The sequence below is a fragment of the Electrophorus electricus genome, chromosome 8 (assembly GCF_041902795.1).
Source record: "Electrophorus electricus isolate QZ-2024a chromosome 8, ASM4190279v1, whole genome shotgun sequence".
Classification (NCBI taxonomy): Eukaryota; Metazoa; Chordata; class Actinopteri; order Gymnotiformes; family Gymnotidae; genus Electrophorus; species Electrophorus electricus.
This window is the reverse complement of record NC_137504.1, coordinates 30649071-30721159: the sequence shown is the minus strand read 5'-3', so window position 1 is coordinate 30721159 and position 72089 is coordinate 30649071. Positions and strand designations below refer to the sequence as shown.

The window sequence follows — 72089 nt, the reverse complement described above, 5'->3', positions numbered from 1 at the left end:
CTCTCTCTCACACACACACACACACACACACACACACACACACACACACACACACACAAACACACACACACATACACACAGCATGGAATAACTACTGTACTTCAACTGAACTTTCCCATTTATATGATGAAATCAGAGATGCTGATTTTGGTTATATGTCCAAGTAGCTATCTAAAAGTGAAATTTATCTTACAGTGATAAAAACAGAATCGTGCTACCTTCCTTAACATTAATAGATATTTTCTCTCCAGTGGTGTAGTCTTCATTTCAACTTTGAGGTTTGGGGGACACTGCTCACACCACCCAACCTAACACATTACACACACACACACACACACACACACACACACACACACACACACACACACACCCTCCAAGGAGAGGAGTAACTGCAGAGGATTACATTTGATCTTGAAACTACTAAATGTCAATCTGCTTTGGAAAGATGGTGAAATTGGAAAGAGTGGCGTGACAAACAAAAAACAAACCTGGAACAAGCTCTAACTTGTGTTCTGTTTGATGACTGTAACAATGAAGGCTACTGCCAGGCCACAGAAGCATAAACCAGCCACAAAACTAAAGCACAATACTCAGGCAAGCCTGAATCATTTAGTCAGTACATTGTTCTCTGTTACTACTAAACATGGCCAATGAAATAGCAATTTATGTATGAATTTAGATATCCCTTCAAAATGAATGGAAGTAATTGAAAATAAAATTGCTGCTTACAGTGACATCCAAATAAACTACAGATCCAAAGATGCACTGAACTGGATCATGTTAAATGCAGATTCCTTAAAGTAAATGACATTTTAGTTACACACTGCATCTCTACAGCTATAACAACTACTACCCTGAAACTGGTTGCTGTTTGTTTTTGAAAGGAAAGAAAAGACATATTTATTTGTCCTTGTTTTGGCATATATACTCATTTGGTAGGTAAACAATAATTATTATACTTTATCAAATAGGCTACTACCTTATTACAGCGGTAATCCACTTATAAAACGTTATAAGTGGTCGCTTAATGTGTTATTACGCAAATATAGGGCAATTTCGGTCATTAGTGAAGCCGCAGCAGGTTAACTACCTCGCGCAGACTGTAGTTTTTGAATCTCGTTGCATTGGCCGTTTGGGCACGCCCTCATCCTCACGCGCCCTCGCTCCTCCTTTATCTCGCGACGTCGTGCTTACCCACGCGCGCGGCGGGGCTTCCAACTCCCAACTGCAGCCGGCAAAGCCCGGCCGGAGTTCGCCCGCACAACCGACCTGACTAAAAGATGTTAAAAGTCATTTTGAGCCACGTGTGGCAATCGCACGTATTTTGTTTACTGAACAGACCTCAGAGGTTTTGACTTAAGAAGAAGAAGAAGAAAAAAATTAACTCTTTTGTTCCCTTTCACACCGACGTTGTGGTGTCGTGGCTTTTCAGCCTAGCGGCTCTGGTTTTAAAGCTTGTTCCAGTGTTCGCCGTGGGAGCACAGATAACCGAGTGATCCATGCTGAATTATGGTCAGGGATAACCGCTACCTGCAAACCCGGGCTGGAGGATCACGTCTTCTTTATGGTACACGCGGAGACCGCAGCAACTTATTATCGCTTGGACGGATTGATCTGATCAAAGGGCAATCGGTCGCACGCAGGGACGGTAATGTCTGATCGGGAGACGGGAGCAGAGCGCTGCCATGACCACCAAACGCCAAGGTTTTAACGGGACAGGTAGTATTGTGTCAGGCTAAACTGTAAAATTTGGTGACACTGTAGGCTACACATTTAGCTGTGTTTTCTCATGTTCGACAAATAAGAAATCCTGTTTCCGCTTGTTAGAAATGCGATAGATTCTGATATTTTAGTACATTCGTGCATTAGCTTAACTTTTAAACTTTCTCTTAGAAAAGGTTTATCCTCTCGACGTAATCTGAGGGCAAAACTTCTGTCATTTTGTAGGATTCTACAAAACCCGCTGTCCTGAACGTTGATTCCTAATGTATTACCTAATGTTACGATCAGGTCAGGAGGTCAGACCGCAGGCATTTTGTTACAGGTATGATAACGTGGCAGGGCAGAGGTCAACCTGAAGGAGGAGGAGGAAATGACCACTGGCATTTGTTCCACTGGCTTTCTTCTGTTTTAAGTTCGGTCTGTCTTTCTACTCAGATGCCAAGATGAAATGGGGAGGAGAGAAATCCCAGTGGAAAATGTTTATTGAGGATGTCAGTGTATTACACATGGTGATTTCCTTCCTCTTTATGGGTGAGCTAGATCTCAGACATGTACACATTTCGGCGTTACACTGCCTAACACAGTGGAATTCTGCTACCTAGATAGAGTACCTGTAGCCAACCCCTGTGCTAACCACCCACAGGTATAATTTACACTGGGGATGCTGGAGACATGTCCCCACTGCTTTAGGAATGTGTACTCTGAAAATATACCTGTCCAAACAGTCTGGAAACAGTGCTAAGTTCATGGGGGAACGTGTATGTGGCCAGCCAATACCTCTAATATCATATATGCATGTGAACTCTATAAACAAAAACAGAAAAGATGCTAGAAAGTCTTTTTACATCAAAAGAAACATTTTAATGAAACAAATAATTTTTTAAAATCAAAATAAATAGAAAACAATTGTACCACAATTATATTTTTGAACCATAGTGCGTATACTTCTTGTATTATTGAACATTGGTAGGCTTTTCAAACACAGTCATAAAACCTTTCATTAACCTCGCCCTTTTCAGTCCCAGCACTGGTTTCAGTGAATGCGTATGCCTGAGGACTCAGTTTGGTAAACTGGACGTAAATCTGAGGGGCAGCGGAGTGGAGTGCACCATTCCTGTCAACATTCTTGTCCCCAGCATTTTTCAAAGCAAAGTTACACCCAAATATAACCACAATACTGTGATTAGTGTTATGATGGTTATGGTGGACTTTGGTGTTTAATCCTAACTGTGTGTGTGTGTGTGCGTGTGTGTGTAGGTGTGTCGTTTCTGCTATTATTCCTATACATGATGTTTACACCACTCTGGCTTATTCCTGCTCTTTACTTCACATGGCTGGCTGTTGACTGGTACACACCTGAGAGAGGTAGGCACCAAGTCTCACGCACGCACGCACACACACACACACACACATGCGTGCACTCACGCACACACTCACGCACGCACACACACGCACTCACACACGCACGCACACGCACACACACACACACACATGCACTCACGCACACGCACGCACACACTCACGCACGCACACACACGCACTCACACACGCACGCACACACACACACACACACACACACATTCTACTCTCACAAAGTCTTTCACACACACACACACACACACACACACACACTCATGCACACATCTACATATATGGACACTAGGAACACACATTCTTCTCTCACAAAGTCTTTCACACACACACACACACACACACACACACGATTACATACATGGACACCAGGAACACACATTCTACTCTCACAAAGTCTTTCACACACACACACATGCGTGCACTCACGCGCACGCACGCACACACTCACGCATGCACACACACACACACACATTCTACTCTCACAAAGTCTTTCATACACACACACACACACACACACACACACACACACTCACGCACATGTCTACATATATGGACACCAGGAACACACATTCTACTCTCACAAAGTCTTTCACACACACACACACACACACACACACTCACGCACACGTCTACATATATGGACACCAGGAACACACATTCTACTCTCACAAAGTCTTTCACACACACACACACACACACACAAACACACGCTCACACACACACGGCTACATACATGGACACCAGGAACACACATTCTACTCTCACAAAGTCTTTCACACACTTCTTCTTTTTTCTAACAGCACGTAGACACATAATTTCTTCCCTTTTTGTGCAACGCATCCCATACAGGCAGACCTGGATCTCCATAGTTACTTCATGAACCGTAGTTACTTTACGCACCATAGTTAGCTCCTGCCAGTTCAGTAACTAAAATGTCTACAGATTTTTAAAAAGTGAAAATGTGCTTTGTGTCTGTCTCTGTCTCTACCCGTCTCACTCTCAAGCTTCCTTTTGTTCAAGGTGTGCCATCACTAAATGTAGATTTGGTTTTGTTTTTTTGACCCCCTCTCACAAATGTTATTACAACCAGAGACTGTTCACTGTGTACTGAAGTTTTTGTTAGTTATGAAATAAATGTGGCTGTTTGTAACTTCATTGTACCATCACAATGTAAATAATCAATTGAGCCCTTGCAACGAGAAACATACATTTTCTACATTCTACAAAATAAAAACAATAATATAAAGCATTATTACAATTCTTAGTTTTAAATGCCCACATGAATGAAGTAAGTTAAGTCTAAATAAATCATAGTTAGCATTTTAATGTAATTTTAATGTTAAAGTTGTACAAAATCAAAACTAAAATAACTGATTACACAAAATTAAAACTAAAATAACTGATTTCACAAAAAGGGGAAATCGCTCATATTTGTTTTTTGTTGCAAGGGGTCAATTATTTCATCATTCAGAATCCAGTCATCTGTTTCAGGTAATGTAAGTACCTGAAGTTCGTGCAAAAACATTACGGCTACTGCAGTCTGACTGATTGCACTGCTCTTGATTGTCCACTAGGGGGCAGAAGATCCTCATTCGTGCGTAGCTGGAAAGTGTGGAAGCACTTCAGAAACTACTTCCCAGTCAAGGTAACCCAGACAAGCAGTACACAAATTAAGTCAGCAATTCTCCACCCTTATCTGACACACACAGCAATAATTTTGTGTTTTCAAAATAAGTATAAAAAAAACTTTATACTCATCACATTCTCCATAAATTCTATCTAGCTCAGTTATTATAAATATTCCCATCATATTTTTGAGACTCTCTCTCTCTCTCTCTCTCTCTCTCTCTCTCTCTCTGTCTGTCTGTCTGTCTGTCTGTCTGTCTTTCCTCCTCCCCCCCTTCAGCTGGTGAAGACAGCAGAGCTGAGTCCTAGCCAGAACTATATTCTCGGGTGTCACCCGCATGGCATCATGAGTTTAGGGGCGTTCTCCTGCTTCAGTACAGACGCGTGTGGCTTCACCGGGGCCTTCCCGGGCATTCATGCCAACCTCGCCGTACTAGCTGGACTCTTCCGTCTGCCAGTCTTCCGAGACTACATCATGTGTGCCGGTCTGTGTGTGTATGCATGTGAAGGGGAGAGAGGATATAGAAAGCTTATTGTTTTCTAGACTGAGGTGCACCTCCGTGACTTTGAGCCCATTTTTTCTTAACTTGTTTGATAGGGTATAATTATGCTACATTTCACAGGTGAAGTGTCATGGTGTCATGTTGACAGATAACAGGAGAAACATTTTTCATTTTGTTTCATACCTTCCTTTTCTTTTGTCTCCTTGTCTCTGTCCCTGTGGTCCTAGGGATGCTGCCGGTCAGTAAGGACAGTCTGGAGTATGTACTGAATCAGAGAGGCACCGGAAACGCTGTGGTTATCATCATTGGTGGCGCTGAGGAGTCGCTGGCCTCTCGTCCGGGAGCCAACAGTGTGGTGATGAAACAGAGGAAAGGCTTTGTCCGGCTGGCGCTGGAGAATGGGTGAGAGAGAGAGAGAGAGAGAGAGAGAGAGAGAGAGAGAGAGAGAGAGAAGAAGGAAGTTGTGAAAGATTGCGAGAGTGTGGAAGTTTGAGGTATTTATGTGCTTTGTTAAGAGTGTGACATTAACCATAATGCCATATTTTATCCTCCAATGGTTATCACCTCATATCATAAAATACTGAGGTAATTTGCAAAGTTATACTGCCTGGCCAAAAAAAGGTCACCACCTGGATTTAACTAAGCAAATAGGTAAGAGCCTCTTATTGGATAATTACTGCATGTGTGATTATGTTTCAGCTAGCAACAAGTTATTTAACCCTAACTGATGCAGTGAGTAGCTTCTCATTTGTTAAACACCCATGTTGAAAGACACATCCTGTGGTCATGATAAAGATGTTAATCTGTTTCAGAAGGGTCAAATTATTGGCATGCATCAAGCAGAGAAAACATCTAAGGAGATTACTGAAACTACTCAAATCGGGTTAAGAACTGTCCAACGCATTATTAAAAAGTGGAAGGACAGTGGGGAAACATCTTCGAGGAAGGAATGTGGTCTAAAAAAAAATCTTGAATGATCCTGATCGGCGATCACTTAAACGTGTGGTGAAATCAAATCGTAGAAAAACAACAGTAGAACTCAGGGATATGTTTAATAGTGAAATTAAGAGCATTTCCACACACACAATGCAAAAGGAACTCAAGGGATTGGGGCTAAAGAGAAAAGAGTCGGCTGAAGTGATGCACCCATCATGCCTAGTGTCTACCGTACAAGCCTGTGGGGGCAGTGCTATGATCAGGGGTTGCTGCAGTCGGTCAGGTCTAGGTTCAGCAACGTTATGTGGCCAAAGAATGAGGTCAGCTTACTACCTGAATATACTGAATGACAAGGTTATTCCATCAATGGATTTTTTCTTCTTTGATGGCACGAGCATATTCCAAGATGACAATGCCAGGATTCATCAGGATCAAATTGTGAAAGAGTGGTTCAGGGAGCATGAGACATCATTTTCAAACATGGATTGGCCACCACGGAGTCCAGACCTGAACCCCATTGAGAATCTTTGGGATGTGCTGGAGAAGACTTTGCGCAGTGGTCCAAATCTCCTATCATCAATACAAGATCTTGAGGAAAAATGAATGCAACTCTGGACAGAAATAAATGTTGTGACATTGCAGAAGCTTGTGGAAATCATGCCACAGCAAACGCGTGCCGTAATCAAAGCTAAAGGGGGTCCAACGAAATATTAGTGTGTGTGACCTTTTTTTGGCCAGGCAGTGTATAAACCCATTATATACCTGGGATTCATTCCATGACTAATACTGAGCTGACAACCTAATGAGAAAAGCTTGCATATCAATGTTTAAAAGAAAGATCCTGCTTCCTGTTGTGGCGTTCTCATTCCGCTCACGTGAATGAGCTGTAGTGGGCATGCCGTTCTCATGTGAATGAGGTGTAGTAGGCACTTTACGTGATTCTGACTACATCTCCCTCATGCCCTTCTGTTTCCCCAGGGCTCACCTTGTTCCAGTGTACTCTTTTGGGGAGAATGAGCTCTTCCCACAGGTGGTGCTACCCGAGGGCAGCGTGGGACGCAGGCTGCAGGCCCTCTTCAAGCAAGTCATGGGTTTCGCCCCCTGCCTTTTCACCGGAGGGCGCTGGTTGCTCCTGCCCTACAGGAGGCCGGTGACCACTGTGGGTCAGTGCTAAATCGCCCCTCTTCATTCTCCAGCTCATAACCCCAGGCTGTTGCGATGCCCACAGACATGTTTACTTACATCCTAGTGAAATCAGACCATTCAGCATACCTGAACAAACACACCTGCCACTCCAACTCCATCTTATACTTACCCTACTCCAACATTCAGTGGTGCTTGAATGTTTGTGAACCCTTTAGAAGTTTCTGTATTTCAGCAAAAATTTGACCGAAAACTTCTTCAGATTGTCATACAAGTCCTAAAAGTAGATAATGTGAACCAAATCAAACAAATGAGCCAAAAATATTAGACTCATTTATTTATTGAGGAACATTTTCCAATATTACATATCTGTGAGAGTCAAAAGTATGTGAACCTTTGCTTTCAGTATCTGATGTGACCCCTTGTGCAGTAATAATTGCAACTAAACGTGTCTGGTAATTGTTGATTAGTCCTGCACATCAGCTGGGAGGAATTTTAGTCCCTTACTCCATACACAACCTCTTCAACTCAGTTATGTTGGTGAGTTTCCTCCATGAACTGCTTGTTTCACATCCTTCCACATTTCTGTTGAATTAAGGTGATGAAATTGACTTGGCCATTTCAAAACCTTAGCTTTATTCTTTTTTAACCGTTCTTTGGTAGAACGACTTGTGTGCTTGACTTGTGTGCTTCGGGTCATTGTCTTGCTGCATGAACCACATTTTAAGATTCAGCTCACTGACAGATGGCTGACATTTCCCTTTAGAATTCGCTGGAATAACTCAGAATTCATTGTTCCATCAATGGTGGCAAGCCGTCCACGCCCAAATGCAGCAAAATAGGCCCAAACCATGATATTACCACCAACTGTGTTTCAAAGAAGGGATGAGGATGTTATGCTGGAATGCAGTGTGATTCTTTCTCCAAACATAACACTTCTCATTTAAACCAAAAAGATCTATGCTGGTCTCATCCCTCCACCAAACATTGTTCCAACAGGTGATCTTTAGCAAACTGCAGACAGGCAGTAATGTTCATATTGGAGATCAGCGGCTTTCTCCTTGCAACCCTGCCATGCACACCATTGTTGTTCAGTGTTCTCCTGTCGGTGGACTCATGAGCATTAACCTTAGCCAGTGTGAGAGAGGCATTTAGTCGCTTAGAAGTTACCTCGGGTTCCTTTGTCACCTCGTGGACTGTTACACCTTTGCTCTTGGTGTGATCTTTTTTGATCAACTACTCCTGGGGAGGGTAATAATGGTCATGAATTTCCTCCATTTGTACATAATCTGTCTGTGGATTGGTGGAGTTCAAACTCTTTAATAGTGATGGGACTTTTGATACTGAGGTGTCGACGCTTGTATCACTATTGCAAAGCTTGCTGGTTTGGCAGTGTAGCAAAGCTTGTTTCAAAGTTATTACCACCCTGCCCCAGCTCCCCCTTTTAGTACATATTGGAAATGTGTAAAATATAGAAGTAAATGGGAAGAAACATTCCGTTTCAGAAAGTCAACCTGTTGCCTCCCAGTACAGTTTGCCACATTATCGTATGACATTTTCAATTAAAAAGGGAAACAATTATTTTAAACAAGTTATTGCAGAACTTTAATTACTAAACATTATTACTGATCAAATCTTAAAAAAAAAAAAAATGGATAGGTGGAGTGTTGTATAGTTTTCAAGTGCAGTGACGTTTTGAACCTATGGCTGCTATAATTTCTGAAAACCACCAGGTGTCACTGTTTGGCATTAGCTTGTAATAGGCCAATGCTTCGGCTTTTACCAGTGAAATTAGGAAGAAGCCCCAAAGGCTTCACAAACCTTGTCTGCCCATCACTACTCTTTAGATATGGGTTCATAACCTTTTCCGACCTGATGAGAATCAACAACTCTTCCTCTGAGGGCCTCAGTATTCGCTTTTGTATCATGTGCCATGTTACACTCCCAGTAAAGTGTTGTGTAGATCAGCCTTGCTAGATCCCTGTTCTTTAAATAAAACAGGCTGTCCACGCACACCTGATTGTCATCCCATTGCTTGAAAACACATGACTCAAATTTCATTTTAAAATTATCTGCTAATCCTGAAGGTTCACATATTTGTACCAGTCACAGATGTGTAATATGCCATAATTTTCCTCAATCAGTAAATGACAGTCTAATATTTTTGCCTCATTTGTTTGATTTGGCTCACATTATCTACTTTTAGGACATGTGTGACAATCTGATGAAGTTTTAGGGCAAAGTTATGTAGAAATATAGAAACTTCTTAAGGGTTCACAAACTTTCAAGCACCACTGTATACCTACCCTACTCTAATTTAGCTATACTTACCCTAATTTTACCTTATATTAACCACTCTAATATACACCTTCCCTACTCTGTTATATTAACCATTTCTCTGGAACTAAATACTAGCGCAAGGGTGGCAGCTGCTGTCTGTAACATCCCTCAGATAGGAGAATAAGTGAATAATTGTATCTAGTTATTCTTTTGTAAGTTAGTGCAATGTCTTAGGTTTTAGCTGTAAACAGGAGTGTTTACTATAACTTTCTCTCCATCCCTCACAGTGGGCAGTCCCATTCCTGTGCCTCGTGTCTCCAGGCCGACACATGACCAGGTGGACCACTATCATAACCTTTACACAGAGGCTCTGTCCAAACTCTTCCACACACACAAAACTAGCTGCGGACTGGCTGAGACACACGAGCTACACATCATCTAGACTCCACCCAAAGAGCTTTCACAGCGTTTCTCTAACGTTATAGCATATTTCTCTAAAGTAAGAACATTTCATGCCAAGTTCCTACACATGTACTTTGAACACTTTTGTTGTTTTAAGTATGATACAAATCCAGTCTGCATTTTAAGATAAATGTAAATTTTCATTAGTGTGCACATCATATTATAACAAGGTAGTTGCAGTTTTCGTCATCTTAATCTTAGCTCGTGGAATATTACAGTGATTAGATTGAGCATAGATTTCAGCAGCATTTACTTACCAACCAGAACATCCAAGATTCCAAAAGAAATGCACCTACTTATAAAAACGTTCAAATGAACTAGAGATGGGTCACCACTTGGGGTAATTATATAGGGTAATTTGTTTCTAAAGTGTTATTTTTTCCCAAAATGATCATGCATACAGTTTAGTGAAACGAATTGTGAATGTTACACCACAGCCACTGCACTGTAGTATATTGCAATTCAAGCTCAGTTGTTCTCTAAATCTGTCCACTACATATCTTTTCTTATGGACATAATTTTAGACATTAACATTTTTTTAAAAGAAATTATGATCAGTGCACTATGATTTTTAAAGAAATTTAGATTTATGAAACATTGTAAAAAAACATTTGCACAGATTTGTCCTAGCATGTACCAGAAAATGTGGATGTGACAAAAATATCTACCTTTATTACTTTTGATGACAATGATTAAATGAGCGTAGTGGCTCAGTAGCGCAGTGGTTAAGGTAAGGGATTCTAGTTGCCAGTTTAAATCCCACCACAGCCAGGTTGCCACTGTTGGGCCCCTGAGCAAGACACTTAACCCTCAGTTGCTCAAGAGGTGTTCAGTCAGAATTGTAAGCTTCTTTGGATAAAAGCATCAGCTAAATGTAAACGAAATTTTACAGGCCCACTGCATATGAACATCCACTAGACTGTTTTTTCTAAAGCAGTAAAAATTGTTTAATGCTGGAATTTCCAATGACAATGTGTAATGTGATTTAAAGCAAGATGTGCTATCATAGTTGTAATGAAAATATACTTTTCTTTTTAGAAGTTATAACCATTGAAAGTGATAATGAATTTTGCAGATTTTATTGAATTTCTTTTAAGGAATTTTGTGGCAATGGCACGATTTTATCAGCAGCACCAATAGTTTGCACAAATGTGCTGAGAAAACCTTGGTACACATGAACCTATGCACAGGGCGTGCCAGTGAAGATCACGGAGACGCCGTCAAAGCTGATATGAGCCGCTTATGTTTATACCAAACCCTATAGTGCACCTTATCAGAAGGCCCAGGTAGCTGCCTTCTAATCTGAAACTGTACCATCAAAAGTTCTTTTGCCACATTATAAGGAAACTAGTTAGTGGGCAGGACTGCCAATGGGTGGATGACTGTGGTGAAGTAACCCAAGAGAAAGTTTTCTTTCCTTAATGGCACTGATCTGTCCAATGGGCATGATGCAGGAACACTTTAGAGTGAAATGGTACAGTATTGATTAGAAATGTGTGTGGCTTACCTGAAGAGTTGTCACTGTTTAACTCAGGTTAATTTTAATGATTGTAGTTCAATAAATGTTCAGTACACTTGTCTATTGAATATGTAAAGAGTCAGTGTTAGTGTATGATCCATGTTCGTAATTCCTCCAACCACAAATGTATTGTGTACACATCTGGCAAGGGTGATGAAAAGAAACTTTTGAAACTCGGCTATGGAAACATAGCTATTTTTCTACAGTACTAAATGATGAGACAATTAGCAGCCAAAACCAAAACATCAAGCTACCTCTAACTACTGTAGATAAGGAATTCTCAAACATTCTCAGCACTGTTAAAATGTTTGTTTATGAGAAACCATGAAATCACCCTGCTGTTTGATTGTAATGTGATAAAATTTCAATAAACACTTTTGCAACACCTTTATTTTTTTCTTAATAAACAGCAACCAGGCGCATTACAAAGTCTGAAGAAAGACCTGAGAACCTAATCGGAAGCACTCAATCAACTAATGGCCTGGAAACACTGAGGACATTAAGAGACAACATGCCTGTAGTTTACGCAGTAAAGTATGAGAGTAATTAAAAAGTATGAGAGTAATTAATACAGTTAATCAGGTAGTATAACCTGCCTTCTTGTCATTGGTTGACATTTCATTTAGAGCACATTGCCTTCCTCAAATTCCACCACAGCAGACGACACTGCCAGCAAATTGAGACTTTTGAAACAGGTCTCATAAAGCTTCCAAATATACGCATGTGCGTCATTACACATGCGGTAGCATATCTGCAGGAAGGCAAACGGAGAGTCTTCTTCAGCTCTGGCCTCCTCTGACCTGGAGCTCTGCCCACACCAGAGCCAACATGGTTCTTCTGCCAAGGACTGGCTCTTCATTAAGTGAGCCACATAATCCGACAGATACTGGAGGCAAACTGCTGGCTGCAGACCTGCGGTCCGCCTGAGTAGGTGCTCTAAAGCGGATGTGTGCCGGCAGCATAAACACACTCCAGCATCGGCACAAACGGCTGTGAGAGCGCAGATCAGGAAGGATGCTGTTAGCATATGGAATAACAGCTTTTTCTTTCACTACCTCCGCAGCACCACAGAGCACAGCGTTTCATGCCAATGACCACAAGGAGTCCAACTTCTCGAAGAACATTCTTATTTACACGTCACCTTACAAAATTAAGGTTGGAAATAGGCTCCACCAGTCCATTTTTCTATAACCCAACTGAAGGCAAAAGCTGAACTCCAGCGTTACTGAAAATGAATTGTGCTATTGCACAGCATGAACACTCAAACTGTCCACTTCAGACACCTGAGAAAAGACAACATGAAAAATGAATGAATGCGTGTTGTGTGTTATCTGGTCTTATAAGGTGTGTGTGTGTGTGCATGCGTGTGTTATCTGGTCTCATAAGGAGTGCATGGTCATTATCTGGTCTCGTAAAGTATGAGTGTGTTATTTTGTCTCATAAGGTGCGTGATTTACCTGGTCTCGTGGTGTGTCCCTAAGCAGCGGACACAGCAATAGCGTGCGCCACAGGACACACAGGTGTAGTGGGAGGGGAAACCACACACAGCACAGAAATGACGTTGAGGAAGCTTAGAAGGCTCAGCACATGCAGTCAAATAGTTTGGACCCTCACTCACACTTAAGTCCTACAAACAGACAGGCAGAGAGAGATGTTTAAGACCTTTAGTCAGAGTCAGCCTTTTGGGGAGGAAATGCAGTGCAGTTATTCCACAGCCATTTGATGAGTTCCCATAGATCTGGGTCTAAATCCCAAAGATTTGAATCTACAGCATAGCTGTAAAACCTCACCTCCTCCTCGAGCAGAGCCTGGAAGTTTTTTCGGAATCGCTGCTTAAAATGATCGCCTCTTGTCTTTTTCCGTCGTTTTCCTTGATGTTATAATGAGACATAAAAGTGTCAAGCTCAAAAACCAACCGCCACAACATCAAAACACTATTCAAGTGAAATGGCCTCACCGGATTCATTGTTCTCGTCAAACTGCGGCAGCCGCTTGACGAGTTGCGGGAGGCTTGCGTGCGGGTCGTCCTGAAAGTTGTCCTTCTCAAGAGCCTCCAGCTGGCGGGTCAAACGCCGTTGACGAGTCGCGCTGTCCAAAACCCTGCGCTGGTTTGGGTCATGTGAGCGTACTAGGCCCGGAGAATAATTAACGTTACCAGTTAGAAATTTGCATGTTATACGCAGACGAATAACAACATTGTTGTTTCCATCCTGGCTTCTTTATGTCACTGTTACTGCGGCAACGAGTATAAAAGTTCACCCTAACGTTATCTAGCAACTAGCCAGCGAATCAACATTTTGCTAGCTAATAAGCGTTAGCCAGATAAGGTTAGTTATCTAACTGGTAACTAACAGTAGCATGAACACTTACAAACAAACGGCACATTTACATTGCTTTATTAATATAGTTTTTGCTAGCTAGGTAGTTAGTTATGAGTCGTGTAAACTGAGTGTGATAGGCATGTTAGTAACGTTAAAGTACACTACCTGCTGTTTTCTTCTCCGCCATTTTCAGGGTTAGTGTCATCGGCTACTACTACGGGTGATCGGAGTGGACAAGTACGGTTTTGTCAACGTGTTCGTGCCAAAAAACGCGACGGAATCCAAATGAATGGGGATGAATTGCGCTAAACGGCTAAAAACTAAAATTACAATAGTTTGGAGTGGTAGTATTATTAAAGTTGTTGCTCTTTATTTTGTCAGCATCCTTACAAATAAAACACCAATGACAGCCAAAATATTTGGCATATCTAAAAACACAAAGACAAGCATATGATTTAAACAAAAACAGACCGACACACTGAATACAGCACAGTAACAGCATGCAGTTCTGCTTCCACACATGAAAACCTTTATTTAAAGTTCATCAGTAACTACTGTAAATGTTCCACGAAGGGACGCGTATCAGGAAGCTGCTATGATAAATGTAAGTTTAGTGCTCACATCATCATTAACACAAAAAGTGAAGGAGGCCCCAAACACCACACTGCCGATCTCACACCTCAGTACACCAGTCTCCAAAAAAGCTCAATATAAATGAATGTGCGCGGGGCCTGAGTTTAAGAGATGAGGACCATGGAGACAACTCCCGGAATGTTCAAAAGTGTTCAAAAATGGTTACGTGTTCAAACATTGTTAAATGGTGAGTTTGTGTTTAACCCTATTTTTTCTTTTCAAGATTATTTAACATGTTTTGTTGCTCTCGTCGTGTGTGCCTGCCGTTGCAGTTATCATTTCCCCCAATTTCTGAAGAGCAATTTCCTCTAGAAACTAGTTAGTTTTTCGGGCTTTTTTGCTGTGTGTGTGGTTTATGCTGTTGACTATAGTACCTGTTTCTCAGGCAAAAGAGTCTTTCGATTTTTCTTGTGTCACTGCTACATTGTGTTAGAAACAAGATGATGTCTCTGAGTTGGAGAAAACCCAGCGATGTATCAATGAACTCGAAGGAGAGCAGAGAAAAATAAGTAACTCAGAGAAAAAGGGTGCCGAGAGCTCTTTCCTATAGCATGCCTCACCCTATAACTTTGTGTTGATCCTATAGCTCAAAATGATTTTAATTGTATATACTTGGGCTCAGTCTATGTTCACTGTATAAGTGTCACACATTTAACACCAGTGTAGCCAGAATTAAGAGGGGACGCATTTTCTGGCAGGTGGTCACCTCCTTGTAACTTTCACTGTGCTGGTCATAGATCAAAATTATATTTCCATGTAGTCTTATTTTAGCCATATAGACAACAATAACCAGTTTGTTTCCTGCATAAGTTGCATGGATGTAACACCATAACATGTATAATTGTCGGTTATAATATACTGATATAAAATACTCTGTTGACTGAAATGTTTGATCCAAGGCTCACTCTTTGATCAGTACAGAACTAAAATAAATGAGGATTGTCTCAGCTTTCGATTGAAATTTGTGCTGCAACATTTGGTTTTACTCTGTATATCGGCGATTTCCATCAGCGTTGGCTGAAATGTGCAACCTTTTTCATATGGATATAGAACTAAAATAAACGGGGATTGCACCCGCTCTTGTGTGCGAAGGGGGAGCTTCTCACGGAGCAGGTGCTGAATTCTGCACTACACTTGATTGGTTGCTAAACTCGGTTTCTGGACTGCGCCCAGGCTGCCATATCCTAAGGTGGCTTTACTTATCAACTGACCAATAATCAGCACTAACGTTACACTTATTTCTACCACAAACTCTACATCAAATAAATAACGACACGCGGCCACAATCTTAAAAATTTTGTAATAATTCGTTCATAATATTTGTTTTAACAGTGTAAAACTTAAACGGAAGATTATGATTACAGAAGAATCGTAAACTCCCATTATCGGTGTTATACTAGTCCAAAGAGAAAGAGAAAGTTAATTACCTTCGCGTCTCACTACATGAATATAAATGTTGGTGAGTATAAACTTCAGAACGAAATGTGAAATAGAAACAACATTGTTTTGTGTGACAATCACATTGTTTTGTGTGATTATGATTCTTTATGATTTCCAAATTTCTAGCAGACGCACTGAATCTTCGTTTATGACCTTTTCCCTGTTTTGTTAGATACAAGATTAGCTTGTTTTACTCTGGTGTGTCTTCATATACAGTACATGGGTAATGCAACAGTCTGTCCAGTCAGTATAGGGTTAATGCCATAAACCCTGCTTTTGTTGGTAATTTGACCAACACCATGCATAGTTCTCTCATCTGAGAGTCAGATGTTTAATTTAATGTGATGTCTTACTGAAAACTTCCACACTCTTTTGAAGGGACTAGGAGTGCAAGTTTAATATATAACATAAAACAGGCTGTCTCATTTTTCCCTGCAGGACATGAGCTGTGAAAGCAAGTCTGCTGAGCAGAAAACTGTGACTTGTTTTATTTACATTTGTGACGGGTAGGACGCGTATACATTGAATTCCTTTTGGAATTGGCCTGTGCTTCTCTACCTCCGCAGTCTAGTGCATCCCAGAGAAGCTGTGGGATCCTTGATGTGCGTGCATACGTTTCTCCTATAGTGTTCAGTCAGGAGAAATTCTAATAAGCAGAGCTTATCAGTATGCATATATGGATTTTATATATTGTCTTCTACAGATGTAAATTCAAAGGCGATCACTCACCAAGACATTGCAGCCATGCAGAGCCAAAATGAGGCATCAGGTAAAGAAGACCAGTTTAGGGGTGGAGGGTTTTAGAGAAAGAATAAAAAACTGGAGGGAGAATGACCCAATTACTAAATTAAGTGTTTAAGCAGACCTGAATGTCATCTGGAAATCAAACGGTATCATCCACTCATTACAAACACTTGTTCTTAAACAGGACAGACACATGATCATCAGAATACCCCAAATGAGTGTGGAGAAGGAGTGACGCATGCTGCTGAGAGCAAGGGGTGCACAGCAGAATTCAGTGGAAAAACTGAGCAAAATAAAAGCAAGAAACAGCTAAATGAAAGTGAGAAAAAGCAAAATGCAAGTGAGGAACAGCAAGATGAATGAGAGAAACAGCAAAAAGAAAAAGAGCATACTGAAAGAGAGAAACAACAAAATGAAACAGGAGCAGAATAAGAAAGAGCAAAATGAAAGAGAAAAGCAGCTTGATGATAAAGAGAAAGAGCAAAATGAAAGAGAGAAGAAGCTAGATAGAAAAGGGAAAGAGCAAAATGAAAGAGAGAAGAAGCTAGATAGAAAAGGGAAAGAGCAAAATGAAAGAGAGAAGAAGCTAGATAGAAAAGAGAAAGAGCAAAATGAAAGAGAGAAGTTAGATAAAAGAGGCAAAGAACTACATGACAACACCAAGTCTTTGTATAAGTTTTAAATCCTTATTTTGTTAAAATTCACAGGTTAACCCATTTACACTGATACTTGCTACATTATACCATATATATATATATATATATATATATATATATATATATATATATATATATATATATATATATATATATATATATATAGTCTCAGTGGTGTAATTGGCTAAAGTATTGTCACTTATTAGAAGTGTTAGAGGCTTGGAGCTAAACTATGCATAGACACACTCTTGTGCACAAATGTGGTTGGGATAACATTTTCAGATTAATTGTTGAACAGCACATTCTTTCCTAACAGTTAAGTACTGCACCATTATAACTGGAAACACTCTGCGAAGCCATGAAAGGTTCATCCAAAATCCAAGTATCACCAGTCGAGTGTGATGTCACTCTGGTTTTCTGCCCCATTGTGTCACGGGTTGGAAGTGGCATTGAAGCAGCACTGAAAATGCTCACTGAAACAACAGGTAAAACATGTATCAATAACTCTAACTAACTCTAAATGTTGCAAATACATTACAAATTTAGATAAAAACTGTTCTCTTTCCACAGTCTCCAAGCCTGTTGTTCTAGTGGTGCTCCATCACACATTTGACCCAGACTGCACTGTACCAGACAGCAGCAGATGGGTATCCAGGGAGAACATGATCACAGTGGACTGTCTTTTCTACGAGGACCATGGATTATTGGACTGCTTAAAAAATAAGGACGCATTAAAGAAAGTGGTAGAAAACCTAAAGCTTCAGGTACTGATATTATATTGCCTCCCAATTTTAGCAAGTTAGTTTTCTGTTTATCTCTGAACACGAGTATTGATGTACAAACATTGTTTGTTTTCAGAGTGTTAATGATTTACGTGAATTAAAGCACATCTCCGGTGTACAAAATTCAGAGCAGGCAAAATAGTCGTCAGAAATGTCAAGGGAGAAAGGATACAGCTGGAGAGTAGAAAAGCCAAAGAGGCAAGCAAATTCAAAATAGAAAAACACAGAGAATAGGTCATGTGAAGTAATTAAAGGAAGGTGGCAATCACTGCACAGAGTGAGAACATGTATGCTAGAGCACTCAGATTGGACTCAAGAATATATGCTCCAAACACTTCCCAAACTGGGACTGGAACAACCGGGTTTAAACAGAGCAGGTAATAGAAAACAGGCGCAGGGGTGTGGCTGATCTTGTACCTGAATGCATAGTGAAGCTCACAGCACCAGATGGCTAAACACTCCTGAACGTTTGCTGCTATTGCTGGAAATAGCACTGTATAATTTCTAAGATGAGAGAGAGGATTGAGTTGTTTCAAACTTAATTGAGATGTAATACTTCCATGTAGTCAGTCATCGTAGCATGAAAAAACAAAGCTTCCCAAGGCTTACACAGGCAGACGAAGCTTGATGTAAGTGTACTCTGCTCCCTAGCTCATTTATAGGCAAAAAGTGAACAGAGTAAGCTCATGTTAGCTCATGTTGCTAACAATCAATGTGACTACCAACAACCAATAAGACAACATTTAAAAATGACAATGATGAGTTATTTAAATTACATCCTGTAGAGGTTGCTACAACTACTCATACAGGAGAAATACATGTGACATTACAGTAGCCAATGATTAGACAGAACGAGGAAGTGCAGGAGTATTGGAGGTAAGGGGTGTGACACTAGTAAAGAGTGATCATATTACTGAGACTCACCTTAGCATGGTTGTGGATTTAAATGCTTTCACTTTCACATTTGTATGCACATTTATGCATGATTTAGTCATTACAGTAATGTATCTACCTATTAATGTATGTATATATTTTTATGTATCTGCCCTTGGTTAAGGGCAGAGCAGTCACCAAAGGCATTTCACTGCCAGTTACACTGTGTATGACTATGGATGTGACAAATGAACTCTGATTAGATTTGATGTAGAAACACATACATTCCCCTTTTAGGACCAGAGGATGCCACTACAATTAAAAACAAGTAAGTGTCTACTGTTCAATTATTTGAATTTGACATGTACTATGCGAACCCAAAAAAGGACTAGTGTGTGTGCATATTCATTCTTTATTGCACTTATACACAAGATATGTACAGTGAGCCTGAAAATGTGAAATGGTCTATTTATTATGGAACAAGGCAGATGAAGGCTTTAAAATAATTCCTCCCCTGCATTCTATTCAGGCGCTGTTGAAGAGAAGTGTTCTTCAGTGAGGTTCCCCATTACAGTAACTGCAAACACAAAACACACCAGACAACTCATTTAGCTTTACCAATGTGTCAGTACTGCTCTTTCGCTGATTATTTGAGAAAATGTAACCTTTTTTCCTTATTTTTTAGCTTAAAGAACGTGGTAAGTGCAAGAGCTCTTTGTCATTAGACCTCTTCCATGCAGGTACCAGTGTTATAGACGTACTTTTTCAGGTACCAGTATTAGACGTACTCTCTCTCAGTGCGAGATAGTGTCTGCTGTTCAGTGCATTTAAGTATTTAGTTATATTACATGTACTGTGCAAACCCACAAGATGACGAGTGTGCATGTGCATTCATTATTTATTGCACTTGCATACACTATATGTTCAGACTTTTCATTGCACTGATCATATAGAAAGTTTTTTTATTGATGATGATGACAGATGATGACTTTAAAATCATTCCCCCCCCAACAGTCAGTACTTGGAGATTTGTCAAGATGAATTCTAAGGTACGTGTAATCACAAGCACATCAAACAACTCATTCAACTTCACATTAAACTCAAATGTGTCTTTACTGTTCTTTTGCTGCTTATTTGAGACAGCTTAGCATTACAGTATGTGGTGATTTACTTCTGAGTGTTACCACATAAGTTAATTAAAAACAAAGTTGTAAAATGATCATTTTATGAATCCTGATTCAGGAAGTTTTCCAAAGCAAATGCCCAGTTTCTTTTGTGCAGAAAACTTCTTTAGAAAATGCTCACTCTTTCAAGCAGCAGCTAGATATTTCTGCGAAAGCGTGTTTGTTACATTTGACAAAACCTAAAATCCCTGGCCTGGAGACATATGTCTATTGGACATATACTGGTCTATTGGTCTGCTAAATGCTGTAAATGTAAATATATTCATTAATCTGTATCTATCACGCATTGCACAAAAATACACAGAAACAAAGAAATGTAAACCAATTTACGTAAATGTCTTAGAACATTTGCAGAAATCCATCTGTGTCTCAGTGCAGTGTGTGAATGAGTGGATAATGTAGATAAAAGATCTGCACATCTGCATGGCAGACCTACAGTTTATTGGCTCTGCTGTTTGAGATTTGGTATTTTGCTAGCACAATGCTAACATTATATGCAGCAGTCTCTGCCATATGGTAATGATGTGTTAAAGTAATTATCATTTGTGCCTTCTTGTCTGTGTTCATAGAGCAAAAAGAAGGAAACGGTGTGAAGCCTGAACTCACATGAGTGTTTGACACATGCCTGGACTTCACAGAGATTTAGCCCTGGATTTGAATCCCCATTTAATTAAAACAATTATTAATAAACTGTATTAAACTTAAATGATTCACAAGTAGATTAAATGATTCACAAGTAAGTTCCTGAAAAAGTGGGGAAAGTTGTTTTAATGTTTTGCATAATGTAATTGTTTAGATGCAGCTAAATTATATACATTGTTATATTGTATCACTGTTGCATTTTAGTTGAATGGTGGATTAACTATAAAACATTAATTCACGTAATTAATAATAGGCATTTGAAACAAAAACTGAAACAGTATATACTGCATACAACATCAGAACTTCAGGAAAGTATGACAACATACTATAAATTTACAAGTATAAGTGCATCTGCTTGGGTGCCAGGTTCATGATTATATATGCTTATAAGCATATATAACTAAATATGTATACACAGGTGTTGAAATGTTATATGCTATAATTCTGCATAAACCTTCTGAATAAACACAAAATGCATGTAGAGACTTGGGACGGTACTGTGAGTTCCTGAGTTAGAACTGGAGGTTTATGGTTGAGGCCCAGACGAAAGGAATATTAAGATAGAGGGAAGCAATACCAAGAAGACATGTAGAAACTAATAAGAAAATATTTTATAGAAATTAGAAATCAATTGTAAAAAGTACATGTATGTTCTTTCTCATTCTAGTATGTGTGCTAGTATAGTAGCACGCCTGGTAGCTGCACTCTGAATTCACTGCAGGTTGTCCTAACTGAGCTCTTGGGAAAAATAAAAGAATGTCAACTAATGAGATAGCTTAAACTATCTCTTTGTAGTGGGTGCAGGGCATGCTTTAATGGTCTCCAATTTATCCAACTGGGGAAGCATCACCAGACTCCCCAGGACATAGCCTAGATAAGAGATTTTGTCCCTTGCTAAGCTACATTTCACAGGGTTAGTCATTAGTCCCACATTGACGATCTTCTGAGAGGCAACCTCTAGGTGGTACAGGTGCTCCTCCCACAATCTGCTGTAATCCACAATGTGGTCGATGTAGGCTGCAGCAAAGTCATCCATTGGTCGCATTTTACTGCTTCTAAACTGGGTTTGATGTGCTCATCTTTTCAATGATGTTGTTTGGCGTAATCTGTTGCTGGCACTTGTGACCACATCTTGACACCATGTCACTGTATCGATGTTTCCAGCCACTCTCCAGCTCTCTCTTTTGTGTGATGAGACTTTATGGTCATTCCTCCTGCCATGGTCTACTGCCATCATTTGTTGCGTGATCGAATGTGTGTAAGCAGGCACAGAGGGATATAGGCCCTCCTATATCCACCTTTAGTGGGTCCTTGTGAAATGTCCTTTTATTTACAGCTGAAACAAACAGAAGTGCAACACATATTTCCATAAAAGTGGTTTTAAAGTATGCAGTGCTTCTAGCAAATATAAGGTTTGGAGCAATCTGGGACCTCATCACATAAGGGTACTGCAATATACTACAATATATTCAGTGGTTAAGGTGCTTGACTTATAATTGGAAGGTTGCTGGACATTTAAGAGTCTTTAAGATATAAAAAGGTATGATGTCAACTTTGATGCTCTTAGGATATTTACATAAACTTAGGAGTTGGAGTCTGCAGGTCACAAATATCAGTGTTGGGGTTCCCTGGCCTTCATCTTGAAACCTTTCAGAGATACAGCAAGAGAGTGACAGGTATGGAAGCGGGGTTGAGACAGACCAGACAAGAAATGTCTCTCACTCTGTCTTCCAGCTATGTGTGGATATACTGACCCACAGAATAATAAAGTACTTTCATTTAGCATTTTGTGATTTGTTGTCAGTTTTACTTTTACCATGCAGACATTTCCCTTCCTTTTTACTTCTGGATAAAACATAGATGACACGTTAATCAATAAAATAATTTGTGTGGGTGTGTGCATGTGTATCTTTTCAGTTATAGGCATGCACTGTTATTTTAGTTATTACATGTTATTACATTGTTCTATATAATTGTTGCTAATGATACGATTAGATATTGTGTCTCTAAATAGTGGTTTCCAATACAAAAGTATGAAATTTCATTATATATGTCACGGTTGGAGGGACACGCCCACTCCTGCTAGGGATCACACCCATTACCTGCCCTGCTCACAGTCTCCAGGGTACTGATGGAACTCACCTGTTTGTAATCATGATCTGCTTATTTAAACCCACAGATCCCAAGAGACAGGGCTGCACATTAGAGGACCTAAGACGCCAGTTTCGTCTGATAACTGTGCTCACTCAGAGAGACCTACTGTTTGAGTTTTGTTTAAATGTTCTCATCGCTAGATACTGATGGATAATAAAGAGCACTTTGCTGCAACCCTGCTTCTTGCTTCTTCCATGCGGCAAACATCACTATATATATATATATATATATATATATATATATATATATATATATATATATATATATATATATATATATATATTCCACTTAAGCAGCACTTACATATACCAAAATTTCCACCTTTATTCATATGTATATTCAGAAGGTTTTTACAAAGGGGATTGTTCATATATCATTCATAGCCTGAATTCTACTAAAATTGTATGTCTAAAATATGGTAAAAATGTTTTTTAATGTCTGATGACAGTATATTCCGATTTATGGAGTGATAAAATGATAAAAGAAGAGATAAAAATTCTCCCTGTATAAACCTTTAATTCTAATATGTCAACAAAAAGAAACAAAAATTTAGAATTTATCCACTGTTCTGATATGTTTTTGAAATCTATGCAAATTAGTGCATATTTAATAATAATAGTGCTTCATGCCTCAAGTTTCATGGTAATACCTATTAGCTAAAATGTTTAACCTCTTCACCTGTAGTGATGCCAGTGTCTTAAGAAAGAGGGTGAGAGAGAGAGAGAGAGAGATTAGGTCTCTGAAAGCCCAGCATGGTGTTAGAAACAGGCATGAGGCCATCATAGCTGCCGTGCCGAGCCGGCAGTGTCATCTTAAAACCTGTTCTTATGCAAAACAGCCCAAGCCCCCTTGCAAAGTCTGTGGTATGTGCACAGAGAAGCAGAGATCCAGCAAGAGAAAAAGAGAGTACAGCCTACTGCATCTATACATGCAGTGTCACATAATACAGTATATCTTCACCTAATACACCTACTATGCAACCTCATCCTGTATGAACACCTACTGTACAACCTCATACTGTATAAACACCGACTAAACATCTTCATCCTGTCTAAACACCCACTGTACACCCTCATCCTGTCTAAACACCTACTATATACCCTCATCCTGTCTACACACCTACTATACACCCTCATTGTATAGTAAGAGAGAGAGCGAGAGAGAGAGAGAGAGAGAGAGAGAGAGAGAGAGAGAGAGAGAGAGATGTCATGATGGTGTTCAGTCCCATTGTGTCACAGGTTGGAACTGATGTTGAACCAACACTGCAAAAACTTACAGGTACTTAATACATGAAGATATGAACAGGCAATTAAATAAGATACCACTGAATAGAAGGATTTATTTTCAACTGATCAAATTTATTTTCTTTTATTTTAATTATGTTTAAATAAATCCCTCCATCACTAGTGGTGCTTCATCACTCCAGAGTCTACTGTACCAGACATCAGCAGATCTGTAACCAGAGAACATGATCACATTGGACTCTGTTCTTATAACAACAAAAATGTTGGGGAGGAGAACCTCTGGTGGCCACCGGGGAGATTGCCAACAGTTCTATGAGGATCAGGAATTGCCACAGTGCAGAAAGAAAAGTGAAGCTGTGAGCAAAGTTGTGAAATATATTAAAAGGGTATGATATCAAATAAATGTCCTTCTTTAGTTTATTCCACACAGAAATGTTTATGAATGTGTTTGTCTTGTATATTGACATACAGTATTAATTGGAATATTAAAATTTCCATTGTCTGTCATATGTATTCCAAAGAGAAAGAGAAAGTTGTCTACCCTCATGCCTCACTACAAAATATAAAGAGTGGTAAGTAGATACTTCAGACTGAAATGTGTTATTCTCTGCAAACAGAGCATTGTTATAGCCTAAAAAAGTTATAAATTCAGTTCTAGATAATGGTTGCAACTATTGTCCTTTTGCAAAACAATCACAGGTATTTCATTTGTGCCCTTAGTGTGGGCTACTGGGAAGAGAAATGTGTTGGACTTTGCTTAATGTAAATGCGTATATGTAATATACACAATCTTAAGTTTAATGATTAAATAATAATCAGGGTACATAAGTCAGTAAATGTTGAAATAGCCCATGTTTACGGGCAGTACAGTGGAGCTTCTGTGGGAGTGTGATATGTTGAATAAGGAGATTTACAGTAGGTCTGTCCCCCTTTTTAATGTGCTGATGTGGTTTTGTGTGATTATAGTTCTTTGTCATTTTCCAAATTTCTAAAAGAACTATTCATTGTTGCTTTTTAACCCACTGAATCCTCATTTAAGACCTTTGTGATGACAATCAGTAGAACCAGATCTGTGTACATCACACATTGTTCTCTTTCTTGTTTGGTCAGATACAAGATTAACTTGTTTTTCTCTGGTGTCCCCATGTTTGTGTGTAGTTTATATTGATAATGCTAGTGCCTAGTTCACATAAGTTCACTCTTCAAAATATGAGTTTGTTTGTTTATTATTATTTATTTTTATATTTATTATTCTTGTTGATTTCTTTTGAAAATCCCCACTTGACACATTTCTTCTTTCATTTAGGTACCATTTGGTTTTTGAAAACATTCCTCCATGTACTTCCTCACATGCTGATATAGAGCAGTGTCCTTTCCAGTGTTATGTTAGGTTGTTTAGAGTGGGTTTTTGTTCTCTGACCAATGAGAATGGCAACTATGTTACTGTTCACTTGGTACCTCTTGGTACCTAGGTGGAGAAGAGGGATGTTACTATCAGATATACTCCAGCAGTGCATGTCTCATTTTGCCTCACACATACACAATGCAGGCCAAAGGTTAGAATACGTTTACAAAAACTGACATGGCAGTGTGGCCAATGTGTTAATTAAGACAGAAGAAAATTAATTAGTTTCAATTAACTGCTTCTGAATTTGTTTTGACATAAATTCTACATTTACCACAATGTCTTCCATTAGTTGACAGATTGACATAATCAAAATATCCTTTCATGACCTTTCAGCAGGTGTGTTGGTAATTTGGATCTCTAGTTTAAATTTCTTTAGGAGTCCTGGAAGCCCAGTCCTTGAGAGCTATGTTTCTTTCCCTCAGAATTTAGTTCAGCCCAGCGAAGCTGCCAGATTCTTGCTCTCCGTCCATACATTTATCTTATAGCGTACAGTCAGGAGTGATTATAGTAATAAGCAGAGTTAAGCAGTATACATATATGTATAGTATATATTGTCTTCTACAGATGTAAATTCAGAGGAATTCACTCACCAAGACACTGCAGACATGCAGAGCCAAAATGAAACAACAAGACCAGTTTAGGGGTGGAGGTATAACTGGTAGCTCACAATGCAGTCAACCACCAGAGGGAGGCCATGAGCTGGGAATGTAATTAGTGTTCATTTCCCTCCCACAGGTGGCCTCATCCCTATATAACTGTTTCATACGTGCCACTCTTTGTGAAGTCTGGGGGTGTGCAACATGTACTCTAAGATCACTGCTAGGAGCAGAAGTTGCTTCTGGTTGCAGTGTGTCATTTGTCTTTCAGTTGTTTGTATTTTGTTCTTTGTTTGATTCTCCCTATGTTGAGAGGGAAAGAAACAACTCACCTGTAGCATTTTGGTTAGAGTTTGGGTTTGAGCACCCGACTGGGCAAGTCAAATGGACGTCTTTACATTTTTGGTTTATTGATTTATTTTTGAAGTGACTGGGGATCGCTCACTCATAAACTTGTCCTGTCTGGTTGGATGAACCCCCAGCTCTCTTCCTCCCTTACGTCTCCACCAAGCAATCCTCTCACCTACTAAGCCAAGCTGTTTACATGCAAGTCCCCCTCACTTTCCCTGTAATGTAGTGAGTAGAGCAACGTATTCTTGTTCCCCACCCCTTCCGTTTTAACACCGACCCGGTGGTGTGGTTTCCCTTTCTGTTGTCTTTTGCCTCCTTTCTCCCCTTCCCTGCTCCATCTCATCTGCAACTGGATCCATCTAGGAGACTCTTCCCTCCTAGTGTGTCCATCAGGGGCGCAGTCTGTTGGGGTGCTTTACCCCTGACTATCCCGACAGCCCTGAGTTTCCCAAAAAGAAATGTGCACAGATGGAGCTGACTAATCTACTGGAAAAAGACAAATGAGATGCACCAGAACATCAAGTGCTGAAATCTTTTGATAAAACCTGAGGATTAACATATTCACATAGGAGAGGGTTTTCCCCATATTTGAGTGTATTAAAATTATAATGCTAATGCCATACTTACCTACTGTAAAATTCAATCATCTAAAGATGAGATCAGTAGATGTTTTAACAAAAGCAATATCCTGTTAACCGTTTTCTTTCTGTTAGAGAAAACTCAGCATCAGGATTATCACGGAGAAGGTGCAGAAGCTGTGAAGCTGAAGGACAGTGATCAGGATGGGAACAAGGAGGAAGGAGAAATACAAACGACCAGAAATAAAGAGTTGCCGTGGAGTGGTGGTGTAAAAATGGAGGATGAAGGAGCTGTGCTAGTGTCAGTAGAAGGACTTTCCAATGACACCACAAACACACTGCAGCATGCACGATCAGAAGAAAAACAATACAAACAGCGTAAACGGAAGCATGAGAAAGAGATAAAACCAAAACAAGAGATAAAAACCAAAACAATAAAAAAGCAAAAAACAAAGAGGATAAAGGAGTGGAAACAAATTTGGCTGGTAAGAGGAAACATACACAGATGGATCTGACTTATCTACTGGAGAAAGACAACTGTGCTGCACCAGAAAGTCAAGTGCCTAAGAATTAACTTACCTAATTAACTTACCTACGTGTTTCTCCCCATGTTTGTGTGTACTTTATATTTATCAAATTTACATATCATAAATTCATTCATCTAAATATGAGATCAGTAGGTGTTTTAATGTGAAACAAATGTAATAACATAATACTCAGCATCAGGTTGAGCCAAGAAAACAAAGTATGAATTTGAATAAACATGAACCAGGAGTTGATCATGTTATGTTATAGTTATATTTTCATGTTCATCTTTGAATTAACACTCTGTTTTCCCTTAACATTGACAGTTACATACTTCACCATTCTAACTGGAAACACAATAAAATGTCACAATGATTTCATGGAAATTCTTCATAAACATACACCTGGTCTGAAGATGGAATCAGACTGCATGAAATCAGATATTAGTCTGATTTTCTACACGCAAACTTACAATGAAACAGTGTTCAACATGCTTTCTCTCATACCTGGTAATGCATTTACTGGTGTCCCTCCACAACAAAATTCTAATTTCACTTTGCAAGCAAATACAATCTGTATTTCCCACAAACATTTTGATAACATTTGTTGAAATTAGTATTGCGTGCCAGAACATAAAGGTACATTTAAAAAAAATAAAAACTTTCTCTTTCCACAGTCTCCAAGCCTGTGGTACTAGTGGTGCTCCATCACATATTTGACCCAGACTGCACTGTACCAGACAGCAGCAGATGGGTATCCAGGGAGACCATGATCACAGTGGACTGTTTGTTCTATGAGGATCAGGGTCTGCTGCACTGTGAGAAGAATAATGAAGCTTTCAGCAGAGTCTCAAAGTGGATTGAGGAACAGGTATGAGTCCTTCATCAGTGATTTCTGCCTGTGATTCCTATTATGGTTATTCATCATTTTACTCTTCGAATATAAACAGGTGCATTCTTGGAATATGAGCAGATGGATAAAGTACTGGTTATTAGAAACTTCTAGAACTGTAAATGATGTAAATGATGTGATTTAGTGTATTTATCACATTTAATTTATTCTTATGGTGTCACGATACGGCCCCTCATGTTTAAAAGTCTATCGTTTAGGTGTTTGTGTTGTCGGTGTTCAACCTCGTTAACCTGTGTGCTAAGTGTTATATGTTACGCATGCAAGTAAACGTCTCGACCTGTGTCTGCGACTCATCCCCACATCCTTCTTGAACCTCCACATTACACATGTCAGAGGCACAGGGGATCAATTCCTGTAAAAAAGGTATCGTATGATTTTTTTTTTCAAGTTTCAAGTTTGGTTTATTTGTCACATACATAGTCATACACAGTATAACTCGCAGTGAAATGGCTGAGAGTGCTCTGTCCAAACTGAGGAAAAAGAAAAACAGGGTTTTTTTTTAATATGATTATATCAGTGTTGTGATGAATTCTGTAATTATTTGTGTGAGAGAGCTTTTTTTTCCCACAGGAAAGTGCCTTACAGATAAGTGAAGGTAAGTGATGTTATTTATTATGCTTGAACACAAACCTGCTGCAGACTGTGCTCCATAGGGCACAAATATGAGTGCAGATGGTTCGGTGTAGGAGAGCAGAGCAAGTGTGGGGATCACTGCATTGTTTCAGCTCCTCCTCACAGCAGAAGTTGACACAAACCCAGCAGAATCCTTCCTGAGCACTGGAGCACTGCACTGGTCAGACTGCAGCCGTGCTCTGCTTCTGTTTATGACACTGGCACTGCAGCATCCACCACTGGAGGAACCACACTGGCAGTGTGATTGGAATCAAGAGAGGAATTAGCTGCTGATGCTGTTGCCTTGTCTATTGTTGCTATGAGGGTCCTGCAGTTTATCTGGTTGTCAATGTAATCAATTAATACAGCACATCTAGCAGTGCTGAACAAGATTCAGACTGAGGTTGTGGTTGGACCCTCAGGTGTCTACAGACAGAAATGTAAGCAGCAGGGGCAGTGCAAGAATGTGCTCCGTTACAGCCTTACACACACACGCACTTTACTTTTTTAAAATTCAATATACTACCCTGGTCCTGCACGAGATGGCATTATATAAATGTTTGTGCATTATGTACTGTTTATAGTTACACCCACAGTTAAGAAGTTAACAATTTCATTTATTTGTTTTTAGGCCCCAGTTCTCAACAGAGGGTTAAATACATCTCTATCATATGTGGAAAAACACTGAGCAATTCCTGCATAAACTCCATAAACAAATATCAGACCTACAAGAAGTGTCTACAGTGGAGGAGTGTGATGTTGTTCTGGTTTTCTGCCCCATTGTGTCACGGGCAGGCATTGACATTGAAGTAGCACTGAAGCAGCTCATTAATGTAGCAGGTAACTCTGTGCCTCTTAATTATAAAGGCATTAAAGCATTAAAGAAAGTGGTAGAAAAGCTAAAGCCTCAGGTAATTATAATATGTCTCAATTTTAGTAAGTTGGTTTTCTGTACGTACAGCATTCAAAACCTGTAGAGGTAGGGGTGTGACACTAGTAAAGAGTGATCATATTACTGAGACTCACCTTAGCATGGTTGTAGATTCAAATGCTTTCACTTCCACATTTGTATTCACATTTATACATGATTTAGTCATTACATTAATGTAGAAACACATCATATTCCCTTTATAAGAACAGAGGGAGCTACTACAATTAAAAACAAGTGTCTGTGTTCAATGATTTGATTTTGATATATGCTATGCAAACCCACAAGACAACCAGTGTGTTGTACATTCATTCTTTATTGCACTTATACACATGATGTGTATAGTGGCGCTGAAAATGTGAAATACATTGTGGAACAAGGCAGATGAAGACATTAAAATAATTTCTCCCTTGGATCATTTTTAGGCAGTGTACCACCTTGGGTGAGGTTCGCCATTACAGTAACTGCAATCATGAAGTGCACCAAACCACTCATTCCACTTTATAAATGTATCATTACTGTTCTTTTGCTGATTTTGAGTCTGTAATATTTATTTTCTTTTTCTTTCTAGTTAAAGGAAATATTTGGTAAGTAAAAAGAGCACTGTTAGACCTCTTCCATGCAAGTACCAGTGTTAAAGAGGTTCTCTCTCTGGTACAGTGTTCGAGGTACCCTCTCAGTGAAGGATCTTGTTCAAGACTTAAAAACGTCCTCTTTTGAAACATTTAAATGACCACAAATGTAGCCTTGGTTTACAGGCAACATTCTGTGTTGCAGTGCAATTGAATGCAATAGAATTGACCCTCTTATATAAGGGTGTGGGTTTTCATTCACATCATGATTGGTTAATCAGTCAGACTCTCTCTTTGTAATTCCACATAGTGTAATTCTTAGGTAAGAATTCCTGAAATAACTGATGATACAGTAACACTTCCTTTTTTTCTTTTCCAGGGAAGAAATGATCCTGGTCTATTGAATGCGCCCTCAAAGAGGATAATATTGGGGTAACTTTGATGTAATATTGGGGAAAAACTCTCTCCAGTGACTGGGGTAATTTTGGTGTAATAGTAATGTTATATTGGTGTAAGATCGTTTAGTTTTTTTTGCCTGTAGTAGTGGAGTGCTAGATTAGCTATAAATCACTTATTCACATTTAAACTGTACATTTTAATACTGAAACACAGTATACACAATGCCTACATCAAAACTTTAGAAAATGACTATACTGTAAATTATGTATATATTGTATATAAGCAAGTGCTGAAATGTCATACAGTAATTGTGCATAAACCTTCTGAATAAACAAATTGCAGACAAAAACTTACATTTATGGCATTTAGCTGGTGCTTTTGTCCAAAACAACTTACAATTATGATTACAAGGGTTAAGGGCCTTGTTCAGGGGCAACAGGGGACTTGAACTGGTAATCTTGTGATATTAATCAAGTACATTAACCACTGAGCTACCACTACAGACTTGGGACTGTATTGTGGGTTCCTGCTTTGGAAGAGAAGGCTTAATAGAGTTTAGGCCTAGTAAAAAGCAGCGTGAAGGTAGAGGAAGGCAACACCAAGAAGACATGTAAAAACTCATTTTAAAAAATCGTAAAATCAAATTGTTAAAGGTATAGGTTTCTCTGAAGGGAGAAGACGGTTGGTGTAATGTTCTCTCTCATTCTAGCATGTGTGGAGGACTCCTGGCACCTGCTCTCTAAACTCACTACAGCTTGCCCTAACTGAACTATTGGGACAAATAAAACATTGTGTACTAATGAAATGTTAGTCAAAATGAAAGTATCTGAAGATATCCAGCTAAAAATACCATTCTTGGGCCACTTTTGATATGTCTGTGATTATAAGAGAAAAAACTATAATAATTTCCCTCTCTCCTGGTTAAAAAGTACACACACACACACACACACACACACACACACACACACACCCTCTCTTAGTTTCCTCTAGCAGTCACTCCATTGGCTGGTCTGTGCTTATTATATAACCAGCGTAAACATCACATTACTGTAAATACACCAATTCATGGAAATTACTTTCAATTCCAGTCAGAGTGTATGAAAGAATGTAGGTGGATTTTGTTTGAGCGTAACATTTTTAGTCGCTCTTGATGGCGTTTGCTGAATGCTTAAAATGTAAATTGCAAGTTTCAAATCTGATATGTCTTCTTTGAAACTGCTGGGAAGAAAACATCCAAAATTCACATTTAGATGTTTATTTGTCTACACTTTCTTTGTTTGCGTCTGTAGAGTTCTCTATTCACGAAAAGTTAGCATTCTAACAACATGCACTGCAACTACTAAAGCTCTCTGTTACGGCATGCCTCATAACCTTTAGACCACGTTGTTTTTGTTGACATATGTGTGACGGCTCACCAAGTGCTACTGTTTGGTCTTTGGCCACGCCCCCTTCTTAGCTCGTTCTCTGTTACACCAGCCCTTTGACTCCTGGCTTTTTAGTGCATGTATTTAAACCCTTGTATCCACCCGTTCCTTGTCGGTAATTGTCCTGACTATTCTCTGTGCATTTACCCGTGTCTTGTTCGTTGTTTGTCGTTAACAATCTGCTGTTGGCGTTTTGCTTTCATTTTTGAATTAACGTCTTTCTTTTCCACGGTTCTCCCCGCGTCACACTCTCCTGTATGAAAAGCCAAAGTGGTCAAAATTCGCCTCAAACGAAAAAAGCGGCGTTTTGGACGCCTTTACGCTGCAAAATACGGCGTAATGTTTCACTACCCCGCAAAAACAACCAAAAACGCCGTTTATGTCATTTGAAACGCCGTAAAAAGAGCCCGTTTAAGTACTCCAAAATGCCGTTTTTTACGCCGTTTTGGCGTGCTTACAATGGCTTGCTAGGTTAGTTAACTAACTAGCTAGTAGTTTAGTAGACCTAGCATTAGTGGCCATGGTTAGATACTTCAGATATCGTACTTTAAATGGGCAATTACTTTAAATAGGCAATAGGCTAACTAGCTAGCAACATTTTCTACAGCTGGAAGATGGCAAGGAGGAACTTCATTTTGCCTGGTAGACGGACACAATGACAAATGACAGCACTCGGCAATCCAGGAGGTAAGGGCCGTTTTAAACGAGTTAATCGCAGAGTCCGTTAAACTGGTAAAGCTATAACCAGAGACAACTAACTGGTAATTTGCGGCAAAACAAAGTTCCCCCGAAAGGTAGACAGATAGCTATCTAGCTTAGTTAGTTAGGGTTATTTGACGAAATGTGACTTATTTCTGTGTTCCTGTTCCAACTCTAGCCCTGCCTAGTAAAGTTTCAAGAATTGGCTGCACCTACACCCGTGCCCGTAAAATTTGTGCTACCAGGACAGGTCTGGTAGAGCTAAGAACCACTGATCTTGCACATCTTCTTTCAACCAGGACTGATTTATTAATTAGCAGACTGGTTGGAACAGTGTGCTTGTGCATGAAGGACATCAATCTATGCAGGGAATGTGTACTCCCAAGACCAGGGTTGGGAACCTGTGCTTTAGTTTGTTACATAAATGCCCATATTTGTTTAAAATGTGTTACACAGTGCCTGCTTTTTGTCCTCATACATATAATTTTAAATTACTGCAAGTACATACATCTGCATAGGTTGGAAACAATGTAAAGGAGTCTTGAATGGGCCAGGGGAAGATTGGTAAATTTCACTGCAGCCGATCAGCTAATTAAGAACAAGTGAATATCTCCAGGAAGTGCAGACATATATTTGTCGCCCGCAACACGGTATTGTTTTCAAATTTATGGTGCTGAACACTTAGATTTGTACTTTTGAAAAATGTGTGTGTATATATATATATATATATATATATATATATATATATATATATATATATATATATATATATATATATATATATATATATATATATATACATACACACACACATATACATCTATATATCTTGTCAGGGGGTCTGACAAGATATAGAGCCAGTTTTTTTTTTAACTGTTTTGCTTTCTTTCATGAGCCATTTTGCTGATTTCATTGCAGACTCTGCTTTGCCATGCTGCTTTTTCTGCAATAACTCGCCTATTATCAGCTTCCAAGAACTGAAGGCGGTACAGCTTTGTTTCTTGGTTTCCTAATTTTAATTCTGCATTTGCCCTGGGGTTTCAATGTACTCTTGTTGTACATCACTAGGATCTGTTTGTAAGGCTGAGTACCTTTCCTCTTCTTCTGTGTCCATCATGCTGTACACCCCTTTTAACCTGCATTCTGATGCAAAGTAATTCTATTTTCCACACTTTTTACAGTTTGTGTTTCCCAAAAACTGGGAGCTCTACCCTTTTCTGTTCATGTTTTTTTCCCCACAGAATTTACACTTTAGGGGATGGAGTTGTTCTGTGTGTGTGGCTACAAACAAAAGCGAAACCCCTCTGCATGTGGCAGGCTATACTACGTGACTCGGGGGGGGGGGGGGGGGGGGGGGGGGCGTTCTGGAAGAAAAAGCCAGAGAACAGGAGATGGACAACAAAGTCATACACAGTATAACTCGCAGTGAAATGGTGGAGAGTGCTCTGTCCAAACTGAGGAAAAGAAAACGGGTGCATAAATAAGGGCGTCTCTGCTGTACGAGATACGCGCCGTGGTGTGTAGAGAAGGGCTGCGGAGAAATCAGGGGTAGCGGGAAGAGCGAAAAGAGTGAAAAAATTGCCAGGTGTGGACGGAGCTGTCGCGACGGCAGCCGACCTCACCGGCGCCATGACCGAAGGCTGGAGGAAACTAACAAAAAAGAGACCAGTTCAGTTAGGGAGACATACCCAGGAGCTGCAGGGGATGGAGGGATCGGGATGTTTAAGAAGAGGAGTAGTGAAGCCCTTTTTAGTTGGTTGAATGCTTGTTCAGCCTCTCGGTTCCAACAAATATTTGGCTCCTTTTAGAAGGGCCATAAGAGGGGCTGCTATACAACTGAAGTTCCTTATAAAATGCTGATAAAAATTTGCAACTCTGGAGTTTCTTGATTAAGGTAGGTAAAAGCCAATTAAGAATAGAGTCAATCTTTTGATCATCCACGGTGATCCTGCTACAGTTAATTACATAACCTAAGAATGTCATAGAGGTGAGATGAAATTCATATTTCTCCCCTTTAATGCATAACCTGTTGTCCAGAAGTGTCTTGTGTACCGAGTGAACATGTTGCACATGGGTTTTTAAATCCAGAAAGTATATTAGGATGTCGTCGATATATGCTATGACATATTTTCCAGTGTACTCACGAAGAACATCATTAGTTAAGGCTTGAAAGACTGAAGGTGCTACACTGATGCCATAAGGCATAACCTTATACTCAGAGTGACCCCTGGTGGTGATGAATGCAGCCTTCCACTCATCCCCTCTTTTTATACAAACCAGATTGTACGCACTACAAAGGTCTAATTTAATTAAATATTCGGCCTCTCTTAATTAGTTTGAGTGCTACCAGGATGAGTTGTAAAGGGTAAGCATACTTCTTAGAAATTTGGTTGAGGATGCGGTAATCTATGCAGTATTACTAAATATTGCAGCAAGATCCTAATATTCACTTGGCATGGAACAGACCTGGTCACAGGATGGGCTTTCTATGCTGGTGGGACACAGGTTAATCATGGGAAATTCTAAACAATTCTTGTAATTGTGTGTGAAGACCAATGAATGATCTCATTTTGTAACCAGGAAATACTGGGTTTGTGCTGTTCCAACCATGTCAGGCCTAGAATAACAGGGAAGGATGAGGCTTCAATCACCAGAAATGAGAGAATTTCAGAATGAAGTGCACTGGTGGAGAGTCTGATGGGTTTAATACAAAGGTTTATTGACCCAGGTGCTGCTGGAGCTCCATCTAGAACAGCCAGGTGGAGGATTTTTGGTAGAGGCTCAATGGGTATGTCCAGTTGTTGAATCAGACGGGTGTGTATGAAATTACCCTCTGCTCCAGAATCAATTAGGGCTGTGAACATAGAGAACAGAGAGTGAGCTAACCCAGACAGATATTGTAAAGGATTTGGAGACCAACCCCTTTTTGGGTATACTCACTACCTTAGTGCATGGCTTGGAATCTGTGCATTTTCCAGGAGTCGGGGCACGAACCTGTTGGGTCTGATATGGCAATACCTGAGAACATGTTCTGAAGACCCACAGTACAGGCATAGGCCTTCCTGGAAGTGGCATCTCTTCTCCTCAGCAGTAAGACGAGAGGAATCACACTGCATTGGTTCTGCTGGATTCTTCCTTCGGGGCTCAGAATGTTGGGAGTTATAGTGCCCTGTGGACAAGAGCGGCATGACAACTTTATTAGTTTTCTTCACACACAAACATGGCTGAAGAAGGTTGAGGATGTGAAGGTCTGTGATGTCATTCTAGACTTCTGCTGCATAGTTTCTAGAGAGGGAACTGCCTTTCAAGTGGAAGTGCAGGCACCCAAATGTGTTGGGTTATCATTTTTAAAAGAACATTTATAAACCATTGCATCAATATGAATATATTTGATTAATATGCTAAAGACTCATATCACCTTCCACAATTACCAAGTGTCACAATATAGCCCCTCCTCCCAGATGCCTCTGTGTGTGTGTGTGCGTGCGTGTTAGTTTGTAGGGCTTGGATTGTTACTGTGTGTGTATTTAAGTTCTTGTCTAATCGTCAGTGTTGTCAATGTTTAACCCTGATATCCTGCGAACTATGTCGTCTTGTTTGTGTGTTAATAAACGTATGTTTCTGTGTGACACAGCTTGTCCCCACATCCTGCTCTGCCTCCTCAACGTTACACCAAGCCTATTCTTTTAGTAGTGCTCCATGTTACGTCTAGGCTCTGATCCGTAACAGAAAAAAGGAGAGATGGGAAAAAGGATATAATAAAGCAAAAGTGGTCTTTATTCATAGAGGAATGAATGTCGGGAGATGACATTGCCAAAATAAGAAACAAACAGGTCTGAAACAAAAACATAAAATTACTTGCCTAACAAAAAAAAGAATAAACTTAAAGAATCAACAAAAACATGCCCTAACATCCTAAACAAAAACAGAGGATAAAGAAAGTACCCAATATAAATGGCATAATCTCCCTACATCTCTACAACCAACATATTCTGTACAGACATAACCGAACTAAACACAACACCCTCGCATACTCAGAATCAAAAATCAAAACCGTTCAGTAACAAAAGTACAAAATAGACACTATGCAAAGGTAGGGCTCCGGGATCTTCTCCTCTAATGGCTATATGTGAGGTGCGATAAGGTAGAATAACCAGTCAGGCCACACGTTGCAATCACTGTCAATCGTCAGCACCTGGCAAAAAATTTAGGGTTAAGGAAATAACCCGAGGAATACCTCGCAGAGGGTGTGTATGTGATTTTTCCATATATCCAAATACACAATAACGTCATCTAAATAGGCATTGCACCCTTCAATGCCAGCTAATACTCTGTTCATAAGACCATGAAACGTCGCTGGGGCGTTTTTTAAACCAAAAGGCATGACCTGACATTATAGGAACGCATCAGGGGTAGCAAAAGCAGAGATTTCAGAGGCTTTCTCCGTTAACTGAACTTGCCAATATCCCCTTAATAGGTCAAGCTTGTTTAGAAATTTGGCATTACCCACACAGTCCTCTATCCTAGGAAGAGGGAAGGAATCAGAATTACTAAATGAGTTAACTTCTATAATCAGTACAAAAACGACAGGTGCCATCCGGTTTAGGTACCAACAAACAAGGTGAACACCAAGGGCTAGCGCTAGGAGTAGCAAGACCATTTTTAAGGAGGTATTCAACTTCCTTTTTCATAAGCACACATTTGGCTGGGTTCACACGAAAATAATTTTGTTTTACTGAGTGACTATCACCAATGTCCACATTGTGCTGAAGAACCGTAGTGTGAGAAGGAGTATCTGAAAACAGCAAATGTTAGTGGATTAATCGTATAACATCAAGTCGAGATGACTCAGGAAGATCTCCTAATTTAGACTGCAGATCTTTAAGGGATTCGGAATTGGGTAGACAAGCAGAAGGACAAAAAATCTCAAGCAAATTTAAACCATCCACATCAGAGGAATGCTCAGATAAAGAGGCAGGGATTGGAGCTACGACTAGGGACAGAACAGGTGCACAAGTACTACCATCAGTTGTGGAAGTGTCATGTGAGACATTGTGTTTGAGCATGTTAATATGACAGACACACAACCTTTTCTTACAGTCCGGTATCTGTATCACAGTCCATATCACTCAATCGTGACTTAACCATATATGGACCAGCGAATTTGACATGAAGGGAGGAACCCGGCAAAGGCAATAAAGTTAACACTTTGCCTCCTTCCTGGAAGGATCTCTGACCAGCTTGCAAATCATACATAATCTTCATAATACACTGGGACCTGTTTAGGGTTTTATGTGCTAGCTCACAAAGGAAGTGTAAATGCTCATGGAGCTCACCAACATAATCAAGAACATTAGTTGGAGAGGAGGGAGAAGGATCTGGAGACAACGTCTGCTCTTGCAACATCTTTAACGGTCCTCGGACGGTGTGTCCGAACACTAACTCAGCTGCACTAAATCCAAGTGACTCCTGAGGAGTAGTACGAATAGCAAACAGAAGGAGACTGTGACCCATGTCCCAGTCCTTCCCGTGAGACAGACAGGCATTCTAAACATGGTCTTTAAGGTTTGATGAAATCTTCATAAAGCACCCTGAGATTCAGGATGGTAAGCACTAGATACCAGATGTTTTATGTGCAACTGGTGCATAGCTCTATGGAAATGTCTAGACATAAAATCTTTGGTCAGACTGAACGTATTTAGGCAGACCAAATGTAGTAAAACATTTAAATCAAAGCATTTACTATGGCCGGGGCCTTAAGAGAGCGAAGAGGAAAAGCTTCAGGAAACTGAGTGGCAGCACACATAACAGTCAATAAATATACATGACCTGCTTTCGTTTTAGGGAGCAGACCTATACAGTCAATAGTAATCCATTCAAAGGGCTCACAAATTACTGGAATGGGTTTCAGTGGAGCCGGCGGGATAACCTGATTTGGTTTTCCTGCGACTTGAGAAGTATGAGAAGTACCACATCCCATTTTACCATTGGCCAGAAGAATTGTTGCAACACACACTGATACGTTTTCCTAATACCAAAGTGTACAAATAAGTGGTTGTGTGCAAAAGTCAAAACGTGTATCTTGTGCGGCTTCGGTAATACCACTTGATATACGGTTCTCCACTCACGATCTGTACCAGAATCGGGAGGAGTCCATTTACGCATCAAAACACCGTTATCTAAGTAATAGGCTGTCGAGTGCGTACATAACCTCTCTTTATCTATGATGTTAGCTAAACACTGAGACAACATGCTGTCATTTCACTGAGCTGCAGCAAGATTGTCTCAACCTAATTTCCAGTCAATTAAAGGAGTATCTCTTCCACATCTCTACAACCAACATACTCTGTACAGACATAACCGAATTAAACACAAAACCCTCGCATACTCACAATTTACAAAGGTATAAAATAGACACTATGCAAAGGTAGGGCTACAAACTCTTCTCCTTGAATGGTTATATGTGAGGTGGGGTGAAATAGAATAACCAATCAGGCCACACATTGCAATCACCGTCAATTGTCAGCACCTGGTGCAGTGATGGAAACGTGGATGACAAGACAACATTGTTAACAACAGATCAGGAAGCACAGAATAATGTGTTACACCACCCCTTAAGGAGCGAGAAGACTGATGTGTTAGAAACCATCCTATGACACAGCCTACTATACTGGTACTATGCATTAGCTGATGGCATGGTTGTAAGATCCACAAGATCACTAGTTATAGCCATATTAGATCTAACTTGATTATACTAATGCCAAGCAAACAAAGCAAGGTATCACATGTTTTAAATGCTGCAGTTCTTAATGCTAGATCATTAGCTAACAAAGCCTTCACAATAGGGCAAATAATTGAAGACCACAAGTTGCATATTATCTGTCTAATTATCTGTCTAACTGAAACCTGGCTCAGCAGTAATAATAATGTTGCTCTAAATGAATTGACTAAATCTAATTGACTTCACCTGAATATTGTTGTCTCAGTGTTCCAAGGACTGATAAAAAGGTAGGTGTCTGTGTGTGTATGTGTGTGGTGTATTTAGCATGTGTTTTTCACAGCAAGACATGTCTTACACAATGACTACACTTAATAAACCAATAACTGTGGAAAATCAGATTTTGTCAGTAATCCTGTCAATATGTTTTACCTACACTTATGTATTCAGATAATGGGACAACACTGGGTCAAGTAATAATCAGATTTCTACTTTACAACCAGCTAATAATCTCACAGAATGATGTGATGTAAACTTTAAACCTGCCACACTTGAGAAATTCAGTCTCCCTAAAAGTGTCTGATACTGTCACAAAGTGCTGCTTTACGCATTCCTCAGTGACAAGATTTCTAATCTTTTTAGCTCACTACCTCCCATCAAGGCCATAACTTGTGTCAGCCTTGTAGACAGCTTTACATTAAAACTAAATGAAGGTATAAATGAATGTATGAATAACAAACACTGTATAGCAACCAAATACTATATAAATACTATACCAACCAAACATGGGCACAGTACTTCTAAAACTCCATGGAACAGTTCAACCTCATTAAGTTAGAGACTGCAGGAAAGCAAAACAAAAATGAAGACAGACTAAATTCACCGTCCACTTTGAAATCAAGGGCAGCATACTTTTCAAGTACACATACAGCATACTTTTCACCACAATCAACAAGTTGGTTAACCACTCTCATTTGAACATTCTAACAACAAATGTTTTTGAATTTGCTGGTCAACAGCCCCCTACTGACCTGCAGCCCCCCACTTACCTGCTAGTTTATAGTGCACCAGAATGCACCACATCTGAAACTGACACTGAAACACATACAAAAGTCATGTCTTATACACTACCAACTGTTCTCTAGACATTATACCAATAAGATTCTTTATACAGGTGTTGTTCCTAGATATTTCCCACATTCCAGTAATTTTATTAATAAAAAAAAGATGCAGACTCAAGAATTAATTGAAGAGAACAGCCAGTCCCATGTTTATTCTGAGCTCAATGTTACAAAGGAGCCATTGTCTGGAGAATGTCTAACAATCACACAAAGAACACATTTATATACAGTTTTTAGAAGTGATTATGTAATCGCCCCACCTTCTTTACATACTAGTGTTTGAAATCTCCACTACTATGTTCAAACATACAGTGGTGTGAAAAAGTGTTTGTCCCCTTCCTGATATCTTATTTGATATCATATTTGATATCATATTTGATATCATATTGATATCATATTTCTCCCATTCTTAAAAAGTTGCACTGGCTACCTGTGTCACATAGAATTGACCTTAAATTACTATTGCTTACTTTCAAGTGTTCACATGGTCTTGCCCATCTATATTTCGGTATAGAAGTATGTTTAGTATCATCATGTTAATGCACCCTCAAGGGCCCTCAGATAAGATAATAAAAACATGCTGTGGGTGCCACCACCCGACTAAATCGTTCCAGTGCCCCCTTTTCCTACCATGGCCTCAAACTCTGGAATTTCTCTCCCAGACGAGTCCTCATTCAGTTAGACACCTTCAAGAAGAAAGTTAATACTTCTGTCTCATAATGCCTTTAATTAAGCTGCTCTTCCTCCTCTCAGGGATTGAGAGAAGACTGTGTTGCTTTAGCTGTTTGTAGCTGTGATCCTGAATCATGAGTTCCCATCACTTTCTTTGAGCAGAAACATTGATTTTAAACACCATTAGTCATGATCCCAAGTGAAGTGTGTATGTTAAATGATTACAGTCAATACTGAACTTCTTCCTAAAAATTGGAGTGTAGAAAAATTCATAAATAAAATGAATCTGTGTGTGTGTGAAGAAAATGAATGTGTGTAAAATGTGTGATGAGTATGTGCTTCAGTAAGGTGTGGAGATCCTTTATAATGCTCCTAATGAGTTAATGTTGGTTTGGAATATGGTTTGGAATATTGTCATGAAGATGGTCTGGAATGTTTTTTTTGCAGAGTTTGTTACCAATGTAGCTAAGAAGCGGATAGTATCATGCACACTGCACACTGAATGCAAATATGTTTTTTGTTTCCATTATATTTACATATACATGTATGTCATTTAGCAGTCAAGATACACCAGAGTGCTTTTAGCTGTCTACTTTTTTTTTACTTTACAACCTACAACCAATTATATTCACATATCATTAGGTATGGTAGGCCTATGGAAAATCTGTACCAAGGAAAGTGGAGCCCCTCTATGTCGGCAGACTGGATTGGACTGGACACTGTAGAGGGATGCTCCTGAGACCAAATATTCGCAAAATTCATACCCCTGTGGGCAACTATTAGTGTGCAGAATTATTATGCAACTAAATGAAAAATGGAAATTTTCCCCCTCACTTGTTGAAGTGAGAATAACAAACAACTCAAAATTTACAAATAAACATTTCTGACATTTCAAAAAAAAAAAATAAAAATCACTGACCAATATAGCCACCCTTCTTTTCATTAGAGTCTGTCAGTTTCTTAATCTGTTGATGATCAACTTTTTGTGCAGCAGCAACCACAGCCTCTTAGATACAAATCTCCTGTTTAAGAAGAGCCCATAGGTTCTTAATAGGGTTTAGGTCAGGTGAGGAAGGGGGCGATGTCATTATTCTTTCATCTTTAAAGCCATTACTGGCTGGACAGGCAGTGGAAAACTTCGGTGCATGCGATGCAGCTTTGTCCTGCATAAAAATAATGGTCTTCTTGAAAGACTTTTTCCTGTATGACTGCCTGAAAAAAGTGTCTTCTAAAAAGTGGCAGTAGGTTTGGGAGCTGATCTTGAGCCCATCTTCAACCCAAAAAGGTCCAACTAACTCAATTTTTATAATAGCCTATAGCAGTACCCCACCTCCGCCTTGTTGGCATCTGAGTCAAAGTGGAGCTCTGTGCTCATTACTGATCCAGCCACTGGCCCACCGATCTGGTCTGTCAAGAGTCACTCTCCTTTCATCAGTCCATAAAACCTTTGAAAAATCTGTCTTCAGATATTTCTTGGCCCAGTCTTGACATTTCACCTTATGTGTCTTGTTCAGTGATGGTAGGGTTTCATCCTTCCTTACCTTGGCCATGTTTATGAGTGCTGAACACCTTGTACTTCTGGACACTCCAGGTAGGTTGCAGTTCTAGAATATTACAGCACTGAAGGATACTGAGATTCTGATCGCTTCACGTTTGATTCTTCTCAAATCTCTGGCATTTAATTTGCATCTTTTTTTCTCAACATTTTCTTGCGACCGTTGACTATTTGCAGTAAAATGTTTGATGGTTCTGTGATCACACTCCAATATCTTAGCAATATTTTTGACTTTTCAGAATCAGTTAAATCTTTTTTTTTTTGGCCCATTTTGCCTTAGAAAAAGAAGCTGCCTAATAATTATGCACACCTTTATATATGGTGTTGATCTCTTTAGGTCACACCCTCCCTCATTACACAAATACACATCACCTGATATGCTTAAATCCAATAAGCATTCAATTTTATCCATCTTGGAGTTGGAAAATATGCATAAAAATGATGATATGGTCAAAATACTTTTTTGACTCTTGCCTAATAATTGTGCACACAGTGTGTGTGTGTGTGTGTGTGTGTGTGTGTGTGTGTGTGTGTGTGTGTGTATATATATATATATATATGCCCCATTCTTGATGTAATGGAAAGGTACGCTTCTCCACTGTAAGACATGATAGGAACGTCATGATTAATGTAGATGATTAAAACTATAAAAATAGCTGTCACGATTAGTCCCTCCCACCTCCGTGTTCCGTGTTTTCCCTGTAGTGTTTTTTTTCTTTCCGTTCCATAGTTTCTTTTTCTCCTCCCCTCGTTTGATTTTCAACACCTGTCCCTCGTTTAGTTGATGTATTTAAACCCTGTCTCGTGGCCTTGGTTTTTGCTGTTCGTTGTGCTCGCGTTTAGGTTCATTGTGTTTGATGCGTTTATGTGTTAGTGTCGTTGTTTGGTTGTATTGTTTATTTGAATGTTGATTTGTACTCCTGAGTATCCTAGCCTTCGTGTTTCTTAGCCCCGAGTTTTTCCTAGCGTCTTTTGTTATAGCCTGATCCCGTTTGCCTTCGTGTGTTTTTGTTTTGCTCATGTATTCACGTGCTTTCCGTGTTGGCTCTAAGACTCTGGATTGCTACAACGACTTTGATTTTGGATTTGCCCATAATAAATCTCGCTCTTCTCCGCACATGCGTCCGCCTCCTTACCGCTCACCGTTACAATAGCAATTTAATTCCATATTTAATGTAATAGCTTAAATAGTAAAATACACAGTAAAATGTAATGTAATGTAATGCACACACTACATGATGATGATGATGATGATGATGATGATGATGATTACTTAAAAACTAAGCAAATAAGATGTACAACACTCGACACTCGAGATTGAATGATGACCGGGTGGAAAAACCTGTTCTATCGCTCTAGAGTGGGGCGCTGGAGGGGCGGAGCTCCAACGCCCACTGAGACTGACGCTCAAATGCAGCGACTGAAATAAAAGTGAAAACGAAAGTAGTTTAGGCTTTCTTCCTGAAACTTCAAAATTGAGATAAAGTTGCTTGTAACATCTGAAAGTCTAATGTAATTCATCATGGTGTTCTAAGACAAATATCCGATAATGAGCTACTTAGAACGGTAGAGACAGCCTACTTCACTTAAAGCAGCAGATGTCTGTAAAGAACAGCAGAGGTAAGAGGGGTTTGCTTCATGCTAAAACGCGCTAGTCACCAACAAGACAAAACATGTTAAAACAATACACCAAATATATTTCAGACAAATACATGTATTAAAGACCTATTTAAGGAACTACTTCATGTGTTTGCTTGCCTCTCTCTCTGTGTTTGTATCTCTCTCTGATTTTATTAATTTGATCCCATAAATGGAGATCATCATGATAGCTGATGATGGCAACAGTAAGTCAAACTTCAAGACAGTTAATCAGTCCTGAGCATTGCATAGATTACATTAACCTTCAGAGAAGTTTAGAATCATATACTGTTACATGACGAGAGCTTATAATGTAATTATAATATAAAGACACCCGAGAAAACGAATTAAATTGTGTATGTGTGTGTCTTTTCCTACAGATGAGTTTAAACTGATTGGTCCCTGTGATGGAAAACTTCAGTTTGTCTCTGCTGTCACTCTCTCCTGTCACCTCTCTCCTATCAACAATGCTGTTGCCATGGAGATCAGGTGGTTCATTGTGGGGGCAGACTGTGTTTGCCTCTATAACAATGTGCAGGTGATAGAGGGGAGGGGCTATGAGGACAGAGTGAGTCTGTTCACTCAGGAGCTGCAGGGAGGAAATGTCTCCTTACAGCTGAGAGACTACGGAGAGTCAGATACAGGAGATTACCTGTGTCAGGTCAGCAGTCGAGACAGAACAGAGGATCTTACAGTAAGAGTAGGTAAGTATATCAGAGCTCCACTCTATATCAATTCAACATCACCATCAGTGGTCTCATCTCAGGATGAACATGAAATAACAAACCCAGATGTTCAGAATTCTGTTCTGTTCTGATAAATGAGGTGCAGCACACAGGGGGTGAATGATGCTAATGTGGAGTATAGGGAAGATGGTTCATTTTAGTGGAACAAACAGGAACAGTTTCTCACTCTGCCACAGATCACATCATTGGTGAAAAGTGTAAAAACAGTAAATTGTACAAATCTGCATTAAAACTAATGACTAGTAATCTGGACTAAAGGGATTATATCACAGTACAAAGTCAGATTTCCTACAAAATACAGAGAAACCAGGACTGTAGCTGCTTTTCCAGAGTTGCTGCACATAGTTTTAAGATGACTTGGTGTAGAGCCCCAACTCCATTCTTCTATCATGCTGCTGTATATCATGAAGAGAATAACACAGTGACCCTCCTTCTCTACACCACACTGTAGTTAAACAGAGAGTAGGTTTAAATGCCATGACTTACACTGGTTTATAACAGCTCACTTATGATGGAGAAATGGGCAGAGCTTCTGTTTCTCCCCAAATCAATCATGTTTTACTTGTAAGACAAACCAGTTACAGATCCACTGTGTAACAGATGATACATGCACTGGGCTTCTATGACAGGCCATAATCTAAAATAATATAGGATACCACTAACAGTCATTCCTGATAACAGATTTATAGAAATGTTGAAGCCTTAGAGCTGTTTTTCAGGACACACTCATTTGTCACAACTGTTTTGTAGCTTTGTGTTGCTGTAACTGTAGCTGTTATTAACAGAGAACCACAGAACTGAGTATTAAGAAAAACCACTGCATGACATATTTAATTTTGTTTGAATATAAACACTTCTATAAGACTTGAGGGACTCTGGTAGGTGTTTAATCGTTAAACTGATCTTTTTCATGGAATTGTATTGAAAGCAGAGGGCGACAGTCCTGTATTGAAGAATGAACAATTACAGCACACATGAGTAGAGTCCTATGGTATGCTGAATAGGAAGACAATAAAAGTGGGAGCAGTTTTAGCAAGGTATTTATTGTCGTGTTTTATCTAACATTGTGTTCCCTTCTCTTGTTTTACATAGGGCCTGCCATTTTGGTAAACAAATAACATTATTCTTCCCACTGTAGAATGGTAGAATGGATTATGGGTTATATGATGACTTTGATGTTATTTGATCACATAATGTATTTTTGTCATCTTCCTTTATTACAGAAGCACAGATCATACACTCACTTGCTGGCACGCGCACACACACACACACACACACACACACACACACACACACACACACACACACACATACGTTTTGACAAATGACCAACAAGAAATAAGCCATCAGCAGCACTCGGTCTCCGAGCCCTTCTCATCTCCGACATCCTCTTCTCATGGTTCAGATTTGTGTTACTGCAACCATTACTGAAAATATCATCTAGATCAGCACCTTCTCTGATGTTTCTGATTTCTCTTTCTGCATGTTTAATAGACCTGTTGACTCACACTCCTTATAGACCCACCTCTCCTCCTCTCACATCATTGCTACCTGTAGCCCAAAGGATGAAGATAAAACATTTCAAAATATGCATGAAAACAACCAAAACAAAACTATCAGGGTTAAGGGTGTAATAGTAGTCCAGTTAGATCCTCATACAGTGGACCAAGGTCTCTGAACACCTCTACAGTCTGACTAGCTAACAGTGTAATGCAGCATTGTGCAGATTGGGGAATTTGTTGGCTACTTGCCTGCTGGTCTAGTAATTAATTATGGCTTCTTTTTCACATACATATATGTCAAAAATTATCCCAGAAAGCATAAAAGTGATTTGGCATCCAGTTTATTAAAATGTAATTAAAATGTGATGAGCAGATTCTGCACTGAATGTAATTACATTTATTATATCAAGCAGTTGCTCATATTTGATTTGTGCACTGTTAGACTTCTGAGAGAAGCAGGCCAGTAGAGCAGAAATACAGATGTCTTGTGCAGAGCTGTAGAATGACTTACGCTAGTTGTCATAGTTTAAAAAGCATTTTCATTGCTGTCAAAACTCTTTGTCATTAACCACTTTTTTCCTTTTTTCCATTTACAGGAGAGTGTTGAGTTTTTGGTCAACAAACTATTTCAATGACTTACACATATTTCTGATTGTTAGAGACATGGAATACATGTCTTAATCAGAAGAGAACAGAAGTTATCCAGCCACATTAACTGACACTAAATGAATTGCCTTGGGTCTGATGGGAGTGATATCACTGTCCTCACTACCATTATTACTGAAGGCATGTGTAAAAGGATGACCCAGGCCAAGTTAATTAGAACATTTACATCACTGATTACATATGGAAAATCTGGAGCCCATAATAACTGAACTATAAACATCAAGCTGTTGTTCATATACAGTGTATAAAGGTTTGTATAAAGATATTCTCAGGAGTCTGTGTTTAGAAAGAAACACATTGTTTTTTTTCACCATTATTCACTGTGGAACCTGCCAGACATTTTCAGGATCAGAGAGAGAGAGTTGCTTGCAAGTTTTGAGCAGGGGCTTTATTGTCACAGTGGCAGGGAAAACCAGAGACCATGTGAATAAACTTAGCAGGGTCGAAAATGGAGAGAAGCAACCAAATCCAAACCAAGGCAGGCAGGGAGATGTTGACCAGTAAGACATGCATAGGGGAAATAAGCACAATGAGCCTCAGACCCAAATTGAAAACCAAAATGAGACTTTGCAAAGTTGATCTAACACAGGCGAACCTATATAGGGACCTAGATTATATTATAATAAAGAACAGGTGCATTACATCTCTGGTGACTGGCAACACCCTGGAGGATTCTGGGGACCGTAGTCCGCTACAGACTGGGCGTGATTGAAGGGTGTGACAGAACCATTTGAGCCCAGTATGCTTCAGTTATACCCAGTACTCCATTTAAGCCCAGTACTCTCCATTTAAGTCCACCTTAGTGTGTTCAATGAGGAGTGATTTTAATTGGATAATTTTGACTCAGTTGGATAATTATGAAGGATCAATTTTCACTGTACTCTTGTGTGAGAAAGTTTGACAATTCTTTGATTCTGTTATTTTATTGATCTAATTTAGATACATACAATATAAAGGTTATTGTTTAGAATGTTCAGAATAATTATATTAGAATTACCTAATGTGTAGGCTGTTTGTTTTCATTGAGAAAAATAACAAAATTAAAAAATTACAACACCTGTCCCAAAGTCATAGATGCCAGTGTCCATTACCATGAGGGCACAATAAAGAACTTGTCTAAGCAGCAAGAACAATTGTAGCACACAGAAAATCACTGAGCGATGTTGAGGAGTAGGACCATACTCAGGAAAGTGAAATAAAGGAGAAAGAAAAATGAAAACAGTGAAGCCCGTTCGTTTTGAAGTGTGTGAAGTAGACTCAGGAGCACACTGTGTATCTGTGCATGAAAACATCACAAGTGTTATTCACTTTTTCAGGGGATCTGTCAAGGAGAGAAGAAAAAATACTGTAGAGTTGGCATGGAGCCGATTACGATAATTAAATTTAGCCTCTGTAGTAGTATCATCTGCATACTGATACTGCATACTGATGGAATTAGGGCTGATGCAGTAACAAGAAACTTTTCTAAATAGAAATTTGGTCTCAAGTTATTTTTAAAAGTGTCAATTTCATGTTACCCTTTTCTTCTATTTGGTCACATCAGGCTATAGTACAGAGACACTATGGATGGAAAGCCTGCCTGGAATGGATGCAGGTATGAGTTTCCAACATGGAGATTATCTATCTTAAAACAGCTAGCTTTAAAATGTAGATGCATTATACATGCATTCTGAGTTGCTTTTATAGCACAATTTTTGGAGAATGTAGCCCAGTAAATTAGTTTCATATTAGAGTGACTTATACCTTTGCGTTCTTTGATGTTTTAACTCCAGGTGTTGCCTTTGTGGATGCACACTGAAAAAAGCTCATCCAGAGAGTTACCTCAATGATGGAGATAGCAGACTGCCTGAAAAGCATAGACCTTATCAGTGATGAAATATACAGTAGCATAGAAGCAGCAAGAACACCTCAGGAGAGAATGAGGGTCTTGTATGAATTTCTTCAATCACGAGCCAGAGCTGTGAAAGAGAAGTTCTATGGAATCCTTAAGGAGATGGTTCACATCTCGCAGGACCTGTCCTGGTCCCGCCATACCAGCTCCCTGGCAAAGAAGGCTCGTCAGCGTCTTTACCACCTCAGACGCCTAAGGGACTTCAGACTGCCCTCTAAGGTACTGCGGAACTTCTACACCTGCACTATCGAGAGCATCCTCACGGGGAACATCACAGTCTGGTTTGGAAATAGCACCAAGCAGGACAGACAAGCACTCCAAAGGGTAGTGCGTTCAGCAGAGCGCATCACTCACTCGGAACTTCCTGACCTGCAGACCACCTACTACAAGCGGTGCCAAACCAAGGCCAGGAAAATTGTGAAGGACCCCACCCATCCCAACAATAGACTCTTCTCTCTGTTGAGGTCAGGGAGGCACTTCCGCTCCCTGAAGGCCAAGACAGAGAGGCTGAAGAGGAGCTTCTTCCCACAGGCCATTCGGGCCCTGAATCAGGGAAACTGATAAACTGTGGGGACCACCACCACCACCACGTAACATGACTGTATATCTGTACATCTGTATATATAGATTTTAGATTTATACTCAATTAACCTGTTACAACAACTGTAGATATGGTACTATACAATGGATCTGTACATTCTGTAGATTGTGTACATATATACTCAACCATATACATTGTACATTGTGTATATAATCATAATATACATATATTGTACATACATTGTTAATATATTTTTGTACATACATAGAATATATATATTTATCTGTATATATATTTTTTTCTCTATGCACCCCTGGTTCTCTTCCTCAGTTTGGACAGAGCACTCTCCACCATTTCACTGCGTGTTGTACTGTGTATGACTATGTATGTGACAAATAAACCAAACTTGAACTTGAACTTGAACTTGATAAAACCTCAGCAGATACTGAGGGGACATGGTGCTTGATAAAGGCATAGCAATATTTAACTATTAATAATAAGTTCAATGAAAAACATGGTTTTCCAGATACATTGGTGTTTCTGCTTGGGTGTGTTTGTATGTGTGTGCATGTGTTTGTGTATGTGTGTGTGTGTGTGTGTGTGTGTGTGTGTGTGTGTGTGTTTGTGTGTGTAGTTTTTCCTCAGTTACTTGTTCCATCACCAGTCCTCATTGTAGTTCAGGATGGGAGGGAAGATCCGACCATTTTGGCTCAGTGTCATCATTCTTGGACTTCAAAGGAGCAGGAGGAAAAAGGCTGAATGGCAAATCAGATACCATTCAGCACAGCCTCACACATAGACGTGTCTTTGCACTGCACACAACACTTTCAGCTGACTGACTAATTACACAAGAGACCACTGCTACTAGTGCTTACCCATGTATATAATAGAGTTCAGTTTCATTATGTGAGCATGTATTTGTGCATGTACTTGGTTTGTATCTGGTCAACATTTAGTGTGAGCTGAAAAGCCCACTTTCCTTTCCCTTTTAATCCCTTGTGCATTCATCTTTATATCCCTAATATGAACCCTGGTCCTGTAACACTAACGCTCATCACTTAGTAACTGGTGCTGACCATATATTCACAGATCTGTTATTCTGGAATTCTGTAAGAGTACATTACAATCCTAACCTGGATAATTCTCTATTCAGAGATCTACCGATGCATAGATAAACATAGGAGAGCAAGATTGTATGTAGAGAGCAAATCTCCTTAATTTGTTTATGGTTAGGAGCATTACAGAAAAACAAGAAGAAAATAAATGTACATTTGAAACAAATTCACTAAATGTCACATTTGGTAGCTATCTATCTTTTCTATCCTGGGGATTCAATTAAAATGTTTAAAATGTAATGGGTAAATACATTTGCATTCTTTATTGAGTGTCAGATAGGAGAAGAGGAACATCAAAGTGTAGTGGATGCTAACAGACCAAGTGCACAGTCCAGGTCTTCCTCACAGACCTTCTTGCACAAAGCTCACATCTCTGCTGAACTCCAATGACCATGCTAGCTTGCTCGATAATACTGCTGTGTTTAAGCTCTGCTTATGTTTCACATTCAAGTTATAAAACTATCAGATCACTGAAAAACAAAACAACTTTTAAAAGTCATTTTAAAAGTCATTTTAAAGATTTTCATTAAGGTTTTTATGAATGTTAAAGAATCTAAGCTTCCTCAGATAAAACAAACATGATGGGCCCTTTTCACACAGAATCAGTCAGAGGTTTAATGTTTAATGTCAATTATTGTACTATAAAATTATTTTTCTTGACAATTGGCTGTATAAGTGCAGATGACAAAGGAGAGAATACACAACCCTGCTGTGATCTGGGGATGAACAATGGTTCTCTCTCTCTCTCTCTCTCTCTCTCTCTCTCTCTCTCTCTCTCTCTCTCTCTCTCTCTCTCTCTCTCTCTCGCACACTGTTTTGTTTATTTTGGTGTTGCTGGCTACTGAATCTAAATCTTACTGCAAACATCCTAGAGAAAACACCAGAGGTGCCTCTCGTTTTAGATATCAGCTGTAATACTGTTCTGTCTTCAAGGCCTAATGTGCAAATATTTGATCTATACCAGTCCTAATAGCTTTTATTTATTTATTTATTTATTTATTTATTTATTTATTTAAATGTTATTATTATTATTTTTTTTGTGAATGGGACAGGAACATGCTATCCAACCCAAAAAAAAATCAGTCAGATTAACTTTTTTTATTTGTAGTAGGAATAGAATTATTATCTTAACTGGCTGACAGGCAGTTTAAAAATGTATCAATTTTCAAATTTGTTTTCTAAAACCTTTTTTTTTGAGCACATTCCTGCATTTTGGTAAAAGCCTTCTGTGGTGGAACTTTGGAAATCAACCACAACTTAAGCAGAAGATAATATTTTAATGCTTTATTTATAACTTTATGCATAAGGGCCTCAATCTCTTTCACAGAGTCGCTGGGTGGAGGAGAGTCCCAAACATTGTCACACACACATTTTTATAGTTCCTCTCCACCCTTGTGTTTCCCTGACCCCCCCCCCCCCACTCTTTGTTTTTCCTCAAGCACTCCATTCCTTTAAGGAAGCCAGCTCATTCTTACCATAACGTTTTGGAAAAGGTAAACATGCACATTTCCTGTTATTCAGATCTTGTGTTCTGTTCCACTTAGGGTGAGACAGACTAAAGTTCAACAATTATTAAACTCAGACATATGGATTAATAGTTCAGACAAATACATTTGTAACTATAAGATTTATAGATAACAAAGTAAGCAATGTATGTATTTCTTGACAGCTTCAAGACAACCAATCATGAAATTCAACCTTCATAATTGATTTGCCTGCAGGTGACATTGTTCCCTTAACACTGATGTTTCCTCTACAATATGTTATCTCACTCCCTGTACCTTTGCCTCTGGTGAATGGGCAGTGTTTGGTGGATGGATCATAATACATTTGCTTGAATAGATATTCATTACATGGCATGCCTGTGGTAAAAATACCAAAAGCAAACCAATTTTCATACAAACGGTAGTCATGAGGCACAGAGAACATAATGGCAAGTTCGCCAACAGAACCCATTTCATTGGTGAGAATTTGGTATGTCAGGACCCCTACAGCTCCACAGGCTGTGTCTGAAGTTTTAGTAAATGTGCATACTTCTTTGGTCTTTTTTTGGATCGTAGGCTGTGGAGGACTGAGACAATATCCACTCTTGGTGTAGACCCTGTAGAGGAAGAGGAGTAACTCATTCAACAAGATTCTGTCATCATTAGTCAAGCAGCATCACATTCAATACTGTAATAGTTAGTTTTTACTAGGGGTGGGAATTTAACGCGTTAATTTCGATTAATTAATTACAGGGAAAATAACGAATTAAAACATTTAACGCATTTTAATCACACTTTTGCACCGTGGAACGTTTCTCAGTACACGAGTTCCAGGCATACAGATTATATTGACGCACAATGTGATGAGCATGATGGAGATGATGGAAGGGGCTGTGCTGGTGGATGGGAAATTTAAATACAAGAAACTTCCAGATGGAAGTACAAACAAAAATGTTGTTATTTGCACTTTATGCAGGAAGGAGTTTGCTTATCACAGGAGCACTTCCACCCTTCGTTACCGCCTCAACGCAAAACATGTTGGGGCTAGCGCGCAGGTCAGTAATGTTAACTTAGCTGCTAAATGTGATGGCATTCCTAGTACGAGCAAACAGTGTCGCCAGTCAACACTCGACCACATGTCGGGGTTCACATTCAGAAACAAAATGTCAAAGTCCACGTTAGACAAATTGACCAATTCACTGGCGAGATGGATTGCTATGGACTGTAGACCGCTCTCTGTGGTCGAAGATAAAGGGTTACGAGAGACGCTGCAAATTGCGTCATCTGATGCAAGTTACGAACTGCCGTCCAGAAAGACAATGTCGAAAAAAAATCCAGCAGCTGTATGATGAGGAAAGGAAGGTAAAACAGGTTATTGTAAAGATTAATTAATTCGATTAATTAATTACAAAGCTTCTAATTAATTAGATTAATTTATTTAATCGAGTCCCTCCCCTAGTTTTTACATTTCAATGTTTTTGGAAACTGAGCAAAGTTTTATTGTGATTAAGATCTAGCTAGAATTTGAATCATTGTGAAATGTTTTGACTATCTGAATCAATTTGTTCACCTTTAAACTGAATTAAAATGTAAATAACTAAGTTCATAGTCAGTGCATCAAGTTAATGGTGTCTGATGCCTTCTCCTTTTATCTTCTCAGCCTGTAACCCCATAGCAGCATTGGAATGCACACAATTAGTGTTAAAAAATCAATTCATTAAAAAAAATCATTTCTGTTTACCTTGGGTTTCCCAGTTTGTACTTGCTGCTATAGTTGGAAATTTCAATGACAATGTTTCTTCGTGTGTTTATGCTCTGAGATATTTGTTCAGAGCTGGTGCCTGTCAGTGACACCCCAGGCATAATTCTTGATATGAATGCCATTGCCTGTTGTGAAATATTAAATGAAAGAATGAATAATCCTTAATAAACAAACATTATCATTACTCACAAAAACCCATACAACCTAAAGTCTCAGGTGTTAATTGTCATAAAAAAGCAAACATAACATTTTTCAGCTTTTTGTTTAACAGTTGTTGGACTGTTAATTGGAGATGTTGAAAAACAATAAGACAAGAATCAATGATATCATGGGCCTGGATATATTCTGGAAATACTTTGTAGTATCTGGATATACTTTGGTCGGATTCAGTATACACTTCTCACTAAAATGCTCTCCTGGTGTGACCGTATGAAATCCAATTTTACTCTAATTCTATTTGTTAGGCTATTTGTATCTTATTTTAAGATAGCAAACATATCAGTATTATGGCTTAATAAGGTTTCACTGCTGGTTCACCATCGAACAAACAAGATTATCACCCTACCTTTTTTAAAAATACTAGATTTGTTACAACTTGTTTGTATAATGAATCATCTTGATCACAGCAGCACACTGCTCTAACAAAGCTGATGATTACCTCAGAGGAGCTGTGAAAACTGAACTACATGAAAAATGAAAACTATATTTAATTACTATTTTAGCATGCATAGCAACCTGTAAAAAAGTGTAGTTTTTGTAAGATGTAATCTACTTACTGAATGTTTCCCTTTATTTAAATATGAGGTCAGCCCAAGGGTGTAATTCAGAAGTAACGATTTCAGATAATGGTTAACAGTTTAAGAACATTCACTCTGCAGGTTACATGGATGCATGGTAGACTGACTTCAGAAGCACAGCATAAAGTTTTTGTTCTTGCCCCAGGACACACCTACAAGCCACACGTTACTCCCTTTGCCAATGTATAATTACGCCTAACAGAATAGTCCCTGACAACACACCTGGCACAGAGCAATAGTGATGTATTGTAATGTAGTCATGTAATGTCAAATCAGAACCATCACATTCACTGTTTTGGGTTTTTATATCTCTAAGAAAAAAATGCAATGATTTATGGGGCTGTTCGGTTATTACCAAAAAGGGTTTTGTCGCAATTTTGCTTCTGTTGTATCGCCTCTTACAGTTTAAAGGCGTCGCTATGTTGTTCCCTTGTGCCTGCTACCCTGGGGTTTGAGCGTCCTTTTAAATTGGAAGTGGATGCTTTAGACATACATATCATTTTAATCTAGTACAATACACTTCTGCCTCACAGCAGTTTTGTCCCATCTAACTTTTCTCCACGTGTGCCTGGAGGACACCTCCTCTTGAACACAGGGAGTGGCTGCACAGAACAGGAGAGACTAGCCTCGCACATGCTTCGCACAGAACAGGAGAGACTAGCCTTGACAAGTCTCGCACATGGATGCTCCTCCCCCTAATTCTCTACCTCTGTGAATCTTTGTGGTATAAGCTATTCGAAAGCTAAAGGATTGTGATCGCTTCTGTGAATCTTTGATAAGAAGGAACAGATCTTCATTTAAAAGAAGGTAAGAGAAATAATAGCAACTCACCATGTGTGTGAGACAGTAAAGCTATACATCATACATTGGAAACCAACAGGGAAAGTTGTTGAACTACCTTTCAAAATGTAATAGATTACATTTTACTTTTTCAATTAACATGTTAAAATGATTTACAACATTAATTCCTGGGCTAAAAAAAAAAATAATGTTATGTAAGTAAACCTTGAAATGCTGATCTGTGGCTAGGCACTGTTTAGGCTAAAAATGACCAACATAGTAATATTATATTGTGCTGTTTTTCTAAAAGTGGCATTTCATCATAACTGTTGGAAGCAGTTAATGCATTTATACAAAGACAATTAATGCATTTATACTCTTGTGTTCTTTATGAGGTTGGTTGGTATGCATTTACCAGAAAAGGGAACAGCACCTGCCTTTTTCTCCCTAAGTGACTGCATGTTTCTGTGGTCAACAGAACTCATTTAACTAGTTAGTTGCTAGGTTGGCCAATTTTGTTTGGTTATGACAGCAAAAACAATGTTGTTATTATTAACTATTAAAATTAACTATTAAAAATAATTACTTGCTGCTCTGAATGAAATTCCTCTGGTCCTTTATCCACATGTTTTTTTAATAAATTATAGCAAATGTAGCTAATCGCAAGTTAGATTATGTTATTCCAACATATTTTTTGTTTGGCGCAGTACAGGCACACCTGTTTTCTGCCAGATATGTGTTAGGACTTGCCTGCTGTCTTTTTGCTAGCTCTCTCTTTCCACTCCTTTCATTTTTCAAACAGGTCTGATAATGGCTCTATAGTGAACAACATAGAAATTAGGTAACAGATCTGTGTGCTGGAAGAACAAACCCCTTTTGCTTGTAACAAACCTGTGATGAAAGACAAAATCTGTTGCTAAGTATCTCTGTAATAACAAAGTATAAAAAAGCAGAAATCAAAATTTATTTATTTCCAAGAATATTGGAAGCCCCTTCCCAAAGAGGATTGACCACCCAGGGAGGTCCCAGGATAATCAAGTACATGTACCCTTGGAAGTAGGGATGCACACAGTATATTGTAGTGTCAGTGGTAGAGAATATGTGGAAAACATTTTCTGCTACAGCAGCAGCTCTTGTTTGCACACAGCAAACAAGCAGGCAGAACAGGTCTATGTAACAGCCCAAGTGGCACAGGGCAAGGAGCAGGATGTACAGACTTGCTCAATGGAGACACTTTTATTGACGCACATCCATGACACTGACACTCACATATAACACAAGTAGTGAACACAAACACGGGCAGTGATAAGGTGAACAGGGGCACAAATATGAAAACGAACAGGATCAATGACTGACAGTAATGCACACACAAACAAACATACAAACATGACAAGACTAAACAACATAGGCATGATTACAAACAAGACACAGTCAACTCCCACTGCACGCAGTGAGCCATACCACATGACCAGTGGAAGAGGAGCATTCCGTGACAGTCTATTGCAATGGTGGGTTAATTAAGTCAACACATCCAATCACAAGATAGAATGACAAATGACCATTGTAGCAAAAGTACATAATCATATCACTTATTGCAAAGGGGCACCACCCTAAAATATAGGAAAAATACATCAACTAACAATGGTGAACTACCTAAGGCTCATTAACATTAATATCATTCTAATTCCTAAATTAGTTCATATATTGTGCAGTGACCGAATACCATTGCTTCAAATATATTTGCCATGACAACCAACTTGTTGAATAAATGGGAAGTTTATTAATCAATGAGGAAACAAATTATTGATGTTGTGGAAGGACTATAGACTACTATGATGGACTTGGCTCAGGCATACAGAATACAACTGAGTGAGGAAAGAAAGTGGATTGGAAAAGGTAAAGAAAATTACTCAAATAATAATAAACCAACAACAAAGACAATAACTGTGATCAGAGGGATGAACCTTTGCACAAGCCTGAGAACTCTTTAGCCAGGGTGCTAACTAAGACTAGCCTATTAGAAGTTAACGGAGCTGGCAGTGAACGTCACTATCAGAGAGTTGCTTAAAGAGGAGGAGATTCCTATTCCTGATATTATGTTGACTAACGAGGGGAGGAAATATTAACCTGAACAGGATTATCTCCAGAAAATGCAACTCGCTATAGACACCCTGAGATAGTGTAAGAATGGAATTAATTTAGCTCTTTAGTTTCCAGGGACAATCGTCAATTTGGCTGACCCATCTGCGCAAAGGGATCACTGACGTTTAGGTGTGGCCATGGTAAGATGGAAATACACCTGATCCTGAATATTCCAGTGTGCTGCCAACAACCCCGTATGAGAAGTTGTCCTGAATTGGCGAACCTGAGCTTCACCGAGAGTGTAGAGCTGAGATGAACGGTTCCTTGACTTTGCTGGTGTCAATGCAACAGCGTATCCCAGATGTAGTTTGTAAAAAGGTTGGCTAATTAGTATTAATTACTATTGGCCAAACAGGATTAATTCTAACTTTACCAACCATGCAAAACAAAAATTTGACTATCTTGACAGAATAGTGGAAAACAAATTACATGGTTTAAGACAAACTAACACACTATAAGATGAACATAAAATATGACACTATGGTGAGGTAATAAACCTTCCTTACAGAGTGGTGTGAAGACCTGATAAGGGAAGGGAGTACCCTTTTAGCAGAGCCAAAGGTATTCTGGTATTTGTCAAAGCCTCTCAGAGTGGTGTGATGAGGTATCCTAGGGATAAGGGTCTGATTGCTCCACAGGGCAGTGACTGGTATTCCATATCATCATGATAAGGAGACTTTCAGTGAGGGGTGTTGTGCTATCTTAGGTTTAATTGCAGGAGCGGGCTGCAATGGACTATTAAATGAAAAATGACCATTCAGATAATAACTGTGGTGCTGTAACCTGCAAATGCTCATGTGCTACATGTAAATATATTAACACGTCCAATAAAATAAGGATCAGTTGTCATCCATTCCTCCTCATGCATTATTGAAATACCAAAGGCTTGGAGAAATGTTGGAAAAGATATGGAAGGTGAAGGCAACACTGGAAATTGTTACATGTAAATTTATTAACACAGCCACTAAAGGATCAGTTGTCATTACCCATTCCTCCTGATGCATCACTGTAGGAGTTGTCTAATGTATTATTTGTAAGAGATGTAATCAGCTTTATATTGGAGAAACCATGAGAAGGCTTGCTGATTGATTTGTTGAATACCTTCAGACAATCAGAATTAAGGATTTATTATTTCGAGTGAGAAGGCACTTTAATACTTATGGACATTGTATTAATTACAATTCCTTGCGAAGTCTCGTCAGCTTGTATTACGGTTCTGAGCTGTTTGTCATTGCTCTTCTGGTTTGTTGGATTGCTGCCTGCTTTTGGATTACCCTCTTTGCCTATTCCCCATTGCTTTGTATACTTCATTGACTGATTTTTGGATTTTTGGTGAGTAACTGCAGTGTACTCTAGTAAAAGATAAACAGATTTTCAAAACTGTAAACAGGATGTTTCAAACAGAGGTCCATCATCAGCTGTGCAAGCAAAGTACCTCTGTCCAAAATTTCCTGTTATGTCTGCATGCTCTGTGCAGTCACTCGCTAGATCAGAAGAAAATCAGGAGTGTACTACTGCTGGAATAGAACTATGACAATTGTGATCATAGCACAGTTCAACTAGCTTTCTTAGTCAGGCTAATATCTATCTAACTTGCATGAAAAGTATGTTGTGTTCTCTAGTATTACATTAATAAGAAGCAGCTAGAGCTTGCTATACTTGGAACACACTGATGGCATCATTCCTGAAAGACCATCAGCCAATGAGAGCTGAGCTGAATGTAACTGTAAGCATGGTGGTTAGATCAATAACTAAGGGGGCTTCAGTGAAAGAGGATAAACTTGAGTTGTGGCAATAGCATGAATGTCTGTATAATGTAACACATACCATAACAGCAACTAAGAAAGGAGTTGGGCAGAAATTGCGAGCGTCATCCACCATGTTTGTTTAGATCTAAAGCCAGATTAATTCTCAAGAAACACCCTTGAGTTTTTGAGAATAAGAAAAAAAAATGGTCAAGAATCTTGTTATTCTGCATAATCTTTAAGTGTGTGGTGTTTCATTCAGTGTAGATTGTGTAGTGTGGAGACTTTGATGACTAATGATCAAGCTCCACCCAAAACCCAAAACCCCCCAAAACATGAAAAATGTCACGGGGGGGGGGGGGGGGGGCGGTCCTCTCAGGTTTTCAACATTGGTTAGACTTAAAATGCTTTAGGCCAGGCATTAGATAGATAATTTTAGGGCGCTGCTTACACAATTTGCCTAAACTGATCAGACAAATGTACAGTGCAGTTCTAAATGTATGTTAACTACCTGCATCACAACATTTTAAGGGTGTCTACACACTAAAACCTCTTGGACAAAATCTGTATGTGTGAGTCTAAAGCCTTGTTAGAGAAAGGGAGATACAGGAAAATACATTAAAAAAATTAGGTGAGAAGTAATTTGCAAGGTTTCATTATTAAAATTAATAAAAGCAAAATGAGAAATTGTTCTACATCTTTAAAATAAATTAGAAAGGACTGTATGGAGAGTCAGTATTAGTTCATTCTATAACCTGTGTGCTGATATGGAGTATAGTCTTGAGGTGTCATCTTTGTCTTTTGAGGGCTGGTGGTTGAGATGAAGGGTATGTGATGTAGTATGGGTTTTTAGCAGTGCTTTCAGATAGATGGAGGAAACCACATAGCTTTGAAGATGTGGCTTTGAAAGCAGGGCCGGAATACAGAAGAGAGGAAAGATGAAGGTCCTGGTAGTTAGAATTTAAGCCACTCTCTTCTCAATCTTACCAACTACTATTTTAAGGAAAGAATAAGCATGTCCTCACCACAGCAGTGGTGGAAGAGAAGGCATGTGAGAATATTAGCTTGTTGGATGTCTGTGGAGAGCTTGCAAGGAGCAGATGAGAACCCTTCCATTTCACTTGGTATGATGCCTTCTGCAGGTAGTATGCAAACTACTGCCATGCTGTCATGTTATACCAAGACTAGAGATTGTCTCCAATGTACCTAGTCACAGTACAATGTTAATAACTATGCCACCCTGGGAATTAATAAATTAACCATATGATATAACATGAGATGCAACAATACTTCTCACTCAAATCTTTCAACTAAATGAAAGACAAACAGAGATGCAAGATTCCACAGAATTAATTAACTAGTTTATTTACTATCTCTTCCTGAAAATGTGAAATAAAATAGAAATCTTTATGAACAAAAAAAAGCACAGTTCAAATTCTGCTATCTACTGGGTTCAGATGTGTATCATAACACACTCACACACCAACATGTGGTGTTGCATGATGCACTAGTTCCAAACCTAAGTGCAAAGCAGGTTATATAACAATTTACATAGAGAAAGCAGAGAAAAAAATGGTCAATTCATAAGGGGACCACTGCTAAACTCTAAAGGCTAAAAGATAGGAATTAAATCAATCATTCTGAGTACAAAACAAAGTAGAGGAAGAATATGAAATCCGAGTAACAAAACCAAAAATTGTGTGCTGTAAGGAGGCAGATGCATGTGTGGAGAAGAACGAGATTTATTAGGGGAAAATCCAAAGCCAGCATTGTTTTAACAGTGCTGAGTCAGTTTACCTATACAGACATTACGAAGATACATGATAAACAAACAAAAGCACACAAAGGCAAACAGGGAAAGCAGGCTATAAAAGAGGCTAGGAAATAGCACACAGAGGTAAGGAAAAACAAATGGTTAAGGATAACATGGGCTAACATAAACGAAGGCTTTGAAAAACAGACGAGCTTTCCTACAAACACATTCAATGAACAGCAAAGACAAAGGGAACAAGACATGTTTTAAATACATGAACTTAACAAGACTTAGAAATGAGGAACAGGTGTGGAACACCAAATGAGGGGCGAAGAAAACAAAACTATGGAACATAACCAAAACACACAAGACAGGGAAACCATGGAACATGGAAACTAGGAGGGACTACCTGTGACAGGTATGAACACTTAAAATGGCATTTAAAATTATGTTAGGATTACATGTGGCACTACTCTGATTACAAGGGAATTTTAAATTAATTTTTATTAAAAGTTAATTAATAGTGTTAATTCAGTCTCAAAGTCTCATCTCAAAGTTGCAAGTTCTGCAATGTTGTCACTGAACATCTATCAAAAATTAAAACACCACCCATGACCCACATGTTTTCAACTAAAATACTTTTAGAAGAATTCAACTAGAAGAATTTATTGAATAATCAGCAATAATACAATAAGGCAATGGGGGGGGGGGGGGTGAGGTGTAGCGTCCCCTATATATGAACTACTTCCATGTTGTTAATGGCTGCTTCACTCCTCACAGAGCAGCATAAACATTTCATTATAGCTCACTCAGTTCCATGTGCAAAGGAGTGGGGAATCCAGCTCAAGGGAAGGGTATGGAGGACAGTGGAATGTCTCTGGTATCTCAGACCTCAGTCCGGATAATCGCTTCTGGTTGTGCCGTTTTCCACTCAACGCCGTTCACACGATCTAGATAGCTATTACGTTATCTATCTCAGACAACAATAGGTAACTAACTATCCTGTGCAGAAACCTCTATGAGCATTGATTAGCTCATATTTTCACTCCTTGAACCTGATACTCCTCGCTGGAGTTTTCCAGTGTCCTCAGCAGTGGGTGGATGAGAATCTCTCTCCGACAGTACAACTCCATACACCATACTTCTACATTTTTCAAGTTATAGCCCATGCCAGACGACTTCTCCCTTTTCTTCCCCACCCTCTCTCCTTGCTCTCCTCTCCACCCTTCTCCCACTCATCCTATTGTTGAATGACAAAGTAAAGACAAATCATTAACACTCATAAATCAAGTACACAAATGAAAAGCTGTAAACAATCCCACTGTTTCTCTTTCAAACAACGAGAAGGAAGGAAATAAATATACATACACATATGACATCAAGGGGGAAGCACACATTTGTTTCCCACAGGGCTACAGATTAGAATAGATTAGTATTGACCAGAAGTAACAAATTCCAAAAAATATAGCTTTAACAAAACAACACTAACAAAATGAACTAAACAAGATTAATGGTAAACCAGGTATGTTTATAAAGCAAAAAGCAAAACATTATTAAAGCAATCTGTAGGGATGGGGGAGAATTAATTAGGACTGATTACTAAGCAAAACAGAAGAAAAACAGGATTGACTAATCTAATCCTGATGCCTAAGAATTACAGTGGCCTTACTGATCCAACCATTGTACATATGAGAAGATATCAGCATACACGTCTAGGGGTTCAACGGGGTTGGTCACCAGCACAACAAACTGCACCAGCTGTTCTGAACACTTAGCAGGTATTGCGGAGAAGGCTTAATATCAGTTCTGCTTACTCACTTTGAATATTAGGCAATTTCCTCAGATGATGATGTATCCACAACCATGCTACTGGTAGGTTCTAACCTGGTAACAGGTTTACTTAAGTTACTGAACAAGAGCGTGATGAGCAAATTTAGTTTCTAGTGCTGATTAACCACTGACAGATAATTAAACAAAGAAACATAAAACAAGCTCATTTTTGCCTAATTTCATACTTGATGGTGTCCAAATCTGGTTCACATACCATTTTATAACATGCAGCCAAAAATAAGCACATTATCAACAACTTCCATTTTAACTAGAAAGTTACAGACTACTAATATATTTTTGTCTGGTTCATATAAGATTCCCCGTAAACACAATTATAAGTTGTTAACTGTTTTGTCAGCGCTAGGCATGATATAATAAAATGCATAAATGGCATGATGTAAAAATCCATAAAAATGAAATGGGTAGGCAACAGACAAGTTCCCAAAAACAAAACCAGATGAACACTGTAATTCATATTAAATAAGATGACCAGACATGGTTAAAGCAGTAGCAATATGCTTGTCACATTTGAATCTGTGAATTATGACAATTAAGTTGACCTGGTAAAAGATCAGAAAGTCAGATGTTCACAGCACTGGTGATAACCCTTGACTTCTGAGGGCATAAATGATATTTTATAACCATTGCTAGCCATCTTGGTGTCACAGGGGTCCTTGCTCCTGTGAGCCTGACAGTTCCAGGAGTAGGGTTGAATAGTCCAACTATATGAGAAACAAATTTAAACTTTTTAAATTAAAGCACAACAAATTAAAACAATGAAAAGATAAAATTCTAAACTGAACAACCCCCTGATCCCAAAGAATAATGTTAACCCAGGAAGGATACCAGATAGACAAGCAAGAGTGCACTGTTCTACAATGCCAATGCTAACAGCAAGAGCAGGTGACAAACCAGCAAAGCCACAGTTCAGCAAAGCCCTGGTACAGCAACGCTGTGACTGGTAGCCCCTAGGAAACACATTCTTAATTAAAATAAAACCAGATGTATATACATAGAAACTTTACTTTCTAGTTAACCATGCTGGCCAAATTAAATATTATATACCTGCAGCAGGTGGTATTACATCCTTGTGATGTTATGAGTTTGTTTGCTGTGCTGTGGTGTTTTAAGATTTGTTTTACAAATTACCCACATGAGGGTGCACTATAAGACAACCAGTGAACTGCAGAAATGACTCTTCATTACAACACGGATGACCTAAATGGCCAATTAGTCTTTAACCTCTCTTTAAATATCACTTGTGTCGGTGCCCCGTGGTGTCTTGGTCAGTAGACACCACGCGCACCACAGTAGATGTAGATCTCTAGGGCTCTGAGCTGGTACAGTAAATGTCAGTTGTAGATTCTCTTTGAGATTGGGGTGTTGAGGTTGAATGTTCCCTTTTTCTGTCCCAGTTTTTTGAATTGGGCCTTAGAAGTTAGTACTTTGCTGTCTATCTAGGTTCTTAGATAAAGCCTTATGAATGTACTGGATCTTTAGAGGCTAAATGCACAGGGCACCGAGTGGTTAGTTGTAATGCTTCATAAATAGGAGTTTTTAATTGTTATGAGAGCAGATACTTAATACTTCTCCATTTGGAGATTCGAGTTGATACAAACAGTTTCAAAAGGAGTACTGACAGTGATATATATATATATATATATATATATATATATATATATATATATATATATATATATGGCGTTTGTTTGGATTTGTAGATGCCATGTTCTTTTTGTCTTTGTTGTATTTCTGTTTTTTTGTGATAGGGAGTTAAGGTAAGAGTGATTTATTTTATTTACTTTTGTTTTCTGGAAGTTAGTGGTTGAGTTGGCTTTAATACATTTTTGTTTGTTGTGCTGGTGCAAAGCCCACCCCGAAGAAACACTCCTGTTTGCTTTATGTTGTTATTATATATATTTTTGTATGTTTGTTTTTGTTACTGTATACAAAAGAGAAACCATAACAATACATCACTGAAATACATCACTCAGTATAGAGTGTGTCTCCATGTTATGTTTATGTTGCACCCTATTATGGTCTTGAATCAGGTGGCCACAAATTAAATTCCTCTCCGCTCCTGAGTCAGTTAATGCTGAAAACACAAAAGAAGATGACTGAGAGACAACGGAGACAGGAATGACAAAGGACTTTGAAATCAATCCCTTTGTGGGAAAACTCACCACATTTTAGGAGTAGGCGCAGAACTGGGGCACACCCGACATTCTCGAATGACATTTTCCCGCTTCAGCACAACAAAGACACAGACCCTCCTTAATGCAACTCTTCCTTTCCTCAGCAGTGAGGCAGGATGAACCACATTGCAAAGGTTCATCAGAAGACTCTTTGTATTGACCTGTGTTAACCTGAGGTGCGAGATGACTTCTGATAGCTAGAGTAATCACCTGATCCAGGATGAGATTTTCATCTTTGCATGACAGCTCTTGAGTGCTACTGACGCCAGGGGTTAGCACAAAAATACAATAATAAATATTTATCAGGACAATACTTTGAGATACCTTAAAAGTTCAGTATCGGTGATACTGAGGTTGGTAGCAATCAGTGCATTACGTGAGTCTATTTGGGTCATAAGAAGGCAAAAGTGGTAACTTTAGCCCTACAACACTGGACGGGGCTAATAGGTCAGCATCTGTTCCCAATTTTTCAAGGAGAAATATATATTATTACCTGTATTACCATTTCTTCTGGTTGGGTGTGAATCATTTTACTTTCCATTCCAAACTGTGTTCTCTTATAAGCACTACACAAGCCACTTCTAAATGATTAAATTCATAGACAGGACTGTAGCCCACAGTACTGTACACAGCTATGCCTTCCTTCATTTTCCAAAAAAATAAGAGTAGAGTATACACTTTTGTTGTTTTTTGTTTGAAATGGTTTGTGCATTCTGTCCATTTGCTCCTCTGTCCAGTCAAAGGCTTACAATGGAAAATTACATTCTGTACCAAATCTAGTCCTGAATGAACTGAATCAATGTGAACAGTCAGCGTATCTCTCATGTGTATTTGGTGTATACCTGTTTTAAGATTTGTACTGTATATTCATACAAAGGAATCTATAGAAGTATTTGGATAATGTAACATTTTTTCTGTACTCCAATTCATGATAGGTAGATACCATGACTATGTTTTAGTACAAATAATTAAAAGAAGAAATTATAGTAATGCATCACCGTTTTATAGTTTATGCGATACTTTAATATAGGTAATGGGGTACATTTGCTGTTAATTTTGAATATGTTTGTCCCTCAGTATTCCTAGTATGGAATTCAGAAAGAGAGTGAGAGAGAGAGAGAGAGAGAGAGAGAGAGAGAGAGAGAGAGAGAGAGAGAATTGTAGTAAAGTGCACAAAGTTTCCAGAGAAACAGAACATTTCAGACAGAGGTCCTTCATCAGCTGTGCAAAGTGCTTCTGAATTAGGAGGAGGAGGAGCCAGCAGTTTATATATGAAAAAGTAGATGTGTAAATCATTCATTCCATGGGGTTCTAAAGATCCAAGAGTGTAGATCTATTCTTTTTCTTTGAGTTTCCTAATTTCATTACTGCCATAGCAACAACTGGCAATGCAAACAGATACACCATTAATGCAATGTCCATTAGTATTAAAATACCTTGCCACTGGAAACAATACATCCTTAATTCTGATTGTCCAGAGGTGTCCAACAAACAGATCAGCAAACCTTCTCATGGTTTCTCCAATATAAAGCTGATTACATCTCTTACAAATAATACCTTAGACAACTCCTACAGTGATGCATCAGGAGGAATGGGTAATGACTGATCCTTTAGTGGCTGTGTTAATAAATTTACATGTAACCATTTCCAGTGTTGCCTTCACCTTCCATATCTTTTCCAACATTTCTCCAAGCCTTTAGTATTTCTTGAGATATTCATGTTTCTTGTTCCTGATGTTGCAATCACTTGGGATTGCTACATCTATTACTACAAACCCTCATCAGCTGTTTGTCCATTACTACTGTGTCCAGTTGGTTATCATTTTGTCAGTCTGGAACTGTAAGTCCCATAGGATCTTAGCTTGGTCATTCTCCATCATCTTGCGGGGATGAAAGTGAGTGCCACTTTGACCTCCAAACTTCCAGCCTATACTGAGCACATATGTTTCTGTATACTATGCCAGCCACTCGGTTACAGTGTTTCATGTACGCTCTGTCTGCTAGTATATTACATCCCGCTGTTATGTTCTGGACTGTCTCAGGGGCATCTTTGCACAGCCTGCACTTGGGATCCTGTTTGGGCTGCTACTTCTCTTGGTCTTGGTAGTCTGCTATGGCTTTGTAGTCTGTCCCACTTACCAATGATTTCCAATCTCAAGTCAGCAGCTCTGGTGTTGAGCTTGGGTCTTGGTTTCAAAAGTCTGCATGTGGGGATGATGATGATGATGATGATGATGATGATATCTCCCTTCTCCCTGCTGCCCCTTGATGTAGCATTTGTGTTGTACCTTGTTGATCACTAGTTGTGACAGCAGTTGCTGCATGCAGATAGATGTTGGAACAGTGAGCTCCTAGTTGTTTCAGTGTTAGTCTAGATATTGGGTTTCAAACATTAAAATAAATAAATATATATTTGTTTTTTTTTCAGATATACTATGATGTCCTGATGCCTCTCTGTTTTTGCTTGATTGTATATTTCTATATTGTATATGTTTGATTGTATATTTCTATATTGTATATATACTAATTGTACATTTGTAGTTTGTGCAGATAAAGAGTGCTGTTACTCATTGTGGCCTCCTCCCATACAGCAAGTTTAATGGAAGACATGGTAATAAATCTTTATTTTTGCTCCTTCTTCATTATATACATATTAATCAGTTTCTTGGACTTTCTTTGGACAGGGCACGTTACAGGTGCTTTAAGCCCTTCCAGGTTGAGTCACCACAAAGTTATTATACTAAACAGTTATACATAACTCAAAACTGGTATTTACCCATAAGGCTTTTAAATAGAACAGTAGTCGTTACTGTCTCAAAACATTATGGTGAAATATACAAGTATTTATCATTTTAATGAAGTTGTTTTAAATAAAAAATCTACCTCAATGTACCCTTAAGAGCTGCAGCTTTGGACGTAAACATGCATAGTTCATAACAGAAAACAAGCAAGACATTTAGGAATAAGGCTTAGACACGTCTACTAGGCAAAATGAGACTTTGCAACTGAAATACCAAACAGGAGGCTTTATATGGATTAAAGCAACTAGAAGCAGGTGTGTCTAGTACTCCAGAAATTGGGAGCAACCCAGAGGCTTCTGGGAAATGTAGTCCCTGGCAGGTGCGTCAGGCGCTTATTGTATGACATTATTGGTGAAATAGGTTAAAATTTTCTGTGCTAACCTTCTAAATGCATGCTATTAACATTAACATGTAGTATCTTATAGTATTATACCTTATAGTATTAATGTGTATAATGTGTAATAGGGACATACCTAAATTTCTTACAGTATGGCTACTGTAATGTTACTGTAATAATATTGTAGTAATATAGCAAACCATAGAGCATTATAAACTTTACTGTAAAATTAGGTGCCAAAAGAGTAGCAGACATAATATCATTGGTCCTTACAAAATGGTTTACAATATGTTCCTGTTCTTAATCAAACATTAATTACAAAAATGTTAAAATGTTCCCCTTTTGTGATAATTTACCTCTGCGACTTTAGGCTGTATAGATTTTTGTATATGATACAAAGAATATTTGCTTAAGAAGGCTTATTCATTCATTCCTTCATTCATTCATTTATAACAGGCAGCAGGAGTTCCATCAACAATTATTGCTGGGGTGTCATTGCTGGGCACCAGCATTGACCAAATATCTAACAACATAAACACAACAAGAAATGTTGTCATTCAGATCACCAACTACAGTGACAAGTATACCCTGGGAAGCCCAAGGCAAGTCAAACTGAATTTTATAATGAATTATTTCTTTCACCTAATTTTTCACTTACTTAGCTAATTGTATTTTAATTCTGTTTAATGTTGAGCTGAATCAGAAATTTCAGAATGATTATATTTACTACTTTGCTCATTTTCACAATACAGTAAAATGTAAGATCAAGCTGATGAGTGTCCATTACCACATTGTCCATTTGCTTGATGCACTTACTATGAACTTAAATAATTATATTTTAATTTAGTTTATATTGAAATGTAAAAACTAACTTTTAGAGTATTGAATGTGATGCTGCTTGACTAATGATGACAGAATCTTGTTGAAAGAGTTACTCCTCTTCCTCTACAGGGTCTACACCAAGAGTGGATATTGTCTCAGTCCTCCACAGCCTACGATCCGAAAAAAGACCACAGAAGCATGTTCATTTACGAAAACCTCAGACACAGCCTGTGGAGCTGTAGGGATCCTGACATACACAATACTTACAGATGAGTGCAATTCTGTTGGTGAACTTGTAATTATGTTCTCTGTGCCTTATGACTACAATATTTATGAAAATTGGCTTGCTCTTGGAATTTTTAACACAAGCATATCATGTAATGATGAGCTATTCAACCGACTGTATTATGATCCTTCCACTAACGACTGTCCATTCGCGAGAGGCAAAGGTGCAGGGAGTGGGATAGCATATTCTACAGGACAAATCTGTGTTAAGGGAACAATGTCACCTGCAGGCAAATCAGTTATGAAGGTTGAATTTTGGGATCAGCTGTGTTGAAGCCTTTTACCAAAACTCAGGAACCAAATACAAAAATGTACATGTTTATAGGCAAGCCAAAAAAAGAGGAATTTTAGAAATTTGAAAATCCTAGCATGTCAACCAAATTATTCTAATAATTGTATGCCTACTACAAATAAAAAGGTTTTTAATCTGACTAGAAAAAGTCCCTGTATTGTTTCTGTCAGAAACAATTAGAAGAATTTTTCATCCCTATTTTTTCTTCATGCATTTGTTCATCATATTTCTTTGAACACAATGAATGTAAACCATACATATATAATTTTTTTTTACTGTAAAATGCATGTTCACAGTTCTCTTTTCTTGAAGTGTAGAAAGGATGGTTATTGTGTTTGTCTGCAGATTGTCACAGAATGCTCCTCCTCCCACAATTTATGTGGTACGACCTGCCACGTGAAGGGGGATTCACATGTGTATTGTTTGTAACCACGTCCCCCGGGATTGCACAGGGTTTAATGTTACATGTTTGTCTGTCTATTTAGAAAACTTGCCATTGTCGCTCTGCTATGTGTAAGCTGGGCTCGAACCATACTCTATTTGAATATTTAATGTCATTAACTTATTGTCATCTTCCTCCACCTTACTGACAATAGCATATACACGCACATCAGGAGTGTGAGATGCAGACATATCTCCATTCTTGTGTGTTCCACAGAGGATGAACAAATAACCACCAGCACAACTGCCACTCTTCATCTGAGTCCCTCTCACCTTCCCCAGCAGCCTCCTTTGCAATGTTCAAGTTTGGTTTATTTGTCACATACATAGTCATACACAATGACAGTACTATTGTTACTAATACTAATGTGGGCCAACCGTTGAACTAGATTCCTGGTCCCTTTCCATGGGGCTTGGTTTTAGGTTTTTGAATTGTTTTATTATGGATTTTGGGCTAATAAGTATTACTTCTGTCTTATTAGAATAAATTTCATAATGAAAATGTAATTCTGCATCAGTGACTGCAGTCCAGTGTGGGTGAGAATGCAATTAATAATTAATGCTGTTTCAGTCTCATTTCCAAATTAGAGTTCGAAAATGTGTGCTGTGATTGAATACTGTTGCTTAAAATGATGTGGTAATGTGACTTATCAACATTTAAAACATAAGGCAGAGTACATACAAAATAATGACCTTGGCCTAGGCATACAGAGCTCTCTAACCATCTATTAGAATGAAAACAAAAATGAAATTGGATGAACTATAAAACTTCACACACAGCTTAAACCATTGCAAATTAACCAAGAAGATATTACCAATTAAATTGGAGGAAAATGGCCTTATAGAGGGGTTTGCAAATTTTTATAGACGTTTCATTAGATCTTTTAGCGCAATTGCTCAACCACTCACAAATATGCTAAAGGGGCAAAACAAGCATGTGAATTAGAACCCCGATATGGTAAGGTCATTCAAAGAGTTAAAAACCACTTTTGCTACCGCACCGGTAATACAACAGCCCGATCCCAGGAAGCCTTTTGTGGTGGAAGTAGATGCATCTGATGTAGGAGTGGGAGCACAAGGAAAAGGGGGGCAAGCCATCAGCCAGGATGGACACGACTACTCCAGAGAGGGGCCATACTTCACTCCTGCCATGCTCACAATCACCGACATATTAATGTGATACACCTGTTGTCTCAATTTTCTCCGCTATTTAATCC

General features: G+C 38.9%; 5 protein-coding genes and 1 long non-coding RNA gene across 12 annotated transcripts; 4 read left to right on the top strand and 2 right to left on the bottom strand.

Moving 5' to 3' along the window:
- Positions 1-1220: 1220 nt before the first annotated feature.
- On the top strand, positions 1221-11793 carry mogat3b (monoacylglycerol O-acyltransferase 3b). 5 transcript variants are annotated; one of them, XM_035527252.2, is made up of 9 exons: positions 1221-1719; positions 1948-2044; positions 2158-2253; positions 2980-3087; positions 4671-4741; positions 5003-5207; positions 5453-5627; positions 7140-7324; positions 9872-11793. In XM_035527252.2, exons 3-9 carry the CDS (start codon positions 2166-2168, stop codon positions 10024-10026), a joined length of 987 nt encoding a protein of 328 aa, XP_035383145.1. In that variant the 5' UTR covers positions 1221-1719; positions 1948-2044; positions 2158-2165; the 3' UTR covers positions 10027-11793. The 5 variants fall into 5 exon arrangements, with proteins under 5 accessions (XP_035383145.1, XP_081576038.1, XP_035383144.1 ...); XM_081719912.1 differs by lacking the exon at positions 1948-2044 and having other exon boundaries at positions 1221-1567; XM_035527251.2 differs by lacking the exon at positions 1948-2044.
- A 144-nt stretch (positions 11794-11937) lies between these two features.
- Positions 11938-14116, bottom strand: znhit1 (zinc finger, HIT-type containing 1). The gene is made up of 5 exons (XM_027030803.2): positions 14052-14116; positions 13523-13693; positions 13356-13435; positions 13023-13192; positions 11938-12848 (listed from the first exon to the last, which is right to left on the bottom strand). The coding sequence occupies exons 1-5, from the start codon at positions 14089-14091 to the stop codon at positions 12827-12829; spliced, it is 483 nt and encodes a 160-aa protein (XP_026886604.2). The 5' UTR covers positions 14092-14116; the 3' UTR covers positions 11938-12826.
- A 30592-nt stretch (positions 14117-44708) lies between these two features.
- On the top strand, positions 44709-50708 carry LOC113590595 (myelin-oligodendrocyte glycoprotein-like). 3 transcript variants are annotated; one of them, XM_027030794.3, is made up of 4 exons: positions 44709-44928; positions 45327-45650; positions 49404-49454; positions 49633-50708. In XM_027030794.3, the coding sequence occupies exons 1-4, from the start codon at positions 44907-44909 to the stop codon at positions 49656-49658; spliced, it is 423 nt and encodes a 140-aa protein (XP_026886595.2). In that variant the 5' UTR covers positions 44709-44906; the 3' UTR covers positions 49659-50708. The 3 variants fall into 3 exon arrangements, 2 of the variants coding, with proteins under 2 accessions (XP_026886595.2, XP_081575473.1); XR_014124913.1 differs by having other exon boundaries at positions 44710-44928; positions 47791-49454; XM_081719347.1 differs by lacking the exons at positions 44709-44928; positions 45327-45650 and adding an exon at positions 45763-48110.
- A 1968-nt stretch (positions 50709-52676) lies between these two features.
- LOC113590596 (DELTA-sagatoxin-Srs1a-like) lies at positions 52677-55554 on the bottom strand. Its single transcript, XM_027030797.3, has 3 exons — positions 55430-55554; positions 54633-54778; positions 52677-53508 (listed from the first exon to the last, which is right to left on the bottom strand). The coding sequence occupies exons 2-3, from the start codon at positions 54773-54775 to the stop codon at positions 53079-53081; spliced, it is 573 nt and encodes a 190-aa protein (XP_026886598.2). The 5' UTR covers positions 54776-54778; positions 55430-55554; the 3' UTR covers positions 52677-53078.
- Positions 53694-54631, top strand: LOC145658992 (uncharacterized). The gene is made up of 2 exons (XR_014124917.1): positions 53694-54253; positions 54552-54631. It is a non-coding gene; the product is annotated as an uncharacterized LOC145658992 (long non-coding RNA).
- A 548-nt stretch (positions 55555-56102) lies between the features above and the next one.
- LOC113590597 (DELTA-stichotoxin-Hmg2b-like) lies at positions 56103-70449 on the top strand. The gene is made up of 4 exons (XM_035527255.2): positions 56103-56257; positions 68436-68505; positions 69489-69634; positions 69984-70449. The coding sequence occupies exons 2-4, from the start codon at positions 68494-68496 to the stop codon at positions 70411-70413; spliced, it is 588 nt and encodes a 195-aa protein (XP_035383148.1). The 5' UTR covers positions 56103-56257; positions 68436-68493; the 3' UTR covers positions 70414-70449.
- Positions 70450-72089: the final 1640 nt, after the last annotated feature.

Bases quoted from the DNA above. Each gene is read 5' to 3' on its own strand.
- mogat3b (XM_081719912.1), top strand. From the start codon at position 1,510: ATGGTCAGGGATAACCGCTACCTGCAAACCCGGGCTGGAGGATCACGT. The intron at 1,568-2,157 runs GTACACGCGGAG...CTTTCTACTCAG, and splicing joins AGGATCACGTCTTCTTTATG to ATGCCAAGATGAAATGGGGA. The intron at 3,088-4,670 runs GTAGGCACCAAG...ATTGTCCACTAG, and splicing joins CTGGTACACACCTGAGAGAG to GGGGCAGAAGATCCTCATTC.
- znhit1 (XM_027030803.2), bottom strand. From the start codon at position 14,091: ATGACACTAACCCTGAAAATGGCGGAGAAGAAAACAGCAG. The intron at 13,694-14,051 runs GTAGTGTACTTT...CTCCGGGCCTAG, and splicing joins GGCGGAGAAGAAAACAGCAG to TACGCTCACATGACCCAAAC. The intron at 12,849-13,022 runs GTAAATCACGCA...GTCTTTTCTCAG, and splicing joins GGGACACACCACGAGACCAG to GTGTCTGAAGTGGACAGTTT.
- LOC113590595 (XM_081719347.1), top strand. From the start codon at position 49,686: ATGATGGAGATAGCAGACTGCCTGAAAAGCATAGACCTTATCAGTGAT.
- LOC113590596 (XM_027030797.3), bottom strand. From the start codon at position 54,775: ATGGCATTCATATCAAGAATTATGCCTGGGGTGTCACTGACAGGCACC. The intron at 53,509-54,632 runs GTAAACAGAAAT...CTTCCTCTACAG, and splicing joins TACAAACTGGGAAACCCAAG to GGTCTACACCAAGAGTGGAT.
- LOC113590597 (XM_035527255.2), top strand. The intron at 69,635-69,983 runs GCAAGTCAAACT...CTTCCTCTACAG, and splicing joins TATACCCTGGGAAGCCCAAG to GGTCTACACCAAGAGTGGAT.